Source organism: Bubalus kerabau, chromosome 13, assembly GCF_029407905.1.
Source record: "Bubalus kerabau isolate K-KA32 ecotype Philippines breed swamp buffalo chromosome 13, PCC_UOA_SB_1v2, whole genome shotgun sequence".
Taxonomy (NCBI): domain Eukaryota; kingdom Metazoa; phylum Chordata; class Mammalia; order Artiodactyla; family Bovidae; genus Bubalus; species Bubalus kerabau.
In genome coordinates, this window is record NC_073636.1 from 53966445 (window position 1) to 54038533 (window position 72089).

A 72089-nucleotide genomic window follows, 5' to 3' on the forward strand; every position below is an offset into this window, starting at 1 on the left:
TGGTGTGCTGCAGTCCATGGGGTTGCAAAGAGTCAGACCTGACTGAGCACCTGGATTGAATGACTGAGAGGACTGAAGAGATCTTAAATGGGATTATTTTCTTGTTTTCCTTTTCTGACCATTCATTTTTGCTGTATAGAAACAGATTTCTGCATATTAATCTTGTATTCTGAAATCTTACTGAGTTCATTTTTAAGTTCTAATATTTTTTGTGGGGATTTTATGATTATTTGTAAGTAATATGTCATCTGAAAATTGTGACAGTTTTATTTATTCCCTCTCAAACTTCCAATACTATATTAAACAGAATTGGTAAGAGCAGGCATCCTAATCTTTTTCCTGAACTTAGTGTGAAGGCTTTCTGCTTTTTACCATTGAGCATGATGTTAGCTGTTGGCTTGTCATAAATGGCTTTTATTTTGTTGAGATATATTCCTCTATACCAAATTTGATGAGAGTTTTTATTAGGAATGGATGTTGGATTTTGCCAAAGACCTTTTCTGTGACTGTTAGATGATTATGTGATTTTTTTCATCCAAGTTGTTAATGTGATATGTTGCATTGATTGATTTATGAATATTGAATGATGGGATAACTCTCACCTGACCATGATATGTGATTTTATTTTGTAAATTGTTGAATCAGTTTGCTGATATTTTGTTGAGTATTTTTAAATATATATTCATCAGGTATATTGGGCTCTAATGTTCTTTTTTTGTATTGTGTTTGTCTGATTTTAGTGTTGGGGTAATTGTGGCCTCATAGAATAACTTTGAAGTATTCTATCCTCTTCAATTTGTGGAATAGATTGAGATGGATAGTATTAAACCTTTTTTGTATTTTTGATAGAATTCCCCTGTGAAGCCATCAGGTCCTGGCCTTTAAGTATGCTGGGAATTGTTAAATTACAACAGCAATTTCACTACTCATGATCAGTGTTCAGATTATCTATTTCTTCTTGATTCAGTCTTGGAAGGATGTATATTTCCAGAAACTTGTCCATTTCTTCTACTTTGTAAAAATTGTTGGTATAGTTTTTCTTGTATTTTCATTTTTTTTTTGTATTTTTGTAATATCAGTTGCTATTTCTCTGTCATTTCTTACTTTGTTTATTTCAAGCCACTCTCTTTTCTTCTTTATGAGCCTGGCTAAAGGTTTATTAACTTTGTTTATCTTTTCAAATAACCAGCTCTCAAAAAACCAGGTTTCATTTATCTTTTCTAGTGCATTTTGTCTCTTTTTATCTATATCCATTCTGATCTTCATTATTTTCTTCTTTCTTCTGAGTTTTCATCTCATCTGTTCTCCCTATTCTAATTCATTTAGATGGTAAATTAGGTTGTTTATTTAAGATTTTCCTTGTTTCTTGAGGTAGGCCTGTATCACTACAAGCTTTCCTCTTCAAACTACTTTTGCTGCATCACATAGATTTTGAAAAGTGTCATTCTGGATTTTCATTTGTCTCGTGATATTTTCTGATTTCCTCTTTGATTTTTTTTCTTTGACCACTGGTTTTCTAGTATCATGTGTTTTAGTCTCCATGTGTTTGTTCTTTTGCCTTTTTCTCCCTGTAATTGATTTCTACTTTCATACCATTGTGGGCAGAAAAAGTAGTTGATCTAATTTCTATTCTCTTAAATGTATTGTGACTTGAATTTTGGCCTAACATGCGAACTATCTTGGAGAATGTTCCATGTATGCTTGAAAAGATGTATATTCTACTGCTTTATCAGATCAGATCAGATCAGTCACTCAGTTGTGTCCGACTCTTTGCGACCCCATGAATCGCAGCACGCCAGGCCTCCCTGTCCATCACCAACTCCCAGAGTTCACTCAGACTCACGTACATTGAGTCAGTGATGCCATCCAGCCATCTCATCCTCTGTCGTCCCCTTCTCCTCCTGCCCCCAATCCCTCCCAGCATCAAAGTCTTTTCCAATGAGTCAACTCTTCGCATGAGGTGGCCAAAGTACTGGAGTTTCAGCTTTAGCATCATTCACTGCTTTATAGTATATATCTATTAATTCCAACCAGTCTACTCTGTCATTTAAGACCACCTTATTGATTTACTCTTGGATAATTTGTGCATTGATGTAAGGGGTCTTCAAGTCCCCTACTATTGCTGTATTATTGCCAACTTCTCCTTTAATGCCTGTTAATATTTGCTATATATTTAGATGCCTCTGTATTAGGTATATGTATATTAATGAGTTTAATAACCTCCTCTTATATTGATCGCCTTACCATTATATAATGCCTCATTTGTCTTTTGTATAGCCTTGCTTTAAAGTCTATTTTTTCTGATATGTGTATTAGTATCCCTGTTTTCTTGGCATTTCCATTTGTATGACATCACTTTTTCATTCCTCAGTTTCAGTCTCCTAATGCATTTTCATGAAAAACTATTTTAGAATTATTGCTTGATTGCATTGAATTTATATATGAATTTGGAAATATTGAAAATTTTCCAATATTGCGTTCTCTCATTCATGGATATAATATGCCTCTGTTTATTTAGTTTTTCAAATGATTCTAAATTCACAATTTTACAGTTGTTTTTACCACGAATGGTCTTATTCATCTCTAGTTAAAGCTGTCTTCAATACTTTCTAGCTTATGGGATCTTTAAAAATTATTATTCATGCTTCCAGTAGTTTTGACTATAAGATTGTATTTGATGTAGATCATCAATGTTTTGTCCAGCAAGCTTAAAAGTTATTACCATTGCTGAACAGTAAGGGCATTCTTTTTATGTGTAACTCTATTGACATCAATCCAATCATCTTTATATTTATTAAAGTTTCATATGCAGGTAGTTTATGAGTCCAGTAGTTCTACAAGTTATACATATGAAAACTGGAGTCTCTCTAACCTCCTGCCATTCTCCACCTCTGAGACAAAACCACTTTCAACTCTTTAAACTGATGATTTTAGGTTTCACTGCCAAATGTCACATAGTATGCTTACTGATACTTCTTGATTTTTTTCACTCTTAGGCATTATTTATAGACATCCCAGTGTGGAGGATGAGGATGTAATGTTCTGTTACTCCTGACCTATGCTACATATGTACACGTTATTCCTTATTACTCTAATACAATTATAATTTTGGATAGCTTAGTAGTGTCCATTTTATTATTACTATGAGATTATTATTTATGGTTGAGTTTGTAACACTCTTAATTTTGGTTTATGTTGATCCTTTTTTGTGTATGTATAACCACCACTACGGGCAGGCTGCAGAACATTCCATAGCCACAGAGTCTCCCATGTGCTAGCATGACAAATTGACACACATCCCCACCAAACCAAACCTCTGCCAAATGCCATTCAGTTTTATATATATATATATAAATTATTTATATATATATAAAATTTTGATAATGTTGTGCAAGTGGAGTGATACTTTGAGACTGGCTTTGTTCAGTCAACATAATACTTTCAAGAGACAAAGCTGTACTCATATATAACTCATTTTTTTTGTACTGCTGAATAGTATTTCCTCATGTAGAAAGGTTGTTAAACTCTTCCCTTTTATTAGACATTTTGATTTTTCCACGGTTTGGCTCAAAAAAAAATGTTTTAAAACATTTGTGCACAGATTTTGTACGGACAGAGTTTTCACTCCTCTGAGATAAATGCCTGGAAGTATAATTTCTGGGTCATATAATCTACTTCTTCTCCTAAAAGAAGGAGAAAATGATTCCCTTTTTGGATGCTGGCCATACCAGTCTAGGTCCACATTGCACTTTGTAATTGGGCTAAATTTTACTAGAGACATCAATAAAGGTTTGGAATAGGAAATCATTTCAGGTGCTGATCTGGTTCCATCCCAAAATAGAGAAGGCCCTGGTGAACCCTCTTCCTTTTTCCAGCAAAGAGCATGTCTTTGCTGAGGCAAGTACAGAAGGAGACCACAAACCAGTCACATCCTAGGGTCCTGGGCTTGTGTCTTTAGGACATAGACCATAATCACAGATACTCTTGGGATATGTGAGTTTGCCTGGTGCTTTTGAAAGACGTGTCACCATGAATGGGGCAAGGAACCCAGAGGAGAAAGCAGAGACCCCAGGTAGGGAGGAAGCATTATTTCTGCTAGGCTTGTCCAATCTCTCTGAAAACACAAAATTCATAACTTGTACCTATGTTTTCTCCTCGAGTCCTATTTCATTGTCTAGAAACAGGAACTACAAGAATCCAGAAGCAGATTACTTTCTCACAGACATTTCACCCCATCATAGGCACTTCCTTTTATATCATGGTAGGTGGAGCTTTTCTCTTCTCCACAGAGCACAGAAATTCAAATTCTCCCAACTGACACGTCTGGACAGAGCAGCTCCGCAGGCCTCCACAATGACATTCTCTGCCTGCTACTTCCGGCCTCCTCCTTCTTGCCTGTTGCTTACTCTACTCCTGGGACTCACAGGTGAGCATTGCTTAGAGTAGCATCCCCTCTCCCTGTCCCCTGGACTTTCCCCCTGTCCCTGTGCTTTTAGGGTCTCCATGTAAACATGGGTATGCTACCCGAGGCAGTCACAGAAGGCCAAAGGCTGGGCCTTATCTGAGCATGAAATCAGGGATCTGAGTTTTCTCTGTAGAGCCATCATATGCAGCTGGTTACCAGAGGCTTCCAAACAAAGGATGTTTCAAACTCTAACAGCTTTGTGCATATTTACTTAACTAAACATCCCTCACAACATCCCTGTGTGATAACTATTACTCCAATTGTAAATGGAGAAACTGAGGCACAGAGTAACTTGTCCAATGTCACCTATCTAAAGCAGTGGAGCACAGGATTCAAATCCAGGCTGTCCAGCTCCAGAGTTGATTCTCTGAATAATATTGTGCTGCTCAGCTTCTCAGAAGAGCCCAGTTGCAGAAATATCAGAAAATACCAAGAAGCAAACAATATATTAGTCATCACCCATCATGCCACTCAGAGAAGAGTTCAAATTTTTCAGTATATTTCATGGGACTATGCAATGACATTTTTACTGAGATTTTAACATGTGTTATAATTTCTTTCAATGCTCGAAATAGCTTGTACATTAGATTTCTAGGGTACTTTTTAATACATGTTTGTGGGTGAATGTGTTTATGTGTGTGCATGTGCATGTGTGTATGTGTGGGTATGAGGAAGTGTTTCCAGACACGTGGTATTTCAAGAAGACTTTTTCTGTTCTTCCCCTTAAAACATTTTTCAATCTACATGAATGGTTCCGTTTTTGAGGTCTTTAGCAACATCTCTCCTTTTCTACTTCTCTATAAATCTACCCCTTACCCTCAGTCAAATTCTTAAGAAAACTTTTCTCTTGGTTAAAGAGTAGAATGTCCTGCATTGTTATCTTAGTCTCTGCTTCCATGCTGGATAGACGTGAGGATGAAAGGAGGGATAAAAGACACAAGAATCTTGCCTATATCACCTATATATTCATATCCAGATCTATATCTATAATTATAACCATATCCATATCTATAACATATATATATATACAGACACATATACATATATATATATATATATAATGCTATCTGAAGCTTCCATGCCTCAGGAAAGCTAATGAGTAATAACTATTCATTTTATTGACCACTCAGCATGTGCCAAGCAATGTTGGAAATGCCCACAGCATTTACTCATGTGATCATTATATCCAAGCTAGATCCTCTTGTGAACCCCTACCTTACAGATAAGGAAACTGAGCAAGGAGTGTTCAAGGTTACTCAGTTCAAGGTACCTGATAAAGGTGTGATTTGAACTCAAGCAACCTGGTAGTTGAGCTCATGAGTTTAACCATGGCTCTTCTTGATACTGTGCCCTTTTTCCATCCCATGATATTTCTGCAGCTTCTGCTAATGGGTGTGGAGAAGTATGGAGTATGGGAAAGAAGGTTTGTGGTTTTCTTCTCCTGGGCTCTTCTTCTTCCTGTATAAATGCAAATTTCTTTTGTTTTTCATAAACTGACCTACGTGGACAACTCAACTTCTGATATACTAATAATTTCCAGAGAAATGTCCACTTAAAATAGAATTCAGTGTCTCATGGAGATGTCACAGTGGGCAATTCAAACAACATATATTTTTTGGATACTTTCTATATTGCAGGAAGGGACTTTGGGTACTTTGGTGAATAAAAGAGACTAAGAAGTTGTCTTCATGGATGTTTAGCTTAGTATAAGAAATGACAATAAACAATAGACTTATACTTAATTAAATAACATAGTATGTTAGAAAGTGATAAGTGTTTTAAAAAAGAGTAGCTAGATAACAAATTGGGAAAATATGTTGGGTGCAATGTATTTCAAGCCTGGTAATCTTGGGTGGGCATCTCTGAGAAGGGGAATTGTGAGCAAAGTTGAAAATAAAATTCTAAAGTGAGCCATGTGGTTATCTGGTGGAGGAGACTTCCTGACAGGGAGCAGCATGTACAAAAGTCCTGAGAGTAGAATCATCCTCCTGTGTTGAAGGATTTGGTTTTGCTGTGAGTGAAATGGTTGCCATTGCAGTTTTTTCTTTTAAGATTTCATTTAGTTTATTGGACACAAACTTTTCCAGGAGCATGCCCTATTTTATTTATTTGTTGTTTAGGGTAGTTTTATTTCAAGTTTTTAAAGGATCTCCATACTGGTCTCCATAGTGACCATGTAAATTTATGTTCCCAGACACAGATGTAAAGAACAGACTTTTGGATTCAATGGGAGAAGGTGAGGGTGGGATGATTTGAGAGAATAGAGTTGAAACATGTACATTGCCATACGTAAAATAGATGAACAGTGCAAATTCAATGCATGAAATAGGGGACCCAAAGCTGGTGCTCTGGGACAACCCAGAGGGATAGGATCTGGAGGGAGGTGGGAGGGGGGTTCAGGATGGCGGGGACACATGTAAACCTGAGACCAATTCATGTTGATATAAGGCAAGCACCATCACCATATTGTAAAGTAATTATCCTCCAATTAAAATAAATGAATTATTTTAAAAATTTATATTTCCACTAAGAGTGCAACACCAAGAGTGTTCCCCTTTTCCCACATCCTCTCCAGCATTCATTGTTCATAGATTTTTTGATGATGGCCAACTTGATTGGGATGAAGTAGTTTTGACTTGCATTTATTTAATAATAAGCAATGTTGGGCATTTGTTATGTGTTTCTGAACCATCTTGTATGTCTTTTTTGGAGAAATGTCTCCTTTTATGATATTGAGGTGCATGAGCTGCTTGTAGATTTTGTAGATCCTTCGTCAGTTGCTTCATTTGCACTTATTTTTTCCCCATTCTGAGGATTGTCTTTTCATCTTGTTTATGGTTACATTTGTTGTGCAAAACTTTTAAGTTTAATTAGGTCCCTTAGGTCCCATTTGTTTATTTTTTTGTTTCCATTACTCTAGGAAGTGGGTCATAGAGGATCTTGCTGTGATTGATGTCAAAGACTGTACTGCCTATGTTTTCCTCTATGAGTTTTATAGTTTCACATCTTACATTTATGTTTTAATCTGTTTTGAGTTTATCTTTGTATATGGTATTAGGAGGTGTTCTAATTTCATTCTTTTAAATGTAGCTGTCCAGTTTTTCCAGCACCACTTATTGAAGAGACTATCTTTTCTCCATTGAATATTCTTGCCTCCTGTGTCAAACATAAGGTGTATATAGGTGTGTGGATTTATCTTTGGACTTTCTATCTTGTTCCATTGGTCTATATTTCTGTTTTTGTGTCAGTACCATACTGTCTTGATGATGAGCTTTGTAATACAGTCTGAAGTCAGGAAGGTTGATTCCTCCAGCTCAGTTATTCTTGCTCAAGATTACTTTGACTATTCAGGGTATTTGTATTTTTATATGAATTGTGAATTTTTTTCTAGTTCTATGAAAAAAATGCCAATGGTAATTTGATAGGGATTTCATTGAATCTGAGATTGCTTTGGGTAGTATAGTCATTTTTACAATATTGGTTCTTCCAGTCCAAGAACAATATGAGCATCTATTTATAGTGTCTTTGATTTCTTTCAACAGTGTCTTGTAGTTTTCTGTATACAATTCTTATGTCTCCTTAGGTAGGTTTATTCCTAGGCATTTTATTCTTGTTTCAGCCCTCATAGTTTCGAAGAGGGAAGTGACATAATCTGACATGAGTTTTAATTTATTCTACTATTTGATTGAGAGCAGACTATACATAATATAGAAACAAGTACCTGCTGCTGCTGCTAAGTCGCTGCAGTCGTGTCCAACTGTGTGCGACCCCATAGATGGCAGCCCACCAGGCTCCCCCGTCCCTGGGATTCTCCAGGCAAGAATACTGGAGTGGGTCGCCATTTCCTTCTCCAATGCATGAAAGTGAAAAGAGAAAGTGAAGTCGCTCAGTCGTGTCCAACTCCTAGTGACCCCATGGATTGCAGCCTACCAGGCTCCTCCGTCCATGGGATTTTTCCAGGCAAGAGTACTGAGAAACAAGCAGAGCATTTGAGACAATCACATTCATGCAAAAAAAAATGTAAAAGTGACTTGCACCTGGGCAGGAGCTAGTAGAGATAAGAGAAAAAAGTCAGATTCCAGATGCATGCTGATGAGGAGGCAACAGAATTTTCTGATGCATAGGATTTGAGGTAGAAGAAAAAGGCTCCAAGGTTTTGAGACTTCTGCATCTGTGTTTTGGTGAAAGTTTTCACTTTTATCCCAGGTTCCAAGGATTTGTTAACAAAATAAGCTACTCATTGTATACAAATCCAGTAGTCATGTATGAATGTGAGAGTTGGACTATAAAGAAAGCTGAGTGCTGAAGAATCTATGCTTTTGAATTGTGGTGTTGGAGAAGACTCTTGAGAGTCCCTTGGACTGCAAGGAGATCCAACCAGTCCATCCTAAAGGAAATCAGTTCTGAATATTCATTGGAAGGACTGATGCTGAAGCTGAAACTCCAATACTTTGGCCACCTGATGTGAAGAACTGACTCTGGAAAAGACTCTGATGCTGGGAAAGATTGAAGGCAGGAGGAGAAGGGGACGACAGAGGATGAGATGGTTGGATGGCATCACCAATGCAATGGACATGAGTTTTTAGCAAAATCCTGGAGTTGGTGATGGACAGGAAAGCCTGGTGTGCTGCAGTCCATTGGGTCGCAGAGTCAGACACGACTAAGTGACTGAACTGAACTGAACTGATTAGAGAATTATCTAGCTTACTTTCAATATACTAACATTAAAAAGAGAGAGAGAAATAGCAAAAGCAGAGGATACATCATCAAATTGGGTTTTGACCAACATCCAGACTCAAACAACATTGGGAAGTCCCCATGACACAGCACATCTGGAGTCCCAATTGGGAAAAGATCCCAGGCAGCATGTCCATTCTGTAAGTGAGAGTTCAAAAATTGCAGTTCAGGATTCCCAGGTATAATCACAGAATGCAAACTGATATCATCATCAATCTGTGAGCAAACTGCAGCTCTGGTTTCATGTTAATGCTTTTTGTCATGTAAAACTTGGAATGTTGAGCCTGTGACTTGGTTAGCCAGGGCCCCTCCAGGGGCTCAACAATTTTAAGATTCTTATCCATGGTGCTAAAAGATTTGCACTCACAGCAGGCAAGTCAGGGCACTCACAGTCAGGGCAGTGTCCAGGCAGGTTAGAAGCAAGGCCACAGGCCTGCTCTGCTTTGTCTCTGAAGCTTAAACAAGACTATTTATTTAATTTCCTTAACAATCTGGAAGAAGAAGAGGGGCTCAGCTGAGATACAGAGAATGTGAGGGGAAATTCAGTCCAGTTTTAGATGTTTTAACTGTGAGATGGTTATATCTATACAAAGAACATGATGAGTATATAGTTGGACATTCAATTCAGAGTTCAGAGGAAAGGCCTGGAGCAGAGATATAAATAGAATAATTATTGATTCACAGATTGTAGCATATTTTTTTTTTTAATTCTTTGGCTCCTGACCCTTATTCTCTTCCCTCTCCTCCTCTCCTTCCATTCCTCCCTCCAATGTTCTTTCCTATTTCTTCCAATTTTTATCTTAACAGTTCAACTTCCCTAACCTCAATCTTGTCTAGACTTAAAAACCTAAACCATTTGATGATGTTGGCACATCACGGTACTTACCCTGTAATAGCATGCCCCCTCTTTAGGAGGCATGATTGGTTACAAATAGTGCCTAGGTCCGTATAGTCAAAGCTCCAGTAGTCATATATGGATGTGACAGTTGGACCATAATGAAAGTTGACCACGGAAGAACTGATGCTTTTAAACAGTGATATTGGAGAAGACTCTTGAAAGTCCCTTGGACAGCAAGGAGACAAACCAGTCAATCCTAAAGGAAATCAGTCCTGAATATTCATTGGAAGGACTGATGTGGAAGCTGAAACTCCAATACTTTGGCCACCTGATGCGAAGAACTGACTCACTGGAAAAGACCCTGATGCTGGGAAAGATTGAAGGCAGGAGGAGACAGGGATGACAGAGGATGAGATAGTTAGATGGCATCACTGAGTCGATGGACATGAATTTGAACAAGCTCCAGAAGTTTATGATGGACAGGGAAGCTTGGCATGCTGCAGTCAATGGAATTACAAAGAGTAGGACATGACTGAGTGACTGAATTGAACTGAAGTGAGTGGGTTACCAGCTCACACTCCGCAAAGATGAACCACATATTTTCTACCCAAGGAGTAGGCAAGAAACAGAAAAGAACACAGAATTTGTTTGTGGCACCAAAACAGCCTGCTCCTCTGATTTATACCCCTGTAATTAGACCCTTGCCTATTTAATAGAACATTTCAGATAAGGAACATGTTTGTATTTCTCTGTATCTCCAGAAACAGGGTAGTTAAGGAGGCAGTGAAATCAATCTGGTAAACTTGCACCTGTAGTAAAATAATTGGCCCCATGGTGACTCGTGTCCCTTTAACTTGTAACTCAGTGTCCAAATGTAGTCAGCCGCCTGCAATTCTTTTCAAAACATGATTTTGGAATTTGCTGTTTCCTTGCTTGCTTGTCCCCATGGTTCTACCTTCCTATTCACTTGTAGTTTCCTCAAATGTATCAACATTTAGAATCACACATTTATCACTCCTTGGCCTTTTGGCTAAGATCAAGTGTAGAATCACACATTTTATTTTTCCTTGAACCATTTGGTTCAGTTCAAAAGCTTTATTTGGGGCAATCACCATGTTTCAGATCTCATTTGTTTGTTTTTTTTTTTGCAGTAAAATATAAAAAACATAAAATTTACCATTTTAACTACTTTGAGAAATATCAATAACCTCATATATGCAGATGACACCATCCTTATGGCAGAAAGTAAAGAGGAACTTTTTTAAAAGCCTCTTGATGAAAGTGAAAGAGGAGAGTGAAAAAGTTGGCTTAAAGCTCAACATTCAGAAAATGAAGATCATGGCATCTGGCCCCATCACTTTATGGGAAATAGATGGGGAAACAGTGGAAACAGTGTCAGACTTTATTTTTCTGGGCTCCAAAATCACTGCAGATGGTGATTGCAGCCATGAAATTAAAAGATGCTTTCTCCTTGGAAGGAAAGTTATGACCAACCTAGATAACATATTAAAAAGCAGACATTAATTTGCCAACAAATTCTGTCTAGTCAAGGCTATGTTTTTTCCAGTGGTCATGTATTTATGTGAGAGTTGGACTGTGAAGAAAGCTGAGTGCCAAAGAATTGATGCTTTTGAACTGTGGTGTTGGAGAAGATTCCTGAGAGTCCCTTGGACTGCAAGGAGATCCAACCAGTCCATTCTAAAGGAGATCAGTCCTGGGTGTTCTTTGGAAGGAATGATGCTAAAGCTGAAACTCCAGTACTTTGGCCACCTCATGCGAAGAGTTGACTCATTGGAAAAGACTCTGATGCTGGGAGGGATTGGGGGCAGGAGGAGAAGGAGACGACAGAGGATGAGATGGCTGGATGGCATCACCGACTCGATGGACGTGAGTCTGAGTGAACTCTGGGAGTTGGTGATGGACAGGGAGGCCTGGTGTGCTGCATTCATGGGGTCGCAAAGAGTCGGACACAACTGAGGGACTGAACTGAACTGAACTGAAGGATACAAAGTGGCACTAAGGACCTTCACAGTGTTGTGAAGCGTTACAGTACATATTGCCAGAACTTTTTCAACATCTGTAGCAGAATATCTTGGAGAAGGCAATGGCACCCCACTCCAGTACTCTTGCCTGGAAAATCCCGTGGACGGAGGAGCCTGGTAGGCTGCAGTCCATGGGGTCACTGGGAGTCGGACATGACTGAGCGACTTCACTTTGACTTCTCACTTTCATGCATTGGAGAAGGAAATGGCAACCCACTCCAGTGTTCTTGCCTGGAGAATCCCAGGGATGGGGGAGCCTGGTGGGCTGCCATCTATGGGGTCGCACAGAGTCGGACACGACTGAAGTGACTTAGCAACAGCAGCAGCAGCAGAAAATCTATTCATTAAATGGTAACTCCTCATTTCTTTTTCCCTGCAACCACTGGAAACATCTATTCTACTTTTTCTCTGTGAATTTGCCTATTCTATGTACCATAAGTGGAATCATCTATTTGTCCTTTTTTATCTGGCTTATTTCACTAAGCATATTTTTAAGGTTCATCCATGCCATGATGTAGGTGTCAAAATGTTGTGCTTTTTAGGGCTGAAATATTATATATATATATATCTCACATTTAATTTATCTATTCATCTATTGATGGAATTTTGGGCTATTTCCTTTATATTGAAGTATAGTTGCTGTAAAATAATTTGTAAATTACAGGTGTAAAATATAGTGATTCACAACTTTTAAAGGTTATACTCCGTTTATCATTATTATAAAATATTGGTTGTATTCCTGGTGTAGTACAATATATCCTTGTAGCTTATTTCATATGTAATAATTTGCACCTCTTTACCCCTTAGCCTATATTTTCCTCTTCCTTTCTTTGTCCCCACTAGTTTGTCCTCTATATCTTTGAGTCTGTCTCTTTATTGTTATATTAACTAGTTTGCTGTATTTTTTATTTTCCATACATAAGTTGTATCATACACTATTTGTCTTTCTCTGTCTTACTTATTTCATTTGCCTTCCAATTCCATCTATTTTGCTGCAAATGGCAAAATTTCGTTTTTATGGCTGAGCAGTATTACATTATAAATGGAAACCTGTATGCATGTTCAGAAGCAGCAGTTAGAACAAGACATGGAACAACAGAATGGTTCAAAATTGGGAAAAGAGTATGTCAAGACTATATATCATCACATGGCTTATTGAACTTATATGCAGAGTGAAAAGTGAAAGTGAAAATCACTCAGTCGTGACCAAGTGACATCATGTGAATTGCCAGGTTGGATAAATCACAAGCTGGAATCAAGATTTCTGGAATCCAAACATGTCAATAACATCAGAAAGTTAAGATGAACTAAAGAACCTCTTGATAAAGGCGAAAGAGGAGAATGGAAAAATTGGCTTAAAATTCAACATTCAAAAAACCAAGATCATGGCATCTGGTCCCGTCAGTTCATGGCAAATAGATGGGGGAAGAAAATGGAAACACTGACAGACTTTATTTTCTTGGGCTCCAAAATCACCGTGGACTGTGACTGCAGCCATAAAATTAAAAGACACTTGCTCTTTGGAAGAAAAGCTATGACAAACCTCGACAGAGTGTTAAAAAGCAGAGATATCACTTTGCAGATAAAGATCCACATAGTCAAAGCTATGGTTTTTCCAGTAGTCATGTACAGATGTGAGAGTTGGACCATAAAGAAGGCTGAGCACTGAAGAATTGATACTTTTGAACTTTGGTTCTGGGGAAGACTCTTGAGTGTCCCTCGGACAGCAAGGAGATCAAAGCAGTCAATCCTAAAGGAAATCAACCCTGAATATTTACGGGAAGGACTGATGCTGAAGCTCCAATACTTTTGCCACCTGATGTGAAGAGCTGACTCTCTGAAAAAGCCCCTGATGCTGGGAAAGATTGAGGGCATTAGAAGAAGGGAGTAACAGAGGACAAGATGGTTGGATAGCATCACCAACTCAATGGACGTGAGTGTGAGCAAACTCTGGGAGATAGTGGATGGGGTCCATGGGGTCACAAAGAGTCAGACATGACTGAGAAACTGAACAATAACAACAAATATATTCCACTTTACACACATACACACTCACACATACATTATACATACCCTTCATGGATCACAGCCTTGTCATGGTAAAGGGGCTTGCGTAACTCAACAGTGTTATGAGCCAATCCTTGCAGGGCCACCCAAGACAGATGAGTCATAGTCAAGAGTTCTGACAGAACGTGGTTCACTGGAGGAGGCAAACCATTGCAGGATTCTTGCTGCAAGAACCCCATGAGCAGTATGAAAAAAAAATATGAAACCAGAAGATGAGTCCCACAGGTCAGAAGCTGTCCAATTCACTTCATGGCAAATAGATGTGGAACCAGTGGCTGACTTTATTTTTCTAGGCTCCAAAATCACTGCGGATGGTGATTGCAACTCCTTGGATGGAAAGTTATGACCAACCTAGATAGCATATTCAAAAGCAGAGACATTACTTTGCCAACAAAGATCCATCTAGTCAAGGCTATGGTTTTTCCAGTGGTCATGTATGGATGTGAGAGTTGGACTATAAAGAAAGTTGAGAGCCAAAGAATTGATACTTTTGAACTGTAGTGTTGGAGAAGACTCTTGAGAGTCCCTTGGACTGCAAGGAGATCCAACCAGTCCATCCTAAAGGAGATCAGTCCTGGGTGTTCATTGGTAGGACTGATGTTGAAGCTGAAACTCCAATACTTTGGCCACCTGATGCGAAGAGCTGACTCATTTGAAAAGACCCTGATGCTGGGAAAGATTGAGGGCAGGAGGAGAGGGGGACAACAGAGGATGAGATGGTTGGATTGCATCACCAACTCAATGGACATGGGTTTGGGTGGACTCCGGGAGTTAGTGATGGACAGGGAGGCCTGGCATGCTGTAGTTCACAGGGTCACAAAGAGTTGGACACGACTGAGCGACTGAACTGAACTGATGCTATTGGGGAAGAGTGGAGGGCAATTACTAATAGCTCCAGAAAGAGTGAAGTGGCTTGTCAAAGCAGAAATGACGCTCAGTTGTGGATGTGTCTGGTGGTGAAAATATATATTCCAATGCTGTAGAGAATAAGACTGTGTAGGAGTGGTCACAAGCTGCCTTCACCCCGTTGCATGCTCTGAGGGGTGCACACGAGCCGCCACCACTGCTAAGAACCCCAGAACTGGGCACCAGCCACTACATCATCATACCCCCTATAAGGGGAATAACGACCAACACACACGGAGGAAAGCTGTGACATGGATACATACTAAAAATAGTCATTGCACCAAGAATGTTAAACCCACACAAGCTACACAGGGACACTCCCAAGAATAAACAGCCCTCCAAGAAAACAGTAGATAATTGCTTCTTTTAAACACACAGAATAAGAAAAACATAAGTAAAATGAAGAATCAGAGAAACCACTCCTGATTAAAAGACCAAGAGAATTCCCCCTGAAAAAACAAATAATTAAACAGACCTCTTTAGTCTAATAGATGCCAATTTCAAACAGCAGATGATGAAAATATTGAAGGAATTAAGAAAGGTTATCAATAGAATAGCCCTTCTGGTCATAGCAAGAACACACTGGTCATAACAAACACCCTCTTCCAACACCACAAAAGAAGACTCTACACATGGACATCACCAGATGGTCATTACTAAAATCAGATTGATTACATTCTCTGCAGCCAAAGATAGATAAGCTCTATACAGTCAGTTAAAACAAGACCTGGAGCTGACTGTGGCTCAGATTATGAACTCCTTATTTCCAAATTCAGACTTAAATTGAAGAAAGTAAGAAAAACCACTAGGCCATTCAGGTATGACCTAAATCAAATTCCTTACATTATACAGTGGAAGTGACAAATAGATTCAAGGGATTAGATCTGATAGACAGACTGCCTGAAGAACTATGGACAGATTCATGACATTGTACAGGAGGCAGTGATCAAGACCATCCCCAAGAAAAAGATACGCAAAAAGGCAAAATGGTTGTCTGAGGAGGCCTTACAAATAGCTGAGAAAAGAAGAGAGGCTAAAGGCAAAGGCAAACAGGAAAGATATACCCATTTGAATGCAGACTTCCAAAGAATAGCAAGGGGAGATAGGAAAGCCTTCCTCACTGATCAATGCAAAGAAATAGAGGAAAATGATAGAATGGGAAAAACTAGAGATCTCTTCAAGAAAATTAGAGATACCAAGGGAACATTTCATGCAAAGACAGGCACAATGAAGGACAGAAATGGAATGGAACTAACAGAAGCACAAAATATTAAGAAGAGGTGGCAAGAACACACAGAAGAACTATACAAAAAAAGATCTTCATGACCCAGATAACTGTGATGGTGTGATCACTCACCTAGAGCCAGACATCCTGGAGTGTGAAGTCAAGTGGGACTTAGGAAGCATCACTATGAACAAAGCTAGTGGAGGTGATGGAATTCCAGTTGAGCTATTTCAAATACTAAAAAACAATGGTGTTAAAGTGCTGCACTCAACATGCCAGCAAATTTGGAAAACTTAGCAATGACCATAGGACTGGAAAAGGTCAGTTTTCATTCCAATCCCAAAGAAAGGCAATGCCAAAGAATGTCCAAACTACCATACAACTGCACCCATCTCACACGCTAGCAAAGTAATGCTCAAAATTCTTCAAGCTAGCCTTCAACAGTATGTGAACTGTGAACTTCAAGATGTTCAAGCTGGATTTAGAAAAGGCAGAGGAACCAGAGATCAAACTGCCAACATCCGTTGGATCATTGAAAAAGCAAGACAGTTCCAGAAAAACATCTACTTTTGCTTCATTGGCTACACAAAAGCCTTTGACTGTGTGAATCACAACAAACTGTGGAAAATTCTTCAAGACATGGGAATACCAGACCACCTGACCTGCCTCCTGAGAAATCTTTATGCAGGTCAAGAAGCAACAGTTGGAACTGGACATGGAACAACAGACTGGTTCCAAATAGGGAAAGGAGTATGTCAAGGCTGTGTATTGTCATCCTGCTTATTTAACTTATATGCAGAGTACATCATACGAAATGCCAGGCTGGATAAGGCACAAGCTGGAATCAAGATTGCCTGGAGAAATATCAATAACCTCAGATACGCAGATGACACCACCCTTAAGACAGAAAGCAAAGAACTAAAGAGCCTCTTGATGAAAGTGAAAGAAGAGAGTGAAAAGTTGGCTTAAAACTCAACATTCAGAAAATGAAGATCATGGCATCTGGTCCCATCACTTCATGGCAAATAGATGGGGAAACAATGGAAACAGTGAGTGACTTCATCTTCTTGGTCTCCAAAATCACTGCAGATGGTGACTGAAGCCATGAAAGTAAAAGATACTTGTTCCTTGGAAGAAAAGCTATGACCAACCTAGACAGCATATTAAAAAGCAGAGACATTACTTTGTCAACAAAGGTCAGTCTAGTCAAGGCTATGGTTTTTCCAGTAGCCATGTAAGAGTTGGACTATAAAGAAAGCTGAGCACCAAAGAATTGATGCTTTTAAGCTGTGATGTTGGAGAAGACTCTTGAGAGTCCCTTGGACTGCAAGATCAAACCAGTCAATCCTAAAGGAAGTCAGTCCTGAATATTCATTGGAAGGACTGATGCTGAAGCTGAAACTCCAATATTTTGGCCACCTGATGCAAAGAACTGACTCATTGGAAAAGACCCTAGTTCTGGGAAGGATTGAGGGCAGGAAGAGAAGGGGACAACAGAGGATGCAATGGTTGGATGGCATCACCAACTCAATGGACATGAGTTTGAGCAAGCTCCAGGAGTTTGTGATGGACAGGGAAGCCTGGCGTGCTGCAGTCCATGAGGTTGCAAAGAGTTGGACATGACTGAGCAACTGAACTAACTAAATACCAACAGAATATAGACTGCTGTAAAAAAAGAAAGAAAGAAACCTTTAACTATAGAGAACACCAAGAGAAATTAGAAAACTAATTTTCCAAGACAAAACTGAACTAAAAGCAATGAATAGTAAGATGAATGATGCAGAAGAACAAACAGGTGATCTGGAAGATAAAATATTGGAGATTACCCAATCAGGACAGCAGAGAGAAAGTCAAAAGGAAAAGAATGAAAATAATATAAGACCCCCATGGGATAATATAAAGCTCATCAATCTATGCAAAATAGGGATTCCAGAAGGGAAAGAAAGAGAAAAGTGGATTAAAAATGTACTTGAAGTAATTATGGCTGAAAACTTCTGAAACCTAAAAAGGAAGCATATATTCAGGTACAGGAAGTATAGAGGGTCCCAAACAATGTAAACCCAAACAGAGCTACACCAAACCATATTATAATGAAAATGGTAAAAATTATAAAAAGAGGTTTCTTAATGTAGCAAGAGAAAAAGAGTTAATTACAAGAGAACCCTGTAAGACTATCAGCTGATTTCTCTACAAAAACATTGCAGGCCAGAGGGTGTGGCAAAATATATTCAAAGTCCTGAAAAATAAAAACCTGCAACTTAGGATCCTCTCTCTATCAAGATTATCATTTAGAATAGGAGAGATGAAGAATTCCTCAGGCAAGCAGAACTGAGAAAAACAGCCATATTAAATCTATCTTAAAGGAAATACTGAAAGGTCTTCTCTAACTACAAGAGAAGTAAGAATATATGTGAAAGAGAAAAATCACAATTGGAAAGCAAATCATCTAAATAAGCTAGTACACATTTTTTTTTCATTTTAAATATCTATGAAAATGATAATAGCCAAAATGAACATGAAAAATGTAAAAGAGGACATCAGAATCATAAAATGTGGGAAAGTAGAGTAAGAAAATGTACTTTTTTTCTTCATTTCCTAGAATGAGTTTGAGCCAACATGACTACCAGTCTGAGGCAAAATACCCGATTCCCTGGTGGCTCAGAAGGTAGAGTCTGCCTGCAATTCAGGAGACCTGGGTTCGATCCCTGGATTGGGAAGATCCCTGGATTGGGAAGATCCTCTGGAGAAGGAAATGGCAGTCCACTCCAGTATTCTTGCCTGGAAAATCCCATGGATGGAGGAGCCTGTCAGGCTACAGTCCATGGCTCGCAAAGAGTTGGATATGACTGAACGACTTCTCTTTCTTTCTCTCTCTCGTTCTCTCTTTCTTTCTTCCTTCCTTCCTTCCTTTCTTCCTTAGATAAATAGTTATAGGCGAGATTGACATACTTGTAAAACAGGGTAACCACAAATTTAAAACACACAATAGATTCACACAAAACAAAAAGAAGAGAACATAAGTATAATACAAAAGAAAATCATAAAACCACAAAAGAAAAAAGTAAAAGAAAAAGAAAAGGAGAAAGAAGAAATATAAAATCAATGGGAAAGAAAAACTTAAAATGGCAATAAATATATACTCATCTATCAATAATTACCTTATATGTCAATGGACTAAATGGTCCAATCAAAAGACATAGAGTGACAGATTAGATAAAAAAAAAATAAAAGCCTACAAAATGCTGCATACAAGAGAACCAATTTAGGGCAAAGGGCTCACATAAATTGAAAGTGAGTGGATGGAAAAAAATATTTCATGTAAATAGAAATGAGAAGAAAGTGGGGGTCACAACACACATATCAGACAAACTGGATTTTAACAAAGGCCACAAAGGAAAAAATGACACTATAAAATGATAAAAGAATCAATATAAGAAGAGAATTTTATCAATATATATGCACCTAAATATAGGAGCACCCAAATACATAAAACAAATACTATCAGATACAAGGGAAGAAATTGATGTGAATAGTAGGAGACTTTCCACTCCAGTCACATCAATGGGCAGATTTTCTAGAGAGAAAAGCAGTAAGGCAACAGAGATCCTAAATTATATAAAAGAACAGTTAGACTTAATTGACATTTTCAGGACATTATATCCCCCCAAAAGCAGAACACACATTCTTTTTAAGTATTCATGGAGCATTTTCTCAGATTGACCACATATTGAGGCACAAAACAAGATCTAACAAATTTAAGAGTATAGAAACTATCTCAAGTAACTTTTCTGACTACATGGCATGAATGTAGAAATCAACCACAGAAAAAGAAATGAGAAAAAACAATTACATGGAGAGCAAATGACAATCTACTAAAAAACCAATGGATCAATGATGAAATCAAAGAGAAAATTTGAAAATACCTTAGTTCAGTTCAGTCACTCAGTCGTGTCCGACTCTTTGCAACCCCATGAACTGCAGCACACCAGGCCTCCCTGTCCATCACCAACTCCTGGAGTCTACCCGAACCCATGTACATCACCCATGTCGGTGATGCCATCCAACCATCTCATCCTCTGTCATCCCCTTCTCCTCCTGCCCTCAATCTTTCCCAGCATCAGGGTCTTTTCAAATGAGTCAGCTCTTCGCATCAGGTGGCCAAAGTATTGGAGTTTCAGCTTCAACATCAGTCCTACCAATGAACACCCCAGACTGATCTCCTTTAGGATGGACTGGTTGGATCTCCTTGCAGTCCAAGGAACTCTCAACAGTCTTCTCCAACACCACAGTTCAAAAGCATCAATTCTTCGGTGCTCAGCTTTCTTCACAGTCCAACTCTCACATCCATACATGACCACTGGAAAAACCATAGCCTTGACTAGATCGACCTTTGTTGGCAAAGTAATGTCTCTGCTTTTGAATATGCTATCTAGGTTGGTCATAACTTTCCTTCCAAGGAGTAAGCGTCTTTTAATTTCGTGGCTACAATCACCATCTGCAGTGATTTTGGAGCCCAGAAAAATGAAGTCAGCCACTGTTTCCACTGTTTCCCCATCTATTTGCCATGAAGTGATGGGACCAGATGCCATGATCTTCGTTTTCTGAATGTTGAGTTTTAAGACAATTTTTTCACTCTCTTCTTTCACTTTCATCAAGAGGCTCTTCAGTTCTTCTTCACTTTCTGCCATAGAGTGGTGTCATCTGCATATCTGAGGTTATTGGTATTTCTCCCAGCAATCTTGATTCCAGTCTGTGCTTCTTCCAGCCCAGCGTTTCTCATGATGTACTCTGCGTATAAGTTAAATAAGCAGGGTGACAATATACAGCCTTGACATACTCCTTTTCCTATTTGGAACCAGCCTCTTGTTCCATGTCCAGTTCTAACTGTTGCTTCCTGACTTGCATATAGGTTTCTCAAGAGGCAGGTCACGTGGTCGGTATGCCCATCTCTTTCAGGATTTTCCACAGTTTATTGTGATCCACACAGTCAAAGGTTTTGGCGTAGTCAATAAAGCAGAAATAGATGTTTTTCTGGAGCTCTCTTGCTTTTTCCATGATCCAGCAGATGTTGGCAATTTGATCTCTGGTTCCTCTGCCTTTCCTAAAACCAGCTTGAACGTCTGGAAGTTCATGGTTCACGTATTGCTGAAGCCTGGCTTGGAGAATTTTGAATATTACTAGCGTGTGAGATGTGTGCAATTGTGCGGTAGTTTGAGCATTCTTTGGCATTGCCTTTCTTTGGGATTGGAATGAAAACTGACCTTTTCCAGTCCTGTGGCCACTGCTGAGTTTTCCAAATTTGCTGGTGCAGCACTTTCACAGCATCATCTGTTAGGATTTGAAATAGCTCAACTGGAATTCCATCACCTCCACTAGCTTTGTTTGTAGGGATGCTTTCTAAGGCCCACTTGACTTCACATTCCAGGATGTCTGGCTCTAGGTCAGTGATCACACCATCGTGATTATCTGGGTCATGAAGATCTTTTTTGTACAGTTCTTCTGTGTATTCTTGCCACCTCTTCTTAAAATCTTCTGCTTCTGTTAGAAATACCTTAAAACAAATGATAATGAAAACACAACCACACAAAATCTATGGGATGTTGCAAAAACACTTCTTAAGAGAGAAGTACCATAGGCCTTCATTAAAAAAAAAAAAAAAAAAAAAAAACAAGAAAAATCTCAAGTTAGAAATCTAACCTACTTAACCTAATAGAATTAGAAAAAAAGGAACAAACAAAATCTAAAGTAAGCAGAAGGAAAAGAATAATAAAGGTCAGAGAGGACATAAATAAAATAGAAATTAAAGAAACTATGGAAGAAATCTATAAAACCAAGAGCCAATTCCTTGAAAGAGTAAAGAAGATTGACAGACCTCTGGCCAGACTCACCAAGAAGAAAAAGGAGAACCCAAATAAACAAAATAAGCAATGGAAAAGGAAACATAACAACTAATACTGCAGTATCAGTTATATATATATATATACAAACACACACACATATATATATCTTATATATATATGTAGAACATAAGAGAAACCTATGAATTCATAATCCTATGAATTATATGCCAACAAATTTGACAACCAAGAAGATATGGACATACAGTCCACCAAAGTTAAACCAAGAAGAAATAGATAATTTGAATGGACCAATCACTAGAAGTGAAATAGAATCTGTAATTTAAAAACTCCTGGGGATTTCCCTGGTGCTCCAGTGGTTAAGAATCCTTCTTGCAATGCAAGGGACACTGGTTCCATCCCTAGTCCAGGAAGATCCCACTTCTAAGAGCGACTAAGCCTGCATATCACAACTACTAAGTCAGGACTCTAGAACTTGTGAGCTGTAATACTGAGGCCATGTGTTGCAGCTATGGAAGCCCACATGTGTAGAACTTGTGCTCTGCAACGAGAAAAGCCACCACAATGAGAAGCCCACATACTACAAGGAGGAGTAGCCTACTTGCCACAACTAGAGAAAGCCAGCATGCAGCAACAAAGACCCACTGCAGCCAAAAAAATTAAATAAAAATAAATATATATTTTTTTAATCTAAGAAAAAAAAAACTCCTTACAAATAAGAGTATAGGACCAGATGGCTTCTCAGGTAAAGCCCACCAAGCATACAAAGATGAACTTTTACTAATAATTCTCAAACTCTTCCAAAATGTTAAGAGGAGGGAACACTTCCAAAGACATTCTATGAAGCCAACATCACTCTGATACCAAAACCAGACAAAGACACCATCAAAAAAGAAAATTATAAGCCAATATTTTTGATAGATATAGATGGAAAAATTCTCAACAAAATATTAGAAAACCAAATCCAACAACACATAAAAGAGATCATATACTACAATCAAATGAGATTCATCCCAAGTTCACAAGAATGATTCTACATATGCAAATAAATCAATGTGATATACCACATCATAAAAGAAAACACAAAAGCCACATGATCAGGTGGATGTAGAGATCAAACGGAGACAGCAAGCTGAGGCTGACTGTGAAAAGCTGGAAAGACAGATTCAGCTGATTCGAGAGATGCTCATGTGTGGCACATCTGACAGCATTCAACTAAGTGAAGAGCAAAAATTAGCTCTGGCTTTTCTCAACAGAGGCCAACCAGCCAGTGGCAATGCTGGGAACAAAAGACTGTCAACCATTGATGAATCTGGTTCCATTTTATCCGATATCAGCTTTGACAAGACCGATGAATCCCTGGATTGGGATTCTTCTTTGGTAAAGACTTTTACCAAAGAGGTGCAAAAAAAGCATTTGACAGAATTCAACATCTAAACAGGATGAACTAAGCAGGAAGTATAACCCTCCCAGACGTCAGAAACTATGATACAAAGCTACAGTAATCAAAACAGTATGGTATTGGCACAAAAACAGACATATGGATAAATGGAGCAGAATAGAGAGCCCAGAAATAAACCTATGAAGCTACATTCAATTAAACTTTGACAAAGGAGGCAATATACAGTGGGAAAAAGACAGTCTCTTCAGAAAATGGCATTGAGAAAGTTGGACAGTTGCATGTAAGTCAATAAAATTAGAACACACCCTCTCACTATGCACAAAAATAAACCCAAATGTCTTAAAGACTTAAGTATTATACATGGCATCACAAAAGGCCTAGAACAGATCACAGGCAAAGCATTCATTGACATAAATTGTAGCAATGTTTTCTTACGTCAGTCTCCCAAGGCAGTAGAAGTGAAAACAAAAATAAAGAAGTGGGATCTAATCAAACTATAAACTTTTGCACAGCAAAAGAAATCATAAACAAAACAAAAAGACAACATATGGAATGGGATAAAATATTTGCAAATGATGTGACTGACAAGGGCTTAACTTCCAAAACGTATAAACAATTCATGTAACTCAACAACAAAATAGCAAAACACCTAATTGAAAAAAGGGCAGAAAATCTAAGTAGACATTTCTCCAAAGAGATAAAGATGGCCAATAAGTATATGAAAAGACACTCACTAATTATTAGAGAAAAGCAAATCAAAACTACAATGAGGTTCCATGTCACACTAGTCAGAATGGTCATCATTAAAAGCTCTACAAATAATAAATACTGGAGTGGATGTGGAGAAAAGGGATCCTCCTACACTGGTGGTGGAAATAGAAGTTGGTACAGTCACTATGTAAAACAGTATGAAGTTTCTTCAGTAAAATAAAAATAGAATTGCCATATTATCCAGTGATCCCACTCCTAGGCATATATCCAGACAAAACTCTAATCCACAAAGATACATGCATCCGTATGCTCAAGGCAGCACTATTCACAATATCTAAGATACAGCAACAACATTGAAGTCCATCAACAGCTGAATGGATAAAGAAGTGTGGTACGTGTATACAATGAAATACTACTCAAACCCACACTAAAAATGAAATAATGCCATTTGAAGCAACATGGACCAATTGGAGATTATTGTGGGCTTCCCTGGTGGTTCAGATGATGAAGAATCTGCCTGCAATGCAGGAGACCCAGGTTCAATCCCTGGGTCAGCAAGGTCCCTTGAAAAAGGGAATGGAGATTATCATACTAAATGAACTAAATTAGAAAGAGAGAGACAACTACCTTATAACTTATATATGGAATCTGAAAGATGACACAGGGAGTTCCCTGGGGGGTCCAGTGGCAAGGACTCTTGAGTTTTCACTGTAGACGGCCCACGTTTGACCCCTGTCAGGGAACAAGTATCCCAAAAGCCATGCCAGAAAAAGAAAATGACACAAATGAGAACCTGTCTGTGAAACAGCAACTGACGTGCTGGAGTAGAAAACAGACTTGTGGTTGCCAGGGGGAGAGCATAGGGGATGGTAAGGTATTGTGTATGGTATGGATAAACAACAAGGTCCTTCTCTATAGCATGGAGAGCGGTATTCAGTAACCTGTGATACACCAAAATGGAAGAGAATATATTAAAAAAAAGAATGTATATATGTGTATAACTGAGTCATTTTCTGTACAGCAGAAATCAACCCAACATTGTAAATCAACAATTGTTGTTTAGTTACTAAGTCACATCTGACTCTTTTGCAACCCCATGGACTGTATAGCCTGCCAGGCTCCTACGTCTATCGGGTTTCCCAGATAAGAATACTGGAGTGGGTTGCCATTTCCTTCTCCAGGGTATCTTCCCCAACCAGGGATCAATTCTGCATCTTCTGCTTGGCCAGCGGATTCTTTGCCACTGATCCATCAAGGAAGCTAACCCTAACCCACATCAGTTTTAAAAAGTTATAAATCAAGTAAACAAATAATAAAGAATAGTGTTCCCCAAAGTGATCCATGTCCTAATACTCATCTATGACCATTTTATTTTATGTGCCAAAAGAGAGTTTGTGAAAGCGAATTAAGTTAAGACTCTTGCTATGGGGAGAATATCCTAGATTATCAGTGTGAGCCTAATGTAATCTGGTAAGAAGGAGACAGGAAATCCAAAGTCTGAGAAGGACAAAGGACAATGGAAGCGTTACTAGAGTCATAAGAGGATGGAAACCATGAAGAAAGGAGTGTAGACAATCTCAAGAATTCGGAGAGGCAGTGATCACAGCCTCCAGAAATGTAACCCAGCTGACTCCTTGATTTTAGTCCAGTAATACCACTTCTGGTCCTTTGACATCCAGAATTATCATTTTAAGACACTAAATTTTTGACAGTTTATTACAGTAGCCTAAGGTAACTAATTTAACATGACTATGTCATTGGAGGGCTTCCCTGGTGGCTCGGCTGGTAAAGAATCTGCCTGCAATGTGGGAGGCCTGGGTTCAATCCCTGGGTTGGGAAGACCCCTGGAGAAGGGAACAGCTACCCACTCCAGTATTATGGCCTGGAGAATTCCATGGACTATTCCATGGGGTTGCAAAGAGTCAGACATGACTGAGCAACTTTCACTCACTCACTCATGTCATTGGGATAAAATCCCAGGGACTTCAAACAATGTTTCACTTTCTTCTTGAACTAAATGTGCATTCTGTATTGGGAGCTCTGCTCATCACTGTCACTTACGTAACCAGGTTGTTGGAGCCAATCCCATCATGAGAATGTGGATCTCTGGGGAAGAAAGAAGTTGTTTCATAAAACTTTTCTCATTAAATAAATAGCCTACAAGGCACGTGTACCCCAATGTTCATCGCAGCACTGTTTATAATAGCCAGGACATGGAAGCAACCTAGATGTCCATCAGCAGATGAATTGATAAGAAAGCTGTGGTACATATACACAATGGAGTATTACTCAGCCATTAAAAAGAATACATTTGAATCAGTTCTAATGAAGTGGATGAAACTGGAGCCTATTATACAGAGTGAAGTAAGCCAGAAAGAAAAACACCAATACAGTATACTAACACATATATATGGAATTTAGAATGATGGTAATGACAACCCTGTATGCAAGATAGCAAAAGAGGCACAGATGTATAGAACAGTCTTTTGGACTCTGTGGGAGAGGGAGGGGGGATGATTTGGGAGAATGGCATTAAAACATGTATAATATCATATAAGAAACGAATCGCCAGTCCAGGTTCGATGCAGGATACAGGAAGCTTGGGGCTGGTGCACTGGGATGACCCAGAGGGATGGTATGGGGAGGGAGATGGGAGGGGGCTTCAGGATAGGGAACACGTGTACACCCCTGGCGGATGCATGTTGATGTATGGCAAAACCAATACAATATTGTAAAGTAAAAAAATAATAATAATAATAAATAAAAGAAAAATAAATAAATAAATAACCTACAAAATACATCCATCACTTCTCACAACTCAGTGGTCTAAAAAAGACATGTGGTTCCAGTTAATGCAAAGGTTAGAAGTGTGACACTCCGTGAGGCCACAAAAAGAAGAGCCAGAAATATTTGGTGTAGCTTGACACATCCAAAGAGGGCTCAAGTACTCAATCCCATTCTCTGCCACATCTTTTGACCTCTCTGTGCCTCGGTTCCTCTCTTATATTAGTATCTTACATTACAGGCTTATGGTATAGGTCACATGCAATGTACATGCAACAAGCTGAGTTCAAGGCTGGCTCATGGTGCACTAAGTCAATAAAACCTGTTGTTGATACATACTGAAGAAAACACATAGGATCACATCAGGATGAATAAATAACTGCTTTGTGTCTTCCTCCAGGAGTGGCAGGTGATGGGGAGCTGCAGGTGATTCAGCCTGAGAGGTCAGTGTCCGTTGCAGCAGGAGAGACGGCCACTCTGAACTGCACCGTGACCTCCCTGAGCCCCGTGGGGCCCATCAAGTGGTTCAGGGGAACTGGGCCAGGTCGGGAGTTCATCTACAGTCAAAAAGAAGCCCCCTTCCCCAGAGTAACAATTGTTGCAGATGCCACAAAGAGAAACAACCTGGACTTTTCCATCCGCATCAGTAACATCACCCCAGCAGACACTGGTGTCTACCACTGTGTGAGGTTCCGGAAAGGAGAACAGGGCGACGTGGAGTTTAAGTCTGGACCAGGCACTCATCTCACTGTGAGCGGTGAGTATGGCCTTTGTCCCCTGGACTATGATAAAATGTCAATAGGAATGCTCTCCACTCTTTGGGGGAAAAAAAATCAGGTGGAGCAGTGGGTGCTTATTCATGTTCTGGACATAGTATAATTTCACTCTCTTCTACAGATCAGGGAAGTTGAAGCCTATTGGGGTCGTGCTATTTGCTCAAGGCCCCGTGGCTGGTAAAGGTCAGGAAAGGCAGGAGGCCAGTCTGCCTGGCTCCACAGCCCACAGTCTTCTCCATCTTGTCCAGGCTTTGGTTCCAGGGATGAGGGAACTGAGAGTCTGAGCGACTTGCCCTGCCACAGGCCAAGTATCACCTCGCACTTCCAGAGAGTGCTCCCTTCAGTGTCGCAGAGTCTTCTCCTCATTCAGCAGTTACTGAGCGCCTACTGTGTGACAGACCTTGCTCTGGATGCGGTGGAATAAGCAGTGAACAAAACAGACAGGGGCTCTTCTCCCATGAAGCTTATGTCCTCTTCCGTCCTAAAGAGGAGAAATCCATCCAAGGCAGGGAGGGGAAGTGTGTTTCCTTATTTTCTCTTCAGAATGCTATACTGAGAAGAATTCCGATGGCACAGGCTCAGTGTTTACTCTGATGGCCCTGCTTGGAGGAGAAGCCTAGAGGTTGGGTGTTTCCTGGGAATCTGCTGAGAAAACCCTCCTGTGATTCGGGGACTGACTCACACAGTCACTGAAGGCTCCCAGCAGAGCTGGGTCATCCCAGAATGCCCCTTCCCAGGGAATAGGTTCCCCTTGTGGGTGATTTAGGAGAAGTCCCATTGAGGTAGCAAAGGTGCTCATTTAGAGTGTTCTGACAAAGATTCTGGATTCTCTTTCTAACTCCTGAATCCTGGACTGTCAGCAGAGGAAGTACCTTTAGATACTACCATCCTCCCAAGCCCACATGTATAGATCCCCATCTATACAAAGAGGTGACAGGGGCCCAAACCACAACCACATGGTCAGTGAGGGCAATCCATCAGGAGCCCAATCTGATTCAAGGTCAGTCTCCTTCCTGTGCCAGCATTCGAACTCATTTCATGGAAGAACCTAGCACATAGAAGTTGCAGAATAAAAGCTCCTTGAATTAATCATGGAACAGGCATTGTTTCCCAAAGGTTCAGAAAGCCCCTCACATTCAGACCCTGAGCCTGAGGTGACTGGAAAACTCTCCCTACTTCCAGCCACATGATCTCAAATCTCTCATTCCATATCAGCACCTAGAGCTGCCCTGTGCTTCAATAGTCACTTAATACTCAGTGTATGGAGACAGCATCATTTACCGTACTTGTTGATGGACACTAAGTTGTTCCTAACCTTGGGCTACTGAAACAGCGCTGAAGAGATAACCTTTTCATGTGTCACTCTCTTCAGAGGAGAAATACCCACTGGAAGTGGCATTGCTAGATCAGAGTATGTGGGTTTTAATTTGTGTGATGATATTGCCTAATTTCCCTCCTAGTCATGGTAGCAAATGAATCTCCCCAAACCTCCAGACATCAGCAGGGCAGGTGGCTTTATCCTGATTTTGAAGATATTACTAAACTTCCCAGATGGTGGGTCCCATGCTCAGTCTCAATACAGCTAGTAAGTGGCTCCCCCACCTCTCAGATCTGCTGGCTCCCAGGGCTGCTCATCCTCTTCCCCAGGCCGCCAGCCCAGATGATTCCCTGGGTGAGAAAGGAGGGAGGGGAGGAGAGCCACAGCCCGTCAGGTGCCGAATCTTCTTCATGGTGTTTACTTCTTATAACCAGTGTCTGGGGGAGAGGCTCATCTGTTTTCCCTTTACAGATGAGGACACTGAGGCTCAGAGAGGGGACCTGGCTGGTGGGCAGGTAGGGGAGCCCGGGTTGAACCCCAAGCACCTGACTCACAGCTCTGATATCTGCACCCCCTGCTGTGCCTGTCAAAGTGTGGAGAAAACTCTCCTGTTAACTCCTTGTATTTTTCTCTTCTTCAGCATAAGCATTTTTTAAAAGTCTCATGTGGGAAGCATGGCTAGCTTTACAAACCAGATTAGATAAATGCTGCAGTGTCTCATGATATGCTGAAATATTCCTAAAAGTCAGGGCTCAGCACACTTAGCAGCATCAGGAATCTTTTATTCTGCCCTCTGTTGTGATGTTGCCCCTTCACCAGGCCCCTGTGGAGCAGGTCCGGGAAGGTGAGTGTGGACAGAGTCCAGAGGGGTCACTGCAAACCCAGCAGCACCGGACATGCCCACTCCTGGCTCTGCAGACTGAGGATGAGGAGGGGGAGGTGTTCCCTCGAGGGTAATGAGGGCCCCGCGTGAGCAAGAGTTACTGTTCTAGACTCAGGCGTCAGGAGCCCATGTCTTTCCTTGTTGCTACAGGGCCCCCAGCCCTTGGCCCTCAGAGGTCTCTCCTCCCTGTAGTCGCTGGAATCAGGAATCTGAGGGAAAAGGGGAGGGTGGTGGTCAGTGTGGAGGCTCCTGAAGGTGGGCACTTGCTCTGCTGGTGGACATGAAACCTCAGAGGTGGCAGGAGATACTCCTGGGACACAGTGGAGTGGTACTGAGGAAACAGTCCCTTCATTCCTCTCAGCCTCGGTTTTCTCATCTGTAAAATGGTGATCCTCATGGTCTCCTTTTAGGAGAGTTGGAAGGATTTGAGGTGCTCTGTCTAAATCATCACAGCATAGGGAATTCCGCAACTGAGGTCTTATTTCAAGGCTGAGACCCAGTTCCCTGTGCTGGGCACCCCCTCCCTCACCTGTAGAAAGGATGATCACACAACCTTTGCAGGGTGTCCTGAGGGCAGAATGACCTGGTGAAAGGAGAGCCCCTCAGGGAGCGATGGTGCTGGCATCCCAACTGTGCAGTCCTGGGCACGTCTCACAGTTCCCTCTAGTCCTCAGTTTCCCCGTCTGCGAAATGGTGGTGATCATACTACCTTTCAGGGGTCTATGATGACTGGAGAGGGTCTAGGAAGCCCGGAATGGTGTGGGTTAGAGTTGGTCATGACTGGAGTGACTAAACACGCACACACACAGATGTTATGATAACAATCATAGGTGCTATTGATTAAGCACATATTATACGCAGGCTCTGTGGTTTACAAACATCCTCACTTATCTTACCAGGTGGAGCTATTGTCCACGTTGTATGGAATCAGACACTGAAGCTCAAAGATAAAGAACTAAGCCTTTAAAATCAATCAGTCCTGCTGAGATGAGCGCTCAACATTCCTTGATGAGTGTCCTTGGTCAGCTGCTTCCTCCCTGAGCCTTGTCCCCGTCAGTGGAGCCGCTCTCAGCCCTCCCCCTCAGTACTGATGCAAGGGTTAAATAGCTGAGGGTCCTAGAGAAATCAGCCCATCTTTATGCTCTGAAGAAACTTTCAATAAGTTTCACAGCATCTTCTCCCGTTGGAGGCATCCAGGATGATGGTGTTTTTATGACTCAACATATTCAAGTAATATCTCCTCACTGTGTCCTCAAATGTTTGATGCAATTTAGGAAGAAAGTTAAATGCTTAAAAATGAAAATATCTGTAACATTTGCTGTCTGTGAACTTTTACAGGAGATGTTGGGTGATAATGAACAATTTGGAGACACCCTCCAGCACCCTACAGAGGGAGAAATCACCCTCACTTTTATTGGCTGATTTGTGTACTTTTTCAGGACACGGGAGATGCTTCTGCCTGCTTCTGAGGCCTGTGTCTATGTTTCTTCTGATTTAGGAACAATTAGGAAATTAACCACCTTTGGCTGCTCAGCACTCAATGATCTTTTGTTTTCAACCCAAAACTAACCCAAGAGAAAAACCCATATTCAGAAAAACATCTCATTGCCTTCTTACTTTGAAACTCTTGGAATCAGCACATTATTCCTCCTGGAATATAAATGGAAAGAATGAAAATTATGGAGTAAATTCACAGACACCTGAAGGGACAGCTCTGAATACAAAGTTTGGGTTCAAGTTAGACCTGTGTCTAGTTTTGTAAACTATCTTGTGTTATACTCACAGAAGAAATGTCTGATTTAAACCTCACTGTAGTCCCAGAAAGGGAAATGCCTGCTGTCCCCTTTCACAGATGGGGAGCTAGGAGATGCCACGGCCACACCTCCCATTAACTGGGCAGTCTGGTTCAGCTTCCATGTGGTCCTGCTATGCCCTCCCCTGCCCCATTTCCCCTGCATTTACTTCTATAAACACTTCTCTGAAGGTAGTTAAGTTTTCCAGGGGAGCCTAGATGGGAACAGTTACTTTGAGAATGAGTCCAATCAGCGCTTTTGTTCCCGGGCCCAGATTGGTGGGAAATCGCCTGGCAGTTGTGAGAAGGTGGACTCTGAACTCCGACCTGGGATTCCATGTAACACTTGCCCACACACAGAGCTCATCCAGGGAATCTCAGTGTCTCCTCGCTGAGATGAGGACGATGACACTGCCCTCCCAGAACTAGCTGAAGAATTAAAATATAATATATATAAGTTCTTACCATTGTTGCATACTTACCATTAGTGATGATAATTACAATCATGTTCATTGTTTGTAAATGTTCCTTTTGTAGCCAAGCCCTCTCCTCCCATGGTATCCGGCCCTGCAGTGAGGGCCACACCTGAGCAGACAGTGAGCTTCACCTGCACATCCCACGGCTTCTCCCCCAGAAACATCTCCCTGAAATGGTTCAAAAATGGCAATGAGCTCTCAGCCTCCCAGACCAGCGTGGATCCAGAGGAAGACAACGTTTCCTACAGCATCACCAGCACAACTGAGTTGCTATTGACCCCAGGGGATGTTCACTCCCAGGTCAGCTGCGAGGTAGCCCATGTCACCCTGCACGGGAGCCCTCCTCTCCGTGGGACTGCCAATTTGTCTGAGACCATCCGAGGTAGGTGCCCCTCATACTAGTCCAAGATCACACCTGCCCCCAAGACCCCAGAGCCTCCTCCTCCTGCCTGATTTTTGCTCCAAGCCTTGAATTGCCTGGAATTTACTTCCTTACAGCCCTGCCTGATCACCAGGCTCCTAGATGAGCTGGCCACTCACTGCCGGTTTAATGGTAGCTGCCAGATGTATACCTGCAATGTGCCAAGCACTGTGCTAAGTAGTTTCCTTTTCTTTACCAACAGTATCTCCAATTACTGAGCACCTCCTATAAATCAGGCCCCTAAGTGCTTGATGATTTTATTTATTTTGCTGCAATTATTATATTAGAACTGCATGTCAGGGGCTGAGCTTGTTGATTTCACCCACTATAACCCCAATAGGAGCTACCTGTTCTTGAGCACTTACTGTGCGCCCTGCACTGTGTTTACTGATTTCATTCATGAACAAGGAGCCCTCAGTGTTGAGTACCTGCTGCCTGCCATGTTCTGTCCTGGATGACTCCCTTGCTGTGCTGGGAGCTGATATCCAGCCCCTCCCCTGTGACTTGTCTGTTTTATAAGGTCAGACCTTCTGCCTGATCTGTTTCAGTACCACCCACCTTGGAGGTTACCCAACAACCCATGGCGGGAAATCAGGTGAACATCATCACCTGCCGGGTGAACAAGTTCTACCCCCAGCAACTACAGCTGACCTGGCTGGAGAATGGAAATATGTCCCAAAGAGAAGCGGCCTCGACCCTTGTAGAGAACAAAGATGGGACCTTTAACTACATGAGCTGGCTCCTGGTGAGCTCATCGGCCCACAGGGAGGCTGTGGTGCTCACCTGCCAGGTGGAGCATGATGGGCAGCCAGCAGTCACCAAAAACTCCATGGAGACCTCTGCTCCCCAGAAGGACCAGGATACAGGTGGAACCACTGATGAAGCCTCCACTCCAATGGCATGGCTTTTAAACATTATCTTTCTTAAATGTTCAGAGTAGTAATAATAGAATAATCTAGATGTCTATAGATATATAAAGTAGAATTTTGAAGTGAGCGCCCATTTCCCAAATCCCATACTCAAAGAGCCACCACTGCTGAGGTCTTGTTACATTCTTCATAGGTCTTTTGATGTAAATATGCAAAAAGAAAGTAGGAAAGGAGAGGGATCATTCTATTCAGAGTGTCCTGCCTGTTGCTTTCTTCAACTATCAGTAATTGTATTCATAATTCCTGTCCGCCCACCTCCTACCTGTTTGCTCTTTCTAACCTCTGCCTAGTCTCTCTGCCATCCCTGGTGGCTCCATCTGCATCAGTATTGTCACCTCATCATCTTCTGCCAATACTACTCTGCCAAATTCTGGAAGAGGAACCCTGAGGACATGAAGTTAGAATTGCACCAGGCACCCAGGTGACTGGGCACTGAAAAGGGCTCCTTTGTCTCCTGATTTGTGACAGTAGACCAGCAACGATCACAGTTGCTCACTGCACATTTACCAAATGCAGCTATCAGTTCAGCTGTGAGCTCCTTTCCTGCTTCAGCCACCCAGAGGGCTTTGAGTTTACAGAAGAGACCCAGGAAGCAGTGATGGGGGGTTGTTGAAGATTTGTTGTCTTTAATCCAGGTGAGTGGGCTAAAGTAATCAAGATGAATGAGTTCCTGAGAACAAGAATCACTAACCTGTACAGCAGACTTATGTTAAGTAGAGACAAGTTCCCCTTCAACAAGGCATTGTCCTAATGACATGTGGGGTTCCTTTTTCTATATGTAAAACTTGTCTTATATGCTCAATATAACTTGTGGAGAGAGTCAAGTCAGGTTTCCAAGAGTCTTTGCTCCAGAAGAACTTTAAAAGCCCATGTCCCTTCCAGCATTCTCTGTGGTGTTGCCCTCATCTGCAGGGTCCTTGATGGGTCACCCAGTGTCCATGTCCCTGCATCATGCATCATGTCATGCATGCGTGGTCACTCAGTCATGTCCAACTCTGCAATCCCACCGACTCTAGGCCCCAAGGCTCCTCTGTCCATGAGATTGTCCCAGCAAGAATACTGGCCTGGGTTCCCATTTCCTCCTCCAGGGGATCTTCCCAACCCAGGGATCAAAACCATGTCTCCTGCATTGCAGGCAGATTCTTTACCACTGAGCCACCAGGAAAGCCTCATGTCCCTGCCTGCTGGAAGAATAAAAAGAGCACTGGGAGAACAAACAACTTCCCTTAAACAAGAGATGTAGAAAAGCTGTAAAATTGTGTCCCTCATAACTTAGTCTTGTGTGCACATAGAGTTGTCAGTGGAGCCCATGATTGTGTGGTCATATGGTTAAGGACACTGATTTTCTACAAAATGAATACCTTTACACGCTTAATATGATCAATAATAATCCCCTGCTGCTGCTGCTGCTAAGTCGCTTCAGTCGTGTCCAACTCTGTGCGACCCCATAGATGGCAGCCCACCAGGCTCCCCCGTCCCTGGGATTCTCCAGGCAAGAACACTGGAGGCGTTGCCATTTCCTTCTCCAATGCATGAAAGCGAAAAGTGAAAGTGAAGTCGCTCAGTCGTGCCCGAGTCTTAGCGACCCCATGGACTGCAGCCCACCAGGCTCCTCCATCCATGGGGTTGTCCAGGCAAGAGTACTGGAGTGGGGTGCCATTGCCTTCTCCGGAATAATCCCCTAGTATGATTTAAAGTGCAGTATACTTTCAAATTTTCTAAGTATATCTTTTATCATTGTTTTTTGTTCACCCAATATGCCTTTTAATTCATCGGTAAATGCATGGTCAAATTTTCCTGTGACATCATCTGGGCCTTGAGAATCTTTATTTCTTTTTTTAATTTGAAAATGTATCAGAATTGTTAAGGGCTATTTAAAGTATTCATTTCATATTATGTGAACTGTGATAGCTTTTGCTTTTTGAAGTATTTGGTCCATGTCTATGCTGTCGAGTTTCAGCTTATGGTTGTTCATAGTATTCCCTTATTATACTTTTGATACCTGCAGAGTCTGTAGTGATGTCCTCTGTTTCATTTCTGATAGTGGAAATGTGTCATTCTTCCTTTTTTCTTTCTCTGTTATACTGGAAGTTTTTCAATTTTATTGGTCTTTAAAAAATTTTTTCTTTATTGGTCAATAAAGAAAAAAACTTTTATTTCAGTTATTTTCTTTATTGTTTCTCTGTTTTCAATTTCACTGATTTTTCTTCATTATGATTTCCTTCCCTGTGCTTGCTCTGGGTTTACTTTGGTCCTTCTTTTCTTGTTTCTTGAGTAAGGAACTAGGATTATTGATTTAGACATTTTTTTCTGGTACCACACCTGGGTCTCCTCTTTTGCTGGGGAGTTAGGAGAGTGGGCCTGGGTGCCTGACCACTAGGTTGACCCAATACCTGAGTCTCTAGCCAGTCTGTCTCATCTTCCACCTCAGAGTTCTGCTATGCTTTTCCCTTGTGTTATTTCTAGGGTTCAAGTTGTACTGAACTGGGTGAGCAGGAGAGAAGAATCCACTCCTCCTTGCCCGGAGCACCTTGGAAATACTTCCGTCTCGTGCTGGGGCTCAGGCCAGGGCTGGCATTTCTCGGTCCTGCAGTGTGCCTAACCCAGCGTGCCTGCTGGGTCTCAAGTCTGGAAATGTTTCCAGGGACATCCAGGTTGTGAGGCTTGAGCAAAGTGTAAGATGCCCATGTGATCCTGCTGCTGCTCGAGTTGGTCTCCAGTGAGCATGCACATCTTATTGCTCGTTTCCTTGAAATTGGGATGTTTTTAGAATATTTCTAGCCTGATGGACCTCTCTTCTGTCAGTACATAATAATCCAATAGATTAATGGAGTTTTGGGTTGGTTGGTTGGTTTTGATAGAGGCAGAAAAGTTCTGAGTCCTCTAATTTCTTGGTTCCATTTTGTCTTTCAGGAACCTAAATACTTCCCTCTACTTTTTTCTTTTTCCTTTCACCACTCAATTGCCAAATGACACTTTTCACTCCTTTTCATCTCTTCTCCCCAGATGTTATATATTTTAACTCATTCCTGTCCCCCTTTTTTTTTTTTTAATTGACTTCCCTGGTGGCTCAGATGGTAAAGCGTCTGCCTACAATGCGGGAGACCCAGGTTCGATCCCTGGGTTGGGAAGATCCTCTGGAGAAGGAAATGGCAACCCACTCCAGTACTTTTGCCTGGAAAATCTCCAGTACTCTTGTCTGGAAAATGGATGGAGGAGCGTGGTAGGCTACAGTCCATGGGGTCGCAAAGAGTCAGACACAACTGAGTGACTTCACTTTCTTTCTTTCTTGCCCATTTATTCACATCTCTCCTTGAATTAAGTTCCGATAGTCACTGTAAGTAACTACCGTGTTTAGTGATTTAATGTGCGTTGTGTGTGTATTAAGCCACTTCAGTTGTGTCTGATTCTTTGCAACCCTATGGACTGTAGCCCACCAGACTCCTCTGTCCATGGGATTCTCCAGGCAAGAATACTAGAGTGGATTGCCATGCCCTCCTCCAGGGGATCTTCCTGACCAAGGAGACCTTTTACATCTCCTGCATTGACAGGCAGGTTCTTTACCATTAGTGCCACCTGGGAAGCCCTCATACAGTTGGAGCAGGCAGAAATCTACAATAGGCCAGCTATTACAGACCAGAGTTCTCCTACAGAGAACTCCTTCTGAAGTTCCTTCTGAAGGCTGTAGGGGAGAGTCCATTTCCTTGCCATTTTCAGCTCCCAGAGGTGCCCACACTCCTTGGCAAAGGGCCCCACATCACTCTGACCTCTGCTTCTGACATCACATCTCCTTTTCCAATTGTCCTGCCTCTATCTTTTACTTATAAGAATCTTTGTGATCACATGGGCTCTACTTGGAAAATCCAAGATAATGTGCCATCTCAAGATTCTTGACTTGATCACTACTGATCATCCCTTGTGATATATGTAATAATATATGCACATATTCTGGAGATTCTGTGTCAACCCTTTTAACGAACATGAAGTCGCTCAGTCATGTCCGACTCTTTGCAACCCCATGGACTGTAGCCTACCAGGCTCCTCTGTCCATGGGATTTTCCAGGCAATAGTACTGGAGTGGATTGCCATTTCCTTCTCCAAGGGATCTTCCCAACCCAGGGATCAAACCCAGGTCTCCCGCAACATAGACAGACGCTTTACCGTCTGAGCCACCAGGGAAGTCCGTCAACCCTTTTAAATCAAGCATAAATTGAATCCCCTTCCTATGATCTGTGCACTGCTCTGCAGGACACTTTTCTAGTATTTTCAAATTTAGGCAAATTTAATATCACTTGTGGTATGTTGAAGCAACTCTGGGTTCCTGTTGTATCTGTCTTGTCTCTTTCTCCTGCAGTTTTCCAGGTGGCTGGCTGAGGATGGGATTGCAACCTAGTGAGATATTGTGCCCTAGGATCTGTTGAATTTTCTCTTGTCTCACAGTTATTTTTACTTCTGGCATTTTCTCTATAAGAAAGAGGACACTTGCAGTCTGGTAGACAGTGAGTGAGAATGAATGAATGACCTTTGTACTCTGAGTTCTGCCTCAAGCTGAGCCCAGAACAGGACACAGTCAAAGCCTCAGAGTGGGGATGGGCCTACATGGCTTCAGATAGAGTAAGTAAATACCCCTGAGAATGGCTCCTGTGTGATCCCTCTAATCATTCCTCTTGTCCCCTGATTGCCAGGCCCAGAGATTCTCCTAGCAGTTCTCCTCCTCGGCCCCAAGCTGCTGCTGATGGTCAGTGTGTCTGTCATCTTTGTCCACAGGAAGCATTGAGCCTGACTGTAAGTTGGGGTGGGAAGGATGGCAGGACAAGATCTGTCCTCGAAGACACAAGGTCATCAAGGGGGCCACCTGCAGGTCACACAGGGTCAGAGCCCACATGGAGTTAAGAGGTGACACACCTCTCTCAATAACCTCAGAAGTATCCTGTTTCCCTCTAAGAGATTCCCAAGTCCCAGCTGGTGTGTGAAGTCCTGTGGGATGTGGGCTGGACTTGGGGTTTTCGTCGTCTTAGCAGTTCTATGGAGGAAGTAGCGAGAAGGTACTATATTGAGGGGAAGCTGAGTGGAGCACATTTCTGCATCACTTGAACTCTAAGGCATTTGGGGGCAAAAGGAATCCACATTTTAGAGTAAAGTTGAGAAGTCCTTGGTCAGCTGTTCTGAGGGGTGTCTTGCTCTGATTCTGTGTGTGATGGAGTGGAAGGGCTGAAGAGGGGGGTACCAGCACCTGAGGAAGAGGGGAGGAGTCCAAGGGGGCAGAGTCCTATCTCAGGGGCTACCCATCCTCTTAGGACAGGCATCCAGGAGGAGAACACCTGGGCATGTGGGAAGCATGCAGGAAGATGTTTTGATTGATGAGCAGATAATTAAGGATCAACATGTTTTCTACCTCCCTCCTTCCTCCCTGCTAGGTGCCACCACCGCCTCTACAGCTTCCTTCCCACCTTGAGGGGCCCAGCCTAAGAGAATGACCAGCTGGTATGTTCCATATGCCTCCCCTCCACGGAGACCTGCATACCTGCTCCTGAGCTCCTTCCCACAGTCCTCGGTGTTCCTTGAGCTGGGTCTTTATACGTGGTCTTGAGCAGGGATCATGGAAAGTAGCTCTGGGCACTGACTCAGGACATCTCCTAGAAATGTGAGAAACAGATCTACGCAGACAGGTAGATCTCTCATCCATCACCTCTGACTTGCATGACTACACATTAATGGACCCTATACTGAGGAGTTACTGTGTTCTGGATTCCTGCTTTCACCTAACTCCTCATCCTCTGAGGTTCTCTATTTCCTCTTCAGTACAAATATTCCTCATCTTTGTTTTAAGAGAAATTACTCTCCTTGTCCATTGTCTAAATGGCCTACTAGTCAAATCTGGAAAGTAGTCTCCCCTCTTCTCTCTGTGATGGGAAGAGGAGTTTTTCTATTATTGTGCATCCTTCTCAACCCTGTTGCTCATAAAACGTACCATGTCCAGAAACCTGGAGTCATCATTCATTTATCGTTATTTCATAGACGATATTCAAAATGGTTATGTCCAATGGTAAGATGGTAAATTTTTAATTACTGACTTTTAAAAGAAAAAAAAAAGCTTGATTGATAGTATTTTGGTGTAAATACTCCCAATGTGGTTAATTTCAAGTTAGAAGAATTAACAACTAGCTTGCAAAATTCCTCAAAATGTAAATATCAGCTCTCATCAGTCCAAGCCTCTAGCACACCACAGAGCTCTTTGCAGTGGGTAAGAATCTGCCCATTCTCATGCCCATCTCTACTCTCTGATCCCAGACATCATTATCTCTTCCTGCACCATTGCTATGTTCTCTAACTGGTTTTCCCGTTTCAGGCACAGTGATTCTCTGGAAATGTCAGCCAAATCCTGTTGCTCCTCTGTCTCTTCCCTCACATACCTGCATGGTTCATTCTCTCTTCCTACAAGCCTCTGCTCAAATGTCACTTTATCAAAGGCACCTTTCATACACCACCCCGTATAAAATATCAATTCCATCTCACCCTGGCATTCCATGCCTCTTCACCTGATTGATTTTTTCATGAGAACTTTTTACTGTCTGATGTAGGAAGTGCTAACTGTGCATCATAGAGAAGGACCATTAAAATGACTATGTACGCTGAATCATGGACAGTGATCTCAGTAATCAATGGGAAAAATAATGATTATTCTATGATCTTTACAATTTACTTTCAAAACCTTAAAAACTACCTTACTGTCATCTTTAAATATATGGAGAAATTTTTTTAAAGTAAATCCAATAATATATAGTTTGACAAATTAGAAACACTGAGAATTATTTAAACATAAGTTTTACATATTTAACATGTTTAACATATTTAAACATAAATAAGAAACAACTTATTTCTTTATAAAAACTTATCCAAAGTGTTTCAACAGTGCTTGACTTCTTCTTTTTGTATAATTTACAATGATTTAAGTCAATGTATGGCAAAACCAATACAATATTGTAAAGTGAAATAAATAAATTAATTTTTTAAAAAAAGAGTATCTTTTTTATGACTTGATGAATTATCAAGCTCCTTGTTATGTTTGGATCAGTTTCAGACATGATATGCCTTGTACTCTCAGTGTTGTGAAATCTTTACAAGACTTTGTTTAACTTGCTAATCTCACTTCCTCTGGGATATTTTCACTCTTGGTCCCTCACCACCAGTTTCCTCATTTACGTGGTAAGCTGGCCTTCGCTAAGTTCTTCTCACTGCGTATATCTGAAATTTTTCTAACAGTATAAAGTTACTACTCCCATGGTCAGCTGTTTCTTCTGTAATCAATTAATTTTCAGTTTGAACATAAGTTTCAGCATCATTTTTCATCTCTTCATTGCACTTTTCATTTTTGCTGCCAATTCCTTTTTATGATTTTTTTTTGTAAATGTCATATAGATTTATCATTAGGCAAGGGGAGACAACACAAGTACATATTTTGATGTTTCTGCCTAAACTAACAGAGTAACAGTGGCCAATAACTAGACGTTTGAAGAAAGGACATGATGGATATGGATTACAATGAGCATCTGTTAGCACATAGTGATTTGTGGTCTGCAGGACAGTTAGCAGCAAAGTTGTACTTTATACAATTGCTCACAGCAAATTTCCTGTGGTAAATGACATCTGAACTGTGTGTTGGGGATTGGTGCTATTCAACTAAACTGAAATTCATGCACCATGCAAAATGTAATGTTTCTTCCTCAAACAGAACGTCAGTTCTAATGAAAAGTGACTCTGAATCCTCAGTTGCCAAAATAGTGACTGCAACTTACTAGGCTGTTAGTATTTAATTTAATAAATGATTGCATTAGTTTTTACTAGATACTGATTTCAAAATAAAAATTACCTAAGTCAGTCACTTGGATTTTGTGTTTTAAAGTCCTTTCATCAAAGGCTAATCTCTCTTCTTGTGTTCAGAAATCCTATCATCAATTCAATATTCTTCAGAAAGCAAGAAATTTAAAAACCAAAAGAATACAGAAAAAGCAAAACTATCATTGATTGGAGTTTGTCAAAGGGGCTCAGAACCAACGAAAAGAGGTGTTAATGGTCAACGATGGAACAATTTGAGCAACAAATATATAAAGCATTGGAGATACATATGTATGTGTGTATGTATATATGTATATATATATACATATTCTGAATGTTTTTGTCCCCTCAAAACTCACATTTTAGAATACTATTGCCCAAGGTGATCCTGTTACAAACTGGCACATTTGGAATGTGATTACTTTATGAGGGCTCTCCATTCATGCATGGGATTAGTACCCTTGTAAAAAGACATCCAGTATCTTAGCATCTTCTGCCATGTGAAGATACAATGAGAAATCTGACATCCAAGAAGACCCTCACCCAATCATGCTGCCACCCTGATCATGTACTTCAAGCCTCCATAACTATGAGCAATAAATTTATGCTGTGAGCTGTTCAGTCTGAGATGTTTCATTCTGTGCACATGTGCTCAGTCGGGTCTGACTCTTTTCGACCCCATGATTTACAGCCCAGAAAGCTCCTCTGTCCATGGAATTTTACAGACAAGAATACTGGAGTAGGTGGCCATTACCTCATCCAGGGAATCTTCCTGAACCAGGGATCAAACCTGAGTCCTTTGCATCTCCTGCATTGGTATGTGGATTCTTTACCACTGAATCACCTGGGAAGCCTTGTGACATTTTGTGATAACAGCCCAAATAGACTAAGACAGATTATAGCCCAAGTTATAAAAGAAATATATATGAGCCGATATTGGTATAAATAAATAATTTAATATATTAATAAATGGAGGAAACTTTTATTAATTAATTTTAATTGTAAGATTAAATTGTAAACTTAGTTACAATGTTGTGATTTTTTTGCCATCCATCAACATGAATCGGCCACGGGTATACATGTGTCCCCCTCATCCTGAACCCCCCCACGTCCCTCTCCAAAAGTTTTCTGTGCAGGAAAGTCCCAAGAAATTTATGTACAAATAGATACTTCAGTCTAAAGAAGGGAAAATCAAATTCACCACTCCTAAAGTATGGGCTACACTTGGTAACTCCCTTCCAAAGAAGACAGAAAGAAAAGAGGAAAAAAGGTAACTTCAAGGTAGGGAATCTAACAAAAGTAAGTTAGCCAGGTCATCAAGAGTTCATCACCAATCAAAAATCAGTATCAATAGGCATAAATCATATAGATTTAATTTTTAAAAAATGGTGCTTTTCCTCTGGGATCTTCTTCCCTGAAGCCCTTAACCCTAGTTTAATTATGAGCAATGCATCGGACAAATTGTACTAATACTAGAGAGATTTCTGATAATACATCTGAACAATATTCATTCAAAAACAAGGAAAGTCAGAGGTGTCACAACTGAGAATAACCTAAGGAGACATGACAAGTAAATGTGGACAGTATCCAGCATGGGATGTTGGAAAGGACAAGAACTTATGGAAAACTTAAGGAAGTCAGGTATAGGCTGAATGTTTGTGTCCCTTCAAAGTTCACATATTCAGATATGATCCCTGAGATGATGGTGTTCAGCGGTGTGTCTTTGGGAAGGAATTAGGTCATGAGGGTAGAGCCTTTTCCCAGAATGTCACATTGTTGGAATCATGAAGCATGTAGATTTTTGTTTTCAGTTATTAATAGCATTTAAGATTCCTCCCCATTATGTCAAGGCTTGAGAGCTCATTTTATTTTAGTTCTGGATAATATTTGTTTATCTGGGTTTATCAATTTCTTTATCAATTCACCTACTGAAGGTCATCAGGGTTGTTTTCAAGTTTTTGCAAGTATAAATAAAGCTGCTATGAACTTCAGGGAGAGTCTTTTCCAGGTCTCTTCCCAGTTGGTACCTCAAATATTCCTTGGATTGTAGACAGCATTCCCCTGTGTCTTCACACTGAAACCATGTACAAGCCCCTGTGTCCTTGTCTCTTGAAGTAAAATGTTGACTCGAGAGTTAATGACTGGGAAATGTGAAGATGTAGAACCAAAGAATAGTTGATGAGCTGGGGGACTGGTAAAAATGTAGACTAGGATTCTGCCACATAACAGAGTCACTGAACTCCCAGTTCCTGGAAAGACGTAGATAAAGGCCTGATACACATTCCTAGTTGTTTTTACAGGAAGCAGACCCCCATCCAGATGCAAACTGTTGGCCACAAGAACATAGACCCTCGACTGATTGAAACCAGAAGGTTGATGCTGCTTGAAACATCACTGTGATGCCAACCAATCTAAGAAATGTCCATGAGCTGATCACGCTCTGCTCCATGAACACTATAAAACTCCTCACTAACCTCTCCAGGGTGGGTGCCTGGCAAAGCAATAAAATCTACTCTCTTCTAATTCACCCCAAACTCTGTCTCTGTGTCTCTATTTGGCACCAGTGAACAGAGGCCAAGTTTTGGCAACAACACCATCTTCTTTCCGTGAATGACCACTAAGATAAGTTGTGCCTGACTCCTGATTCACATAAACTATGAAATAATGGACTTGTGTCTTTTAAGCCACTAAATTTGTGGTAATAGGTTATTCAGCAATAGAAAACAAATGCAATAAATTTGAGAAATCTGTCTAAAAAAGCCCTCCATAGTTTTGTAGAACTCATCTCAAATACATTCTGTGTGTATCTTCCATGAACTCAATGACAATGATGGTTGTGTGATACCTAAGAACACATAGCAAGGGTATTAAATACTGAAGAATAAGATTCTGTTGGGCAAGGTAGAGCACTGATTACTATGAAACATTGTGATAGTTAAGATATTTTCACATTATAATTCTCATCCATTAGGAAAGATGTCAGTTTCATTGAGAAAGCAAGTCTTAACATTTATTTTCATGAAAGTGAACTTTCAGAAAATGAGAGATGGCTCTTTCTCCAGGTAACTCTTGTAACATTGTATGCTGGTTATCAACACATTCTTAGATTGAGGCCTTGTCTCTGCTCCCAGAACATAAAGAAATATCTAACATAAATTCCATTTGACATTTCTTGTTTAATTAAAATGTATTTGTCCTCATTGTAAGTGTGTTAAATTGTATCTGCTATGCTCTGGGCCATCCTCATATCCTGAATCAGAAGGAAGATGCTAGCCTCCTTCCTGTGCATTGACTCATGTGGCAACCACATTTATAAGTTGGTACCAGTACATGTGGCTAAAAGGATGTGTAATGAGATCTCACCATGATCTTAAGAGAACGTCAGAATATCTTGGGCCAAGACAAGGAACATGAGCAATGAAGTTGCATTCCCTACAGGAACTTCTGGTAAAGAGTTCTGGGTTAACTAACCTGAGAGTTGTGTTGGTCAAGGCTGGAGATGCTCTAACCAGGACTACAATGTGTCTTCTTTGTCCCCAGAAAGTCCTTTCTAGCGGTTCAATTGCAACTGGGCAAGAATGATAACTAATCTATGGTTTCAATAGAAGACATTTCCCACAAGTATTCCAGTAGAAAACACAATAAGGAACAAAACAGGTTGATTCCTTCTTCATCAATGATGTGTCACAGGAACTATGTAACCCAGTATTGTGTGAAGCAGGGCCTCCCTGGTAGCCCAGATGGTAAAGAATCTGCCTGCAATGCAGAAGACCCAGGTTCAATTCCTGGGTTGGGAAGATCCACTGGAGAAGGGATAGGCTACCCACTCCAGTATTCTTGCCTGGAGAATTCCACAGACTGTATAGTCCATAGAGTCACAAAGAGTCAGACACAACTGAGCAACTTTCACTTTTACTTTCTATTGTGTGAAATTAATGAAAGGACAACCTGACATGCCATATATCTGGTTCAGGCACTTATGTGTCCATGAATGGCACTAATAATCTGATAAACTCCATACCCTTCCTTGGTAAAAGTAAAATTTTTAAAAATCCTCAATATGCTGTAAATCATTGTCACATACTGGGTACTGTTCCCCTTCATTCACAAACAACCCTGTAGATTGGCATCCTGCCAATGGCCCTTCTGGTTATTCATACTAGGGTCCTTTGTCCAATATTGAATCAAGCCCTTCTGTGGTGGCCAAATACGGTATATCCCAAATGTAAGACATTGGACATTCCAAAGTAAAAATATTTGAGGTAGGAGCAAAGCAACTTCCAAAAAGTTGGAAAACTGAGACCTGGAAGGCTGATTAGTCATTCTGAACTTTTGGAACAAATCTGGGCTCCAAAATGTATGTTGTGTCTCTTATGACCCATTTCCTGACCCTGAAGATCAGAAACAGATACTTGTAGCTGCATTTTAGCTTCTGGACTCAGGATGAAATCTCAGCATGGGTGAAATTGGCCCCCAGATTCCCAATATCAACTGAGCCAAAACAAGAGAATCCTTAGGCAAGCAGAATGTCTTCCCATCTTCACAATTTCATGCAACAATTTCCAACTGGAATATGACTGGGGCCTGTGGCTGGTACCTGAGGCATCACCACTGTTTAGTCGGGGACTTCATTCATTCCCCACATAGGAAGTCAGCGAATGAGTGTGTCCTCCTACTAAGGCCAGGAGTAGCTCTGGGGAATCATCCATGAGACTGAAAGGAGAGGTCTCGAGTGTCACCAACTTACAGGTCATGTTTATAAAAGCTCTCCAGGAGGGGTTAATTCACTCTCCTGTCCCCTCACCTTTCCTTGGTCTGCCCTGAGAATTCTACTCCAAGCTCTGCTCTTCTTTTACTCTCTGGGAATGAGTGTTTTCTCCACCTTGCCATCCTCTGAATTAATATTGTGAAATACATCTAGATGACTGTGTTCTTCTTGAACACAAAGCCAGCAGAAGGAAGAAAATGAGATTAGAGAAGATTAGAGCAGAGATAAAAACAGTGCAAAATCAAAAGAAGGCATTAAGAGAAGAAAGGAGGGAAAGATATGATATACACAAAGCAATGAACAAAATGGCAATAGTAAGCCCTTCTCCAATAGTAATTACTTTAAATGTAAATGGATTCAACTCAATGAATAGACATAGATTGACTAAATAAGAAAAAGCAACCAGGACCCAAGTACACTCTATCTATAAGAGACTCATTTTAGATCTATGAACATACTTAAGCTGAGACTGAAAGAAAGGAAAATCATGTTCATTAAAATGGTAACCAAATGATAGCAGGGGTCACTATACTGAGAGTAGATAAAATAGGATTTAGTAAAAACCTGATACTAGAAACAAAAAGGATTAGTGATCAAAAGATCACTATGTATCAATTCAACCGGGAAAATATAACTGATATTTGTACATCAAATATCAGAGTTGTAAGTATAAGAAGCAAGCATTAAAATGACAGAAGGGAGAACTGGACTGAAATAAAATACTGGAAAAAAGACTTTCTCAGGAGGCTCAGGAATCCAGGCTGGAAAAAGGTGGATGAAGCCTCTTGCCAGCCCCTCTGGGCAGCCTGGCAGGAAGGTCATATGTGAAAACACCTGCTATTTTCCTTGGGTGCAGACACTTGTAGGCTAAGGACTCAAGTTGTAGGCTAAGGATGAAGGTGAAGAAAGGATACCTTGGATTGGTGATAAAACTCTCACATACCCACCCCCAAATTCCATTTCTCCACCCTCTGCTGCTGCTACTGCTGCTAAGTCGCTTCACTCATGTCCGACTCTGTGCAACCCCATAGACGGCAGCCCACCAGGCTCCCCCGTCCCTGGGATTCTCCAGGCAAGAACACTGGAGTGGGTTGCCATTTCCTTCTCCAATGCATGAAAGTGAAAAGTGAAAATGAAGTTGCTCAGTCGTGTCTGACTCTTAGCGACCCCATGGACTGCAGCCCACCAGGCTCCTCCGTCCATGGGATTTTCCAGGCAAGAGTGCTGGAGTGGGGTGCCATTGCCTTCTCCACTCCACCCACTACATCCTCCTAAAGAAGAAGGAGTCAAACTCCTGTCCCCAACTCCATGTACTCTTCAGGTTGAATGTTCTCTGTATTAATACTAGACTGGAGGAAACAGTAGACATTATGCACAACTGTGCACCAAAGTCCCTTCCAGGAAAGCTTTAATCAACACTGGCTCAGCTGGAAGTTATTCAGAGTCAACTTTAAAGATGGGCCAGAATTCTTTCCTGACTGGCTTAGCTGGGAAACAGGGAATTCTCCCTACTATTGGTTTTGATCATTCTTTCTCCTCTGCTCCCTCACCCCACCCCCGACTCTTCACAGACTCTTGTTCTTTCTCCCTCTTTCCTCTCCATCCTAATCTTTTCCCCCCCTCCTTATCTCACCCTGCGTAGCTTCAGAGGTCTTTTTCCACAAGAGGGAGCTGCCGGCAAGCAGTTCAGCCCAGAGGGAGGGGGGTTTTTTTTGTGCTCCAACATTGATAAATAAGTCACCTTGGCAAATGAACGACTGGGCGGAAGGGCAGGAATGTGGAGAGGGAAGAGGTGGAAAAAATTTCAGGTCAAGTTTAGCATTAGCCAGTTCTGGGCCAAGCAAGAATGAACCAGTGTCGGGAAAGCTCCGTGTAAGCAATGGAAACTTCTGTGACTGCAACCTGTATTACAGCCCAAGTACCCACCTGAAAAAATGTAGAAGGGATGCTGGGCTGGAAAACCACACATATTTACCACAAGGGCACTGACCCTGCATTCATTCTTTCTCAAAGAACTGGCCTTTTCTGCCTGCTCCAAGAATTCTCAGACAGAATGAATGACCCCACTACCTTTCAACTTCTGTGTGCCTTTTTTCGTATCCAGCAGAAAATAAGAAAAACGTTCACCCAGTAGGATTCCAGATCAGTGTGAAAAACTCCAAACTGGTCCTTTCTGGTCAGAATCAAGTTACAATATTTCTTTCTTCTTCACTCTGAGTATTTCCTCTTTGCCTTGTTTTTCTTCTTTGCTGCATGTGTGTATCTGTCCAGCTGCTATAAGGTTAGCCCCCTGAGAGCATGACTTTGATTCTGCCACCTCCCTGTGCAGCTGTTTGAGTGCACTGTGGTCTGCAGTGGGGAAGGGAAACTTCCTTTTCTGGCATCAGGCCCCCTTCTGTTTGGACTTAATGTGCCTTTGCAGTTACACGTCCTCAGGTTAACCCTAAGCCCCTTCTTCAGCTCCCACCCCTTACACACTCCCACGTCTAGGCCTCTGGTCATGTTCGCTGACCCCTGTAGAGCTCTTATTGTGTACCAGGTGTCCCCATGTATGTTGTCTGATGTATGAGATGAGACAGGCAGCAGAGGGATCAGAGAGACCAGGTCTGAAGTGTCTCAAATGACAGAGCTGGGATTAGAGGCAGGGTTGTCTGTTTAGACATTTCAGTGTACTTTCTATACTTTTTTTTCTTCCATTCTCCGTAAGAATACATATCTTAAAGTTGTAGAAGTCTTATTTCAAATCTCCATTTCAGTTCTCTATATTTAATATCCTGAATTGTCATGTCTGTACACATTCAGTTCTCACAGTTGGCACCAAGACTTCAGGTCTCCTGAAAGTTTCTGACTGGGAGTTTGATGCATTTATGCCTCTCCTCTCTGTTGAGACCCTCACAACTGACAAGCAGACTCTGCCTCTTATGTTTGGAGGTGGCCAGTATTGGAGTGGAATGGATCAGTGTCACCTCTCTCGGCTGCCCTGAGCCATCTGTGACGCCAGAAAAAGAACTGTACTCCTGAGCTGACTTTCCTCAACTGTGCAATAACAATGTTATGTCCACCTCAGGGGGATCAGCTGGGGACCCCTTCCCTTGACCCCTGCTTGGCATCCAGACAGTGGGGCCCATGGTGGGTGCTCTTAGATGACTCTATATAGTTTGCATGTTGCCCAGTCTAAAATTGAAGTGAAAGTAGGAAAATACTGAAGGTCATTGATTATAATGGTGACAACTATGGAGAAACAGAGGCAGCTGTGATGTAACAGAGTCAAAATTCCTGAGCTGGAACGTGAGTTCTGTTTGCTGTGAGGCCTTTGGGTGAGTCATCCCTCTCCTCTGTCAACTTTAGAAATATGATTAAAAAGGTTTCTCAGATGGTTGTAGTGGATATATGATGATGATAGCTATAACTTGTAGAGTGAGTACCATATTTTAGGTGGGTTACTTTACTGAATTTCCTAAATAACTCTGAGAATTAAGGATCATTCCCATTTTACAGATGAGGAAACTAAGGCTTAGAGAGTTGAGTTATCCAGGCTCATGAAAGTGCAAACTTTGGCTGAGTGTGACCCCAAGGCCTATGCTCCTACCCCTTCTCTGTACTGCCTGCCTTCATCTGACCTGTCCTCGAGCAGTGATACACCCTTCCCTGTCCAAGGACTGAAGACAGAGCTGATCCTGGTCAGTGAGCACAGATCCTAGGTCCTTAACTCCTGGCTAAGAACCCTGACTCTACTGACTAGCTGTGGAGCTTGAACAAGGTGCTTAGGCTCTGGACTCAGGATCCTCATCTGTGAAATGAGAATAGGAGCAGCTCCCTCCTAGGGTTCAATGAGAACTCGATGGCTTAGGTTTCATAGTTAGTAAGCAGGGTCATGAGGTGTGGGTGGGAGTCAGTCCTCCTTACAAACTCCCATGGACCCTGTAACTTCATTGTCTTCCTTCTGAAATCAGCTTCATAATCAAGCTCACTTCGGAATGTAATCTTCAAACTCTATGGAAGAGGAGACAATGTGGCTTACGGATGGAGATGCTTACGATTTGTTCACGTTGGATTTGGGCTCCTCTGCATCATCTCATAGGCGGTGTCTCCCCTATAGACAGGAGCAGCTACTCTTAAGCCTTTCAAGGCCCTCTTCAGTGATCTGAGCCAGGTGCAAACATCCAACTGACCTTTATGTCCCATAGATTCCTCACAGACCACATTACTGTGACCAGGATTAAAAAAGACCAAGGGTGTTAAAAATCAGCATCCACCCTACTAGAGACACCTACACTGTAACCAGAAGTGTTGTTCTGGAGGCTGATGGTATGCACTCCCTTGTCCTTTGCCATGTCAAGCACAGGTCCAGATTGCTTTCCCAAGAAACCATTACCTAGATTTTTTTTAGAATGGGTAGTGCAGAGTTAGGCTGTAATGTCTCAGGACCTCAGTTTCCTCATCTGAAAAATGGGACATCCCTTACTTGGTCGTGGCAAGGATACATAACCTCACAGATTGCAACTTGTTATTACTCATTGCAATTGCAATTATTCATTCTCTTTAACTATTTACCTTATCTCTTTGAATTCAGTTTCCTTCCTCATTTGTAAAATGGAGACAAAACATTGCACCAATTTAGTATTATCATTAATATTTTAAAATTAATGTGTATGAAGAGGGGATAAAGATCCTTGTAAACTTTAAATTTTGAGGACTAAGATGTCTTTAGATAATTAATCATACCTGGTTAAAGACCTTATTTTTATTCTGGCTTTCTGTTGAATTTGGCCTGTGTCAGTGATTAGCAGGTATGTAAATTCATTGTGGTTATAAATATCAAGACTAAAGAGAATCTTATTGATCATCCCTTTGTTTACGACTGGAAAGTCCTGAGAAAGCAATTGAGTAGTCCAAAGTTGCACAGCAGTAAAATTCAGTTCAGTTACATTACTTTGCCAACAAAGGTTCGTCTAGTCAAGGCTATGGTTTTTCCTGTGGTCATGTATGGATGTGAGAGTTGGACTGTGAAGAAGGCTGAGCCCGAAGAATTGATGCTTTTGAACTGTGGTGCTGGAGAAGACTCTTGAGAGTCCCTTGGACTGCAAGGAGATCCAACCAGTCCATTCTGAAGGAGATCAGCCCTGGGATTTCTTTGGAAGGAATGATGCTAAAGCTGAAACTCCAGTACTTTGGCCACCTCATGCGAAGAGCTGACTCATTGGAAAAGACCCTGATGCTGGGAGGGATTGGGGGCAGGAGGAGAAGGGGATGACAGAGGATGAGATGGCTGGATGGCATCACCGGCTAGATGGACATGAGTCTGAGTGAACTCTGGGAGTTGGTGATGGACAGGGAGGCCTGACGTGCTGTGATTCATGGGGTCGCAAAAAGTCGGACACAACTGAGTAACTGAACTGATCTGGAGTTTCAGCTTCAGCATCATTCCTTCCAAAGAAATCCCAGGGCTGATCTTCAGAATGGACTGGTTGGATCTCCTTGCAGTCCAAGGGACTCTCAAAAGTCTTCTCCAACACCACAGTTCTAAAGCATCAATTCTTCGGCCTTCTTCACAGTCCAACTCTCACATCCATACATGATTACCTACATATATCAGACTTTTAGGCTTCACTGATGGCTCACACAGTAAAGAATCTGCCTGCAATGTGGGAGACCTGGATTTGATCCCTGAGTTGAGAGGATCCCTAGAGAAGGAAATGGCAACCCACTGCTGCATTCTTGCCTGAATAATTCCATGGACAGAGGATTCTGGCAGGCTGCAGTGCATGGGGTTGCAAAGAGACATGACTGAGCAACTAACACTGTCAGACTTTCACTTTCACATATCAGACTTTAAAGTTCATAAAATATTTTCCCTTTTGCTTTGTGTGTTATTATCACATCATTATGCCTGGTTAAAAATAATGGTACCCTTATCACAAAAGAGGACAGCACAGTGTCAGCAAAGCACATTGGAATGGATTGACTTATTCAGTGCGTGTAACTGCCCTAGCCTATTATGGAAGGAATTTTATTACAAGAAGTGAAGGCTGCCTGAGATTGTAAAGTGAGTAAATGAGAGACCACTGACATGAATTCAGGCTTCAGATATGGGACCAGCTAGGAGACCTTCTGCTTCTTACTTAAGTTCTCTCAGCCTTGGTATATTTGATTGTTAAGTTTAAGAACTATAATTTAGGAGAAGGCAATGGCAACCCACTCCAGTATTCTTGCCTGAGAATCCCATGGACAAAGGAGCCTGGTGGGCTGCAGTCCATGGGGTCGCTAAGAGTCGGACACGATTAAGCGACTTCACTTTCACTTTTCACTTTCATGCATTAGAGAAGGAAATGGCAACCCACTCCAGTGTTCTTCCCTGGAGAATCCCAGAGATGGGGGAGCCTGGTGGACTGCTGTCTATGGGGTCGCAGAGTCAGACATGACTGAAGCGACTTAGCAGCAGCAGCAGTAGTGGATGACTGAGACTAAATGCTGCTGAGAACCCTCTGAGAAACTCTGTAGACTGTTCCTTAAGATCGCCCATGGAGAGGGGAGGCTGGGATGTGTCCACAAGGGCTGGGTGGCATTTCATAGACGTGGAGAAATCCCAAGGCAGAGCATCAGGGAAGTCAAATAAATTTTTAAATTATCTTTTGCACTGTGAATTGAAATTTGAAGTGAAAGGTTTGATGGTATTTGGCATAAGTTTTTAGGAAATATATTATGCCAATGTCCTTACACTCCCAATTGTTCTTTCTAAGAGTTGATGCATAGTTGTCATAATATTCTATGCTTAATTAAAATGTAAATTAAATAAAACTTTTTAATAATTGAAGTGCTTTTCAAGTTTAAATTTGAAGCAATTCTGCTTTGAGAGTTTCATTGAAACTGGAGCCTCATAGTGTGTAGGGCCCCTCTATAGACTATTTGATGTCTTTTCTGACACCAAGTAGCTCTTTGTGTTTTTATCACTTGGTTGTGAAGACTATTTAAGAAAACACATGCACAGTGACTCAAACGTTGCTCTCGGTGCATGGGAACAGTTATTATCATCGGCTGTGTCTTGGTCTCTGTCCCCCAACACTCTCCTGGATATCTTATAGCCCAGAGAACTCACTGGTGGCTGGAATGGTCTATCTCAGATCCTCCATCCTTTTATTGATCCTTTTCACTTCCTGGAACCCATGGCACTTGTTTGGTGATACCTTAACCTGGCCTGTTCTCTATAGGTACCATCTAGTTACTAGGGCTTCACAATCCCTTCTCAGGGTGCTGCTCTTCGCTTGGTAGGAATCCCTGCCTGTGTGCTGAAGAGGAAAGATTGAGCACAGATAGTTACCTTCTGGGGATGGTGTCTTGCTTCGTGGTCCTACCCATGAGCAGCATCATTGATGTAACCATATAGATCAAGGTGACTTGAGAATAAAGAAACTATATTTGGAGAAAAAATACTGTTAGTTTTTTTCAGAATGCAGTACATAAAAGGAGTTACTTCTTCTACCTTAGACCAAGAGCTGAAGTCTGTCTTAACTAGAACCAAAAGAGCTGATCTGACCTTGGACGATTTTGTAGTAAGAGACTTGGAACAGAGGGGAGGTGATCTGCACAAGGTCTTGTATTTGGCTGTTCTGTCAGTACAGGGACCAGAATCTGGTTCTTCCATCCCCTAGTTTACTGTGTGAACTGCACCATGCTGTGTGTTCCTATGAATTGCCTGAAACTCTTAAATTTTTTTTGTATTTTAAAATTTCCCCCCAAATTTTGAGGATGCATATATTCTACTTCATAGCTGCAAAATATGGTTGAAAAAATTCTAGAAGTTGCTAGGTCGTAATTCCAGAAACCTGCAATCAAATATTCTTGTAGTCTTAAATTTTGCCTGTCAGAATAGCAAATGATAATACATATGGTCTTCAGATAACCACTGCTTTGCCAATTGTGAATTTAGGTAACTACTTAACTTGGATAACCCCTGCTTTGCCACTTGTGACCTTAGGTAAATACTTCTCCAAACCTAAGTTCCTTTGTATGTCTAACGTTAGTATCCTGCAATCATGAAGATTAAAGTCTAGGAGTCTTCATCAAGTCCTAGAGTGAGTCAACTGATTCATAAGTTCTAAATGGAATTTGAAATATTGCAACTAACCATTGAACACCATCAACAGGAGAATGCTGGATCCCACCAAAAAAAGGTACCCCATGTCCAAGGGCAAAGGAGAAGCCCCAGCAAGACAGGGAGGAGTGAAATCAAGTTTGAATCAAACCTGATACCTGCCAGAGACACTTGGAGAGCTCAAACAAAACCTTATGTGCACCAGGACCCAGGGACCCCAGAAGAGACTGAGCCAGACCTGTCTCTGAGTGTTTTAGCATCTCCTGAGGAGGCACCAGTTAGCAGTGGCCTACTACAGGGACAGGGGCTCTGGCTGGAGTGGACCTGGCTGCAGCAGACCAAAAAAGATATCCTTTCATCATAGGAGACTGAAATGCAAAAGGTAGTTGAGGTACCTGGAGTAACAGGCAAGTTTGTCCTTAGAGTACAAAATGAAGCAGGGCAAAAGCTAACAGAGTTTTACCAAGAGAACACACTGGTCATAGCAAACACCCACTTCCAACAACATAAGATATGACTCTACACATAGACATTACCAGATGGTCAATACCAAAATCAGATTGATTATATTCTTTGCAGCCAAAGATGGAGACGCTCTATACAGTCAATTAAAATAAGACCAGGAGCTGACTGTGGTTCAGATCATTAACTCCTTATTGCAAAATTCAGACTTAAGTTGACGAAAGTAGGGAAAACCACTAGACCATTCAGGTATGAACTAAATCAAATTCCTTACAATTATCTGGTGGAAGTAACAAATAGATTCAAGGGATGAGATTTGATAGATAGAGTGTCTGAAGAACTATGGACAGAGGTTCATAACATTGTACAGGAGGCAGTGATCAAAACTTCCCAAACAAAAAGAAATGCAAAAAGACAAAATGGTTGCCTGAGAAAGCCTTACAAATAGCTGAGAAAAGAAGAGAAGTGAAAGGCAAAAGAGAAAGGGAAATATGTACCCAACTGAATGCAGAGTTCTTGAGAATAATAGCAAGGAGAGATAAGAAAGCTTTCTTAGAGAGGAGGAGCTAAGATGGTGGAGGAATAGGATGGGGAGAACACTTTCTCCCCCACAAATTCATCAAAATAACATTTAAACGCCAAGTAAATTCCACAAAACAACTTCTGAATGCCGGCAGAGGACATCAGGCACCCAGAAAAGCAACCCATTGTCTTCGAAAGGAGGTAGGAAAAAATATAAAAGACAAAAAAAGAGACAAACAAGGGAGGGACGGAGCTCCGTCCCGGGAAGGGAGTCTTAAAAAGAGAGAAGTTTCCAAACACCAGGAAACATTCTCACTGCCGAATCTGTGCCAAGACTTGGAAGCACAGAGGGCAACATAACAGGGAGGAAAAATAAATAAACAATTAAAACCCGCAGATTACGAGCCCTACCGTAACTCCCCCAGCGGAGAAGCAGCACAGACGCCTGCACAAGCCATTAGCAAGCAGGGGCTGGGCAGGGAGGTGTGGCCCGGGCTGCAACGATTAGGGTAAGGCTCTGGCCTGAATACCCCGAGCGCTATCTGAGCGAAATAATTTGGGCTAGCAAACCAGACTGTGGGATATCTACCACGCAAAAAGCCAGCCCTAACCTAAGACACCACCAGGCCCGCGCACGGAACAAAGGACTGAACAGAGATAGCCGGCTGCAGACCATCCCCCTCTGGTGACAGGCAGCCAGAGCCGGAAGGGGGCAATCACAGCCCCAGAGAGACATTATCTAAAAAACTGTAAGCAGGCTTCTTTGCTAACTAAAACTTCTTGGGGGTCTGGACGGTCAACATCCACCTGAGAAGGTGTGCCGGTTGTACACCTAGATAACCGAGCGGCAGGGAGGCGATAAGTCGCAGCAACCACGCTCGCCAAACACCTCATCACCGGAGCTGCTCGGACCTGGGAAGGGCACAAAACACAGGCCCAACCAAGTCTGCACCTCTGAGAACTACCCAAGTGCCTGAACCTGAGCGGCTTAGACCTGGGAGGTGCAAGCAGCCCAGGGCCGGCCACAGATGGTTCCTGGCGGAGCAACCTAGAGCCTGAGCAGTGTGGGCAGGGAGGCTACATGCGCCGTGAGCGCAGGCAGACCCAGTGTGGCTGAGGCACTGCGAGCGCACGCCAGTGTTATTTGTTTGCAGTGTCCCTCCCTCCCCACAGCGCGACTGAACAAGTGAGCCTAAAAAAAAAAAAAAGTGTCCACCACCGTCCGTTTGGGTCATGGCGGAAATCAGACACTGAAGAGACCAGCAAACAGAAGAAGCTATAACAGAGGGAACCGCCTCGGAAGCTAGAGGCAATAGATTAAAACCCTGTGGTTAGTACTGACTACATAGGAAGGGGCCTATAGATCTTGAGAAATATAAGTCGGACAAAGGAACTAGCCGAAAATGAACTGACCCCACAATACACACAACAAAACCAGAGAAAGTCCTAGATATATTTTTACTATTTTTAGGATCATTCTTTCTTTCTTTCTTTTTTTAATTTTTAAAAAATTTTTAAGTCCTCTATTACTCCTTTAATTTTCACTTTTATAACCTACTATTACTTTGCAAAAAAAAAAAGACTTTTTTTTTTTAAAAAAAAAGCAAACCTCATATATATATGTTTTATAATTTTGTGACCTTGTTTTTTTTTTTTTTTAACATTGTATTTTTGAAATTCCAACTCTAGATTTTTTTATTTTAGCTTTTTGGTATTTGTTATCAATTTTGTACATATTTTTTTTTATAATTTTTGTGACTTTTTTTTCCCTCTCTTTCTTTCTCTTCTTCTTTTATTTAACATTGTATATCTGAAATTCCAAACTCTACTCTAGACTTTTAATTTATGCTTTTTGGTATTTGTTATCAATTTTGTACCTATATTTTCTTTATAATTTTTGCGACTTTGTTTTTGTTTTTTTTCCTCTCTCTCTTTTTCTTCTTATTTTCTTTAACATTGTATTTTTGAAATTCTAAACTCTACTCTAGATTTTTAACTTTTGCTTTTTGGTATTTGTTATCAATTTTTTACCTATATTTTCTTTATAATTTTTGTGATTTTGTTTTTTTTTTTTCTTTTTCTCTCTTTTCCTTCTTCTTTTCTTTAACATTGTACTTTTGAAATTCTAAACTCTACTCCAGATTTTTAATTTTTGCTTTTATGTATTTGTTACCAATTTTATACCTTTAAGAACCCAATCTTCAGTACCCATTTTTTACTAGGGAGTGAGATTACTGGCTTGACTGCTCTCTCCCCCTTTGGACTCTCCTTTTCCTGCACCAGGTCGCCTGTGTCTCCTCCCTAACCCCTCTCTACTCTACCCAACTCTGTGAATTTCTGTGTGTTCCAGACGGTGGAGAACACTTAGGGAAATGATTACTGGCTGGATCTGTCGCCCTCCTTTTCATTGCCCCCTTTTATCCTCCTGGCCACCTCTGTCTCCTTCCTCCTTCTTCTCTTCTCTGTATAACTCCGTGAACATCTCTGAGCGGTCCAGTTGTGGAGTGCGCATAAGGAAGTGATTACTGGCTAGCCCACTCTCTCCTCTATTGATTCCACCTCATCTCATCCGGGTCACCTCTAACTCCCTCCTCCCTCTTCTCTTCTCCATGTAATTCTCTGAACCTCTCTGGGTGACCCTCACAGCGGAGAAACTTTTCATCTTTAACCTAGATGTTTTATCAATGGTGCTGTATAGAAGGAGAAGTTTTGAAACTACTGTTAAAAAAAAAAAGACCAATAACTGGAATCAGGAGGCTTAAGCCCAAACCCTGACTCCAGGGAACTCCTGACTCCAGGGAACATTAATTGACAGGAGCTCATCAAACACCTCCATACCGACACTGAAACCAAGCACCACACAAGGGCCAACAAGTTCCAGGGCAAGACATACCAAGCAAATTCTCCAGCAACAAAGGAACACAGCCCTGAGCTCCAAGATACAGGCTGCCCAAAGTCACCCCAAAACCATAGACATCTCATAACTCATTACTGGACACTTCATTGCACTCCAGTGAGAAGAAATACAGCTCCACCCACCAGAACACCGACACAAGCTTCCCTAACCAGGAAACCTTGACAAGCCACCTGTACAAACCCACACACAGCGAGGAAATGCCACAATAAAGAGAACTCCACAAACTGCCAGAATACAGAAAGGACACCCCAAACTCAGCAATTTAAACAAGATGAAGAGACAGAGGAATACCCAGCAGGTAAAGGAACAGGATAAATGCCCACCAAACCAGACAAAAGAGGAAGAGATAGGGAATCTACCTGATAAAGAATTCCGAATAATGATAGTGAAATTGATCCAAAATCTTGAAATCAAAATGGAATCACAGATAAATAGCCTGGAGACAAGGATTGAGAAGATGCAAGAAAGGTTTAACAAGGACCTAGAAGAGATAAAAAAGAGTCAATATATAATGAATAATGCAATAAATGAGATCAAAAACACTCTGGAGGCAACAAATGGTAGAATAACAGAGGCAGAAGATAGGATTAGTGAATTAGAAGATAGAATGGTAGAAATAAATGAATCAGAGAGGATAAAAGAAAAACGAATTAAAAGAAATGAGGACAATCTCAGAGACCTCTAGGACAATATTAAACGCTACAACATTCAAATCATAGGGGTCCCAGAAGAAGAAGACAAAAAGAAAGACCATGAGAAAATACTTGAGGAGATAATAGTTGAAAACTTCCCTAAAATGGGGAAGGAAATAATCACCCAAGTCCAAGAAACCCAGAGAGTCCCAAACAGGATAAACCCAAAGCGAACACCCCAAGACACATATTAATCAAATTAACAAAGATCAACCACAAAGAACAAATATTAAAAGCAGCAAGGGAAAAACAGCAAATAACACACAAGGGAATTCCCATAAGGATAACAGCTAATGTTTCAATAGAAACTCTTCAAGCCAGGAGGGAATGGCAAGACATACTTAAAGTGATGAAAGAAAATAACCTACAGCCCAGATTATTGTACCCAGCAAGGATCTCATTCAAATATGAAGGAGAAATCAAAAGCTTTATACACAAGCAAAAGCTGAGAGAATTCAGCACCATCAAACCAGCTCTCCAACAAATACTAAAGGATATTCTCTAGACAGGAAACACAAAAAGGGTGTATAAATTCAAACCCAAAACAATAAAGTAAATGGCAACGGGCTCATACTTATCAGTAATTACCTTAAACGTAAATGGGTTGAATGCCCCAACCAAAAGACAAAGACTGGCTGAATGGATACAAAAACAAGACCCCTACATATGCTGCCTACAAGAGACCCACCTCAAAACAGGGGACACTTACAGACCAAAAGTGAAGGGCTGGAAAAAGATTTTCCATGCAAATAGGGATCAAAAGAAAGCAGGAGTGGCAATACTCATATCAGATAAAATAGACTTTAAAACAAAGGCTGTGAAAAGAGACAAAGATGGTCACTACATAATGATCAAAGGATCAATCCAAGAAGAAGATATAACAATTATAAATATATATGCACCCAACACGGGAGCACCGCAGTATGTAAGACAAATGCTAACAAGTATGAAAGGAGAAATTAACAATAACACAATAATAGTGGGAGACTTTAATACCCCACTCACACCTATGGATAGATCAACTCAACAGAAAATTAACAAGGAAACACAAACTTTAAATGACACAATAGACCAGTTAGACCTAATTGATATCTATAGGACATTTCATCCCAAAACAATGAATTTCACCTTTTTCTCAAGTACACATGGAACCTTCTCCAGGATAGATCACATCCTGGGCCATAAATCTAGTCTTGGTAAATTCAAAAAAATTGAAATCATTCCAAGCATCTTTTCTGACCACAATGCAGTAAGATTAGATCTCAATTACAGGAGAAAAACTATTAAAAATGCCAACATATGGAGGCTGAACAACACGCTGCTGAATAACCAACAAATCACAGAAGAAATAAAAAAAGACATCAAAATTTGCATAGAAACGAATGAAAATGAAAACACAACAACCCAAAACCTGTGGGACACTAGCAATACAGGCACACCTCAAGAAACAAGAAAAAAGTCAAATAAATAACCTAACTCTACACTTAAAGCAACTAGAAAAGGAAGAAAGGAAGAACCCCAGGGTTAGTAGAAGGAAAGAAATCTTAAAAATTAGGGCAGAAATAAATGCAAAAGAAACAAAAGAGACCATAGCAAAAATCAACAAAGCCAAAAGCTGGTTCTTTGAAAGGAAAAATAAAATTGACAAACCATTAGCCAGACTCATCAAGAAACAAAGGGAGAAAAATCAAATCAATAAAATTAGAAATGAAAATGAAGAGATCACAACAGACAACACAGAAATACAAAGGATCATAAGAGACTACTATCAGCAATTATATGCCAATAAAATGGACAACGTGGAAGAAATGGACAAATTCTTAGAAAAGTACAACTTTCCAAAACTCGACCAGGAAGAAATAGAAACTCTTAATAGACCCATCACAAGCACGGAAATTGAAACTGTAATCAAAAATCTTCCAGCAAACAAAAGCCCAGGTCCAGACGGCTTCACAGATGAATTCTACCAAAAATTTAGAGAAGAGCTAACACCTATCCTACTCAAACTCTTCCAGAAAATTGCAGAGGAAGGTAAACTTCCAAACTCATTCTATGAGGCCACCATCACCCTAATACCAAACCCTGACAAAGATGCCACAAAAAAAGAAAACTACAGGCCAATATCACTGATGAACATAGATGCAAAAATCCTTAAAAAAATTCTAGCAATCAGAATCCAACAACACATTAAAATGATCATACACCATGACCAAGTGGGCTTTATCCCAGGGATGCAAGGATTCTTCAATATCCACAAATCATTCAACATAATACACCACATTAACAAATTGAAAAATAAAAACCATATGATTATCTCAATAGATGCAGAGAAAGCCTTTGACAAAATTCAACATCCATTTATGATAAAAACTCTCCAGAAAGCAGGAATAGAAGGAACATACCTCAACATAATAAAAGCTATATATGACAAACCCACAGCAAACATTACCCTCAATGGTGAAAAATTGAAAGCATTTCCTCTAAAGTCAGGAACAAGACAAGGGTGCCCACTTTCACCATTACTATTCAACATAGTTTTGGAAGTTTTGGCCACAGCAATCAGAGCAGAAAAAGAAATAAAAGGAATCCAAATTGGAGAAGAAGAAGTAAAACTCTCACTGTTTGCAGATGACATGATCCTCTACATAGAAAACCCTAAAGACTCCACCAGAAAATTACTAGAACTGATCAATGATTATAGTAAAGTTGCAGGATATAAAATCAACACACAGAAATCCCTTGCATTCCTATACACTAATAATGAGAAAACAGAAAGAGAAATTAAGGAAACAATTCCATTCACCATTGCAACGAAAAGAATAAAATACTTAGGAATATATCTACCTAAAGAAACTAAAGACCTATATATAGAAAACTATAAAACACTGGTGAAAGAAATCATAGAGGACACTAAGAGATGGAGAAATATACCATGTTCATGGATTGGAAGAATTAATATAGTGAAAATGAGTATACTGCCCAAAGCAATTTATAGATTCAATGCAATCCCTATCAAGCTACCAACGGTATTCTTCACAGAGCTAGAACAAATAATTTCACAATTTGTATGGAAATACAAAAAACCTCGATTAGCCAAAGCTATCTTGAGAAAGAAGAATGGAACTGGAGGAATCAACCTGCCTGACTTCAGGCTCTACTACAAAGCCACAGTCATCAAGACAGTATGGTACTGGCACAAAGACAGAAATATAGATCAATGGAACAAAATAGAAAGCCCAGAGATAAATCCATGCACATATGGACACCTTATCTTTGACAAAGGAGGCAAGAATATACAATGGATTAAAGACAATCTCTTTAACAAGTGGTGCTGGGAAAACTGGTCAACCACTTGTAAAAGAATGAAACTAGAGCAGTTTCTAACACCATACACAAAAATAAACTCAAAATGGATTAAAGATCTAAACGTAAGACCAGAAACTATAAAACTCCTAGAGGAGAACATAGGCAAAACACTCTCTGACATACATCACAGCAGGATTCTCTATGACCCACCTCCCAGAATATTGGAAATAAAAGCAAAAATAAATAAATGGTACCTAATTAAACTTAAAAGCTTCTGCACAACAAAGGAAACTATAAGCAAGGTGAAAAGACAGCCTTCAGAATGGGAGAAAATAATAGCAAATGAAGCAACTGACAAACAACTAATCTCAAAAATATACAAGCAACTCCTACAGCTCAATTCCAGAAAAATAAATGACCCAATCAAAAAATGGGCCAAAGAACTAAATAGACATTTTGCCAAAGAAGACATACAGATGGCTAACAAACACATGAAAAGATGCTCAACATCACTCATTATCAGAGAAATGCAAATCAAAACCACTCTGAGGTACCATTTCACGCCAGTCAGAATGGCTGCGATCCAAAAGTCTACAAGCAATAAATGCTGGAGAGGGTGTGGAGAAAAGGGAATCCTCTTAAACTGTTGGTGGGAATGCAAACTAGTACAGCCACTATGGAGAACAGTGCGGAGATTCCTTTAAAAACTGGAAATAGAACTGCCTTATGATCCAGCAATCCCACTGCTGGGCATACACACTGAGGAAACCAGAAGGGAAAGAGACACGTGTACCCCAATGTTCCTCACAGCACTGTTTATAATAGCCAGGACATGGAAGCAACCTAGATGTCCATCAGCAGATGAATGGATAAGAAAGCTGTGGTACATATACACAATGGAGTATTACTCAGCCATTAAAAAGAATTCATTTGAATCAGTTCTAATTAGGTGGATGAAACTGGAGCCTATTATACAGAGTGAAGTAAGCCAGAAAGAGAAACACCAATACAGTATACTAACGCATATATATGGAATTTAGAAAGATGGTGACAATAACCCTGTATACGAGACAGCAAAAGAGACACTGATGTATAGAACAGTCTTATGGACTCTGTGGGAGAGGGAGAGGGTGGGAAGATTTGGGAGAATCACATTGAAACATTTATACTATCATGTATGAAACAAGTCGCCAGTCCAGGTTCGATGCATGATACTGGATGCCTGGGGCTGGTGCACTGGGACCACCCAGAGGGATGGTATGGGGAGGGAGGAGGGAGGAGGGTTCAGGATGGGGAACACATGTATACCTGTGGTGGATTCATTTCAATATTTGGCAAAACCAATAAAATATTGTAAAGTTTAAAAATAAAATAAAATAAATTAAAAAAAAAAAGAAATGGTATGGACCTAACAGAAGCAGAAGATATTAAGAAGAGGTGGCAAAAACACACAGAAGAACTATACAAAAAAGATCTTAATGACCCACATAACCATCATGGTGTGGTCACTCACCTAGAGCCAGACATCCTGGAGTGCAAAGTCAAGTGGGCCTTAGGAAGCACCACTAGGAACAAAGCTAGTGGAGGTGATGAAATTCTAGCGAGGCTATTACAAAATCCTAAAAGACCATAGTGTTAAAATGTTGCACTTAATATGCCAGCAAATTTGGCTCCAGCAAACCCAGAAGTGGCCACAAACTGGAAAAGGTCTCTTTTCATCCCAATCCCAAAGAAAGGCAATGCCAAAGAACATTCAAACTACCACACAATTGCACTCATCTCATACGTTAGCAAAGTAATGCTCAAAATTATCTAAGCGAGGCTTCAACAGTATGTGAACTGAGAACTTCCAGATGTTCAAGTTGAATTTGGAAAAGGAGAGGAACATCTGTTGGATCATAGAAAAAGCAAGAGAATTCCAGAAAAAACATCTACTTCTGCTTCATTGACTGTGCTAAAGCCTTTGACTATGTGGATCATAACAAACTGAAAAATTCTTAAAGAGATGGAAATACCAGACCACCTGACCTGTCTCCTGAGAAATTTGTATACAGGTCAAGAAGCAACGGTTAGTACGGGACATGGAACAATGAACTGGTTCCAAATTGAGAAAGGAGTACATCAAGGCTGTATATTGTCACCTTGCTTATTTAACATCATGTGAAATGCCAGACTGGATGACGCACAAGCTGGAATCAAGATTGCCAGGAGAAAAACCAATAAACTCAGATATGCAGATGACACCACCCTCATGGCAGGAAGCGAAGAGGAACTAAAGAGCCTCTTGATGAAAGTGAAAGGGAAGAGTGGAAAAAGTTGGCTTAAAATTCAACATTCAAAAAACTAAGATCATGGCATCTGGTCCCATCACTTCATGGCAAATAGATGGGGAAACAATGGAAACAGTGAGAGACTTAATTTTCTTGGGCTCCAAAAATCACTGCAGATGGTGACTGTAGCCATGAAATTAAAAGACGATTGCTCCTTGGAAGAAAAGGTATAACCAATAGACAGCATACTAAAAAGCAGAGACATTATTTTACGAACAAAAGTCCATATAGTCAAAGCTATGGTTTTTCCAGTAGTCATGTATGGATATGAGAGTTGGACTATAAAAAAAGCTGAGCACCAGAGAACTGATGCTTTTCAACTGTGGTGCTAGAGAAGACTCTTGAGAGTCCCTTGGATTGCAAGGAGATCAAACCAGTCAATCCTAAAGGAAATCGGTTCTGAATATTCATTGGAAGGACTGATGTTGAAGCTGGAGCTCCAATACTTTGGCCACCTGATGCAAAGAACTAACTCTTTGAAAAAGACCCTGATGCTGGGAAAAATTGAAGGTAGGAGAAGGGGATGACAGAGGTTGCGATAGTTGGATGATATCACTGACTCGATGGACAAGAATTTGAGCAATCTTCAGGAGTTGGTGAAGGACAAGGAAGCATGGAGTGCTGCCCTCCATGGGGTTGCAAAGAGTCAGACATGACTGAGCAACTGAATTGAACTGAAATGGAATTCAGGTTCACCTTTTCCTATTGAATTTCCACAATAGAAAAGAAAGGAAAGATTAAGATGACTTCATCATTCCATGCTTCCAGCCAAGCATGCATTCATCATGCATTCCCATGTTCATTCGGTCACGCATTTACTTATGCATGCATCTGTTAGCCAGTGTCTAACTCCTCCTCTGTGGTAGGACCTGGGTAGATGACTCCATCATTAAGAAGCCTGCAGGTTCCCACAGTGAAATTCCTACAGTAATTGTCTTATTACTCTTGGCTGTGTCAGTACCCCCTACAGTGACTATGTCCCAATTTTAACCCTCCTTGAACTTGGGGGTTGTTACCAGCCACAGGCAGAGATTCTATCCACGGCTGTGCATCTCAGTTGGTTGGAGAACTGCTATATATTCAAGGGAGCAGAGCAACCCACATCCAAGCAGAATACTGATTACAACTGCACCCTAGAAAGCTTGCAGTTATGAATACCTCAGGGCAGGGGGTCTGAGCATTTGCTCACCTGTAAGATGCAGGATGAGACACAGTCTCATACGGTCCACAGCACATAGAACGCATTGGGAGCCCAGGTAAGCTCACCTGGAGTGAGGTATTAACTCACAGAGTTCCATTTGATATCTCCTCCGCCCATTGTCACTTAGGCTTTCCTCCGGGGCTTGAATGCATTGCTGATAATCACTTTCATAGTTATCTACTTCCACAGATGTTGGAACCTGTAACAGGTGAGCTGATGGGAGCCTTAGTCTTAGAGACAAAGAAGACAGGAGCCTTCCTGGACTGGCAAGAGGAATACAGGACAAATACAAAAGTCACACAATGCTCCAGCCTCAAGGGAGAGTTGTGAACCACCTTTTTTATTCCAAATGTATCTTGGAATTCTCAGAGGTTTCTGATTCTCATGCTTTATTTAGTATTATTTGAAGTTTTTCCAAGTAAGTTCTTTAGGACCCTAGAGGTGAGGGTTCAAGGTATGGAGGTGGGATAAAGGTCAAAGTTTTGAGACTCAAACCTCAAAGAACCTCTCCATAAACTGTTGTGTGTCAGTTATCACATGGTATGTCTCTGACCCTGAGGCACTGAGCTTGAAACTGGCCTTTCCTCCACCTCATAGAGAATCAAATAGATCAAGAAAACAGGTTTCCACTGAGCCTCTGATCATGAACAACCCTTAATTTTTCAGAGCACATTTACTTTCATCCAGAGCATTTGCAAGTGTGATTTCATTTTGACATGTAAATATTTAAAATCACTAAGTTTGAATAAGCATTTTCTATCCCGAAATATTTAAAAATGTAAAAAATTTCCATGGAACTATCTGCCATACCATCTTTGCAAACTGCTAACATTTTTATGTTATAACCTGTTGTTCCTTTTAAAACTACTGTCCTGCATTGGGTGTCCATAATTTCAAACATGATTTTATTCTTCTGTAATATTTGTATAAATCCTCAAGCAATTTATATTACTTGCATCTCTTAAATGTCATACAAATTCTATTACACTGTATACAGCATTTATTTTTTATACTTAACAAGGTTTGTGGGTTTTGTTCATGTTGATGTTCAAATTCCACTGCTCTGTAGTTTCTATTTTAAGAATATGCCACAATGTATTGATTCTTCTTGTGATGGGTATTAGTGCTTTATCTAATGTTTTGCTAGTACAATTGTACACAAATATTCTTCTCTTTTCTTCCTTGGCACATATGAGAGAGTCCCTCTTCCTTTGGTATGATCTGCAGAGTGGACTGTTGGTATCATTTGGAGAGCTGTTATTTAAAAAAAAGGTTTTGATCTTGATCAAGTTTTATTCTTTCCATTTATGTCTTTGATATCATTATTTGTGTGTGTGTGTGTGTGTTTGTGTGTGTGCTAGTATATAGGTTGGGGTCTTATTTTTTTTTTCTTCCACAATGATTAATTATCCAGCACTCACTGATGGGCATAGCCACTTTGCCATACATCATTTCCATAAATTTCTGGTTCTTTTAATGAAGATTTTGTTCCTTTGAGCTACTTGGCTCTCTCTGACCAAACTACTCTATCTTAGTTAGACTGACATTATAATAATTTTTGATATCACAATGGGGCAAAATTTCCCACCTTTGCTTATTGTTTAAAACGGCCATGGCTACTTTTGTCCCAAATGGATTTTGCTTTGTTTTCTGCTTTTTAAAAAATGAAGTATAGTCGATTTACAGTATTATGTTAAAAATCAGGTATACATAGCAATTCAAGAGTTTTATAGGTTTTATTCCATTTTAAAGTTACTACAGGAAGGGACCGGGTCTTTCCCGCTGGAGCACGGCCTCGACCACATTGGTCCCCTCAGCCTCCTTCGTGTCTTTTCCCTGCAGGGCGATGCAGGGCCGGGGGCTGGGACTGGCAGCCTTTCTGGCCGGAGGGACCTTCCCCATCCTCTAATGTCTGAGCAGCCTGTACCCTGCATGCAAGGTCACGGTTTGCAGAAATAATAAAAGCGCATCATCAACAGCTCATGCATTGCCTCCATGTGGACCCAGAGTGCAAGCACAGATGAAGAGCAGACACTGACTTCACACTTCTGACAGGTCACGGTTTGCTAAAATAATAAACAGGCGTGATCAATAGCTCATACATTGCCTTGGTGTGGACCCAGAGTGCAAGCACAGAGGAAGAGCAGACACTGACTTCACACTTCTGATAGAGGAGGCAGAGTGAAGGAGAGGATGAGGAAGGAAACTGGGAAGTCGGTCATCTCTGGGCGTTGGTGTTGGGAACCAGTTTGGTAATAAAATCAAAGCATGTGATCAACAGTTCGTACATTATCTTGGTGTGGACCCAGAGAGCAAGCACAGATGAAGAGCAGACACTGACTTCACACTTCTGATAGGTGCAGTCAGAAAATCAAAAGGTGTGATCGACAGCTCATTTAGCCTTGGTGTGGTCCCAGAGTACAAACAGAGATGAAGCGCAGACACTGACTTCACACTTCTGATGGTTCACAGTTGGATAAGAAAGTCAGAGGTCATGATCAACAGCTCATACATTGCCTCGATGTGGACCCAGAGTGCAAGCACAGATGAAGACCAGACACTGACTTCACACCTTTGATAGTAGGTCGGTCATGTCTGCCTCTTTGCAACCCCACCGACTGCAGCACGCCAGGCTTCCCCGGCCATCAGCAACTCCTGGAGCTGGCTCAAACTCATGTCCATTGAGTTGGTGATGCCATCCTACCATCTCATCCTCTGTGGTCCCCTTTTCTGCTTGCTTTCAATCTTTCAGGTATACTTAGTTACTGTAGTTGTTCACTTTAGTGATGAAAAGGGTTCTGCCTGTGCGATTCACGTATCAATTTGTAAGTTCCAACACCCCTGAACTCAGTTTAAAACTCAGGCCCAGAAAGGCCATTAGTTTACTGGATCCGATTTCACACATCTGATAGGTGTGCAACAGAACTCCCATGTGTACTTGTGTTTCACTCCTTTGCCTTTTACAAAGATGAGTTTCCTAAGTGCTTTATTTTTTTAATATAAATTTATTTATTTTAATTGGAGGCTAATTACTTTACAATATCGTGTTGGTTTTGCCATACATCAACATGAATCTGCCACGGGTGCACACGTGTTCCCCATCCTGAACCCCTCTTCCCACCTCCCTCCCCGCATCATCCCTCTGGGTCATCCCAGTGCACCAGCCCCAAGCATCCTGTATCATGCCTTGAACCTGGACTGGCAATTCGTTTCATATATGATATTATACATGTTTCAATGCCATTCTCCCAAATCATCCCCCCCTCCCTCTCCCACAGAGTCCAAAAGACTGTTCCATACATCCATGTCTCTTTTGCTGTCTCCCATACAGGGTTTTCGTTACCATCTTTCTAAATTCCATATATATACATTAGTATACTGTATTGGTGTTTTTCTTTCTGGCTTACTTCATTCTGTATAATAGGCTCCAGTTTCATTCACCTCATTAGAACTAATTCAAATGTATTCTTTTTAATGGCTGAGTAATACTCCATTGTGTGTATGTACCAAAGCTTTCTTATCCATTCATCTGCTGATGGACATCTAGGTTGCTTCCATATAAACAGTGCTGCGATGAACATTGGGGTACACGTGTCTCTTTCAATTCTGGTTTCCTCAGTGTGTATGCCCAGCAGTGGGATTGCTGGGTCATAAAGCAGTTCTATTTCCAGTTTTTTAAGGAATCTCCACACTGTTCTCCATAGTGGCTGAACTAGTTTGCATTCCCACCAACAGTGTAAGAGGGTTCCCTTTTCTCCACACCCTCTCCAGCATTTATTGCTTGTAGACTCTAAGTGTTTAAGATGAATTTATACTGGTGCCATGGAAATGCATTATTAATGCTATTAGTGAGCAAAGGCAGGGTTACTTAGTAATCTGAAACCTTTTAAATCTATCAAAATAGCCTGATATTTTCACAAACCCTAGAGCTAGGAAGGATTTTGAGGTGATCTTGTTTATCCCCTGGGTTGCTGAAGGAAAAACCTTCTGTCTTTCTATGCTGGAATCTCTGAAGTATGATATGAAACTTCGTATGTGAAAAGTATTTTGTTATACAGCCCCTTCTAGTTAAGAAACTTTGTTTATACCTTATTGAAATCTCCATTGAGAAGGTTCTAGCAGAAACTCATTTGTCGTTTCTTTATAGGAAGAAAACTAGTGCTGTCAAATGCTTGTTCTGTATTATTATTCTGGTTATAACACAGGGTAGGCTCAGTAATATGAAAGAGGAATAGGTTATTATTTGTTTGTAATTGTAATATTAGGTTGGTGCAAAAATATTTGCTCTTTTGCATTGTTGAACTTTGCCCTTTATATTGGCATACATTGTTTAATAAATGTGGTTATGTTATACATCAAAAAAATAATAAAGTTATTACAAAATAATGGCTATATTTCCTTGTGCTGTACAATATGTCCTTGTTGCCAATTTATACAGAGCAATTTCTATCTCTTAGTTTCATAACCCTACCCTTCCATAACCCTATCCCCTTCTCTCTCCCCACTGGAAACTACTAGTTTATTTCTGTTTTGTTACATATATTCATTTATATTATTTTTTTTGATAGCACAAGAGATAACATAGATTATTTGTCCTTCTCTGTCTGACTTATTTCACTAAGGCAATGGCACCCCACTCCAGTACTCTTGCCTGGCAAATCCCATGGACGGAGGAGCCTGGTAGGCTGCAGTCCATGGGGTCGCTGAGAGTCAGACACGAATGAGCGACTTCACTTTCACTTTTCACTTTCATGCATTGGAGAAGGAAATGGCAACCCACTCCAGTGTTCTTGCCTGGAGAATCCCAGGGATGGGGGAGCCTGGTGGGCTGCTGTCTCTGGGGTCTCACAGAGTCAGACACAACTGAAGCAACTTAGCAGTAGCAGCAGCATAATACCCTGCAGGTCCATCCACATTGTTGCAAATGGCAGAATTTCATTCTTTATTTTAAATGCCTGAGTACTCCATTGCATACCACATTTTCTTTATCTGTTGATAGTTAGATTGCTTCCATTTCTCAGCTGTTATAACTAAAGCTGTTATTAATATTGAGATGCATATATCTTTCTGGATTAATGTTTCTGTTTTCTTTGGATAGAGTGGAATTGCTGGAAAACATGGTCACTCTCTTTAGCTTTTTGAGGTACCTCCGTGTTGTTTTCCACAATGGCTGCACCGATTTACAATTCCACCAACAGTGTATGAGTGTTTGCCTTTCTCCACACTTTTACCTGTATTGTTATTTGTAGAATTTTTGATGATAGTCATTTTGACAGGTGTCAGGTGATGTCTCACCTTATTTGCATTTCTCTAATGATTAATGATACTGAGCATCTTCTCATGTGAGTATTGGCCATGTGTATGTCTTCTTTGGAAAATGTCTACTCAGGTCTTTTACAGATTTTTATTTATATTGAGTTTTATGATCTATTTATATATATTTTAGACATATTTATATATTTTGGATATATATTTTGGATATTGCCCATACTATATGCAAAATATTTTCCTCCATTCACTAGGTTGTGTTTTCACTTTGTCGATGATCTCCTTTGATGTGCAAAAGCTTTCAATTTTAATTAGGTCCCATTTGTTCATATTTGCTTTGTGTTAGGAGACAGATCTCAAAAATATTGCTACAATTTATGTCAAAGAGTATTCTGCCTAAGTCCACATCTAGGATTTATATGGCTTCCATGTTGCTTGTAGTTCTTTAATCCATTTACAGTTACTTTTGTGTATAGAAAGTAAACAGATTTCTGTACATTAATCTTCTATTCTGAAACTTTACTGAGCTCTTATTTTAATTCTAATAGCTCTTTTTTGTGGCGACATTAGGATTTTGTCTTCAGTTCAGTTCAGTCGCTCAGTCATGTCTGACTCTTTGCAACCCCATGGACTACAGCACGCCAGGCCTCCCTGTCCATCACCAACTCCCAGAGTTTACTCAAACTCATGTCCATTGAGTCAATAATGCCATCCAACCATCTCATCCTCTGCCATCCCCTTCTTCTCCCACCTTCGATCTTTCCCAGCATCAGGGTCTTTTCAAATGAGTCAGCTCTTCGCATCAGGTGGCCAAAGTATTGGAGTTTCAGAGTCAACATCAGAATTTTGTCTAGATAATATCATATCATCTGAAAATAGTAACTGTTTTGCTTTTTCCCTTTCCAATTTTGATGCCTTTTATACTTTTCTTGTCTGATTGCTCTGGATAGTCTTCCAATACTGTGCTTAATGTTATTAGAATTGGTAAGGGTGGGCATCCTTGTCTTGTTCCTGAATGTAGTGGGAAGGCTTTTCCTGAATGCAGTGGGAAGGCTTTCAGCTTTT

The 72089-nt window shown here is 40.9% G+C and overlaps 1 protein-coding gene and 1 non-coding gene across 2 annotated transcripts; both read left to right on the forward strand.

Annotated features, from left to right (window-relative positions):
• Positions 1-4353: 4353 nt before the first annotated feature.
• Positions 4354-38407, forward strand: LOC129624999 (tyrosine-protein phosphatase non-receptor type substrate 1-like). The gene is made up of 5 exons (XM_055543167.1): positions 4354-4426; positions 27436-27792; positions 32342-32662; positions 33250-33567; positions 38316-38407. Exons 1-5 carry the CDS (start codon positions 4354-4356, stop codon positions 38405-38407), a joined length of 1161 nt encoding a protein of 386 aa, XP_055399142.1.
• TRNAC-ACA (transfer RNA cysteine (anticodon ACA)) lies at positions 36690-36761 on the forward strand. The gene has a single exon. It is a non-coding gene; the product is annotated as a tRNA-Cys (tRNA).
• Positions 38408-72089: the final 33682 nt, after the last annotated feature.

What these genes read in the sequence shown, in the direction of transcription:
- LOC129624999 (XM_055543167.1), top strand. Translation starts at nt 4,354, where the DNA reads ATGACATTCTCTGCCTGCTACTTCCGGCCTCCTCCTTCTTGCCTGTTG. An exon ending in TCTACTCCTGGGACTCACAG is followed by an intron (nt 4,427 to 27,435) that starts GTGAGCATTGCT and finishes GTCTTCCTCCAG; the next exon opens with GAGTGGCAGGTGATGGGGAG. An exon ending in CCAGAAGGACCAGGATACAG is followed by an intron (nt 33,568 to 38,315) that starts GTGGAACCACTG and finishes CCTGATTGCCAG; the next exon opens with GCCCAGAGATTCTCCTAGCA.